A 72,089-nucleotide genomic window follows, 5' to 3' on the forward strand; every position below is an offset into this window, starting at 1 on the left:
TTTCCTTGCTACAATGTCTGCTACAAAACGCCCTTCATGATCCCCAGTGTATTTGCAGAAAAAATGGGTACAGTATACCACTGCCGAACAATCATTAATTGAATCCAGTATGTCCGCTCAACTGTTTGCACCGTGAGCCCCTTTTTACAAGAAATTACCGTATGTTAAAGTATAGTTGTTAGCGGAACATGCGCCAACAAAGCGTAGATATTTGCCACTTAAAACACCTTGCTGTCGATTCCATGCTCGGGCAACACCACCTAGATTGCTGGGTCGGGCCTCAGTCGGGCCTGATCTGTGGTCGGGCCGGGCCAGGCCGGGTAGGCAAAATTTTTTCTCAGGTTCGGGCCGGGTCCGGCTCTCACTTTGAGTCACCGGGCCGGGTTTGGGCGGGTAAATTTGGACGAGTTCTGGGCCCGGGCCGAGAACTACGGCCCGTGCAGCGCTCTAGAACTAACACCTTCAAGGTCAAGCGCAGCTTCAAAAAATTAAGTACTAAAGTAGAGGTTGCAAATGCAGGGGCTTAACTTTAAGAAGGGATGCCTCAATGTGCCTTCTGGAAAATTAGAGGGTTTCCTGTCGCTATAGAAATTCGGACATTATAATTTACAATTCTAAAGACCTCATCTACGACCTTGTGCAGGTTGATCTTAAGCAGAAAACCAGAAGCGGCAGTGGTCTCCAGAAGAGACCAAGGACCCCAAGCTCTCTGCGACACAAACAGGAAGGGCACAGTGGTGCATTGAAAAGCTGCGCCAGTAGTACATTACCAGTGCACTGTGCTGCTGTTTCATCAAGGAGAAAGAAGGTGACCACCCCCAGAGCAACTTCATGCTCTACAGTGTGCCTGGATGGTTTTGTTTTTGTCCTGTCACACGTGCTGAATAGTGGGTGAGATTCAGCCGGGGTGGCTAGAAGGAATAGGGGAGACAAGTGTGGTAATTCCTCTAGCCAGGTAGTGTCGGCTTTTGCACCAGTGCTGTTAGTGGTCCCATGTGGTGCAGCTGTTCAGAAGTTTCAAAATGGTTGTGGCTGCCGCCACAGATTACTGTAGCTTTGTCGTCTCGGTAAACGTTCAGATTCATCAGGAAAAATTCGGTATGTTACTTTCTTCTAGAGCTGCCAACATTTTACATTATACTTGAGTTTTGTTCCAGGCGTGAGAGCACAAATGAGACTCTCATAGATTAAATGCTGAAATTTTACTCATGGGAGGCCCTGTATGTATGCTTAACCTTGTTATAAGCACCTTGGTTGGGTCAGCACGTATGGTGAAAAATTGGGTATCCGTTGCATCATGGATGCTACATAATCCATTGAGCACATCCAGTGAATCAAATGGAGTGGCATGCTGGTCAACCGGTCTCGTTACAGATAAATGTTGAGTAAATGGGCATTATTTGCAAAACATCCATATCAGCACATTCATTGTAATAAATGACCGCTTATAACAAGTTTTCAGAGTCGCAAATATCTGCACTATAAGTGGTACTGCCCTGTAAACGAAACGACATTTGTGAAAGGCTGTACATCTGAAAAACATGACCAACAGGCACCCGCATGATTCAGACTATCTAGTCATGCAACTTGGGCGTAAATTTGCCAATGTTGAAAGGTTAACGTCTGCGGACCTGCAGTGTCGACATAGTGCACGCGGAAACAAGAAAACAAAAAGAAAGAGTGCCGTAGCGGAAAGCCGCCGACTGACTTTTCAGACCTCCTCATTTATGCGCACTTCGCTGTGGTACCACACTGGCCAGAAAACTATACATCGAACGGCTATTGAAATTCCGGGCACGATGTCCAAAAAACAGTGGCAACCATGAACCAAATCTAGTGTTGCACATGCACTCCCTAGTTTTCGGTGAAAATTTAACTCACTTCTGAATGCAACAAGTGCCAAACGTTTCATTGACTCGGCACCAAACCGCAATCTTGATCGTCCGCAGACACTAACGACTAGGTAGCTAGTGCTCGTTAGGCCTAGCGTGCGGAAGTTTGCCCCAGACAACACTGATATCGGGTGTAGAACATGTTGCACTCCTGACCTAAACAGTGGGCAGCATGTGTGAAACGAAATTCCGGTCCGCGATCGGGAAAGTCACGCCAGCTATCCCGAACGAGTCTTCCAAACTTGTAGTCCACCTGCTGGTGGCAAAGGCAAAAGCTCGTTCGTGTCTTAAAACATTATCGCTTGCTGGGAAATAAAGGTTGCACGCACAATATCTCGCTCTACGATGAGACCTGCCTACTTTTGTGCTGCTTTTTCAGCTTCATAACTCGCAGCATTTCATGTTAAAAATCTGTTCAATATGGTATTATTGCAGACAAACTAAAGTTTAAGGGAAGTAAATGCGCATGTACACATTACTAAATGCTCACTTACGGTTTTTACTGCTATTCAATTAACATTTCATTCAAGGTTTTACGTAATGAGATTTCCCCAGATTTACTATACATAAATATATATTCAAAATACTAAGAACCACCTAGTTATTTTCCATGCATTAAGCATGCCATTGCATTTTTTGAATGCGGTGGAGCTCACTCGTGCACTTTCCTTTTCTATTCACACAAATACACAAAAAAGCAGTATGTGCATTTCTTTTTCGGCATCATTCTGTGTGTTATTTCTTCTGCATGTGAACTAAGCTGCTTACATGTGCGTCTGACATCATATGTGTTTATGATTTATGTATTCAGATGCCTGCAGAGAACACTTCAAGGCGCATCCAAGCAACGTCGCGGAGGCACGGCGCCGCTGGAATCTCAACCGCTATTTGGCGGACTTGCTTAAAGTCCTTAAGAAATGATTCCAGTGTGAGGCTTTCAAAACAGCATGAATAATAATTTATTCATTATAAAGTTTTCATTTTTAAATTCCTGTTGTCGCACATTGTTTTGCACCATCTTTCCATGGGTGAGATACAACTCCGGAGGTGATGATGCAAGGTCACCACATTTCAACAGTCAACTCAGGTATGCAAATTGACACAGCTAGAACGTGCTATATAAAACAAGTTTTAGTCCTTGCAGCGGGGCTGGTTTTTAACAGCATGTAAATTCTTTCCTTATGAGAAGACTAATTCTATTGAATTTTACCAAAAGCTAAATTTTATGCTGTCGTAAGCACTAAGAGCGTTAGTCGGTGTTTTTTGTTTGTTACATAAAACACAAATATTCCTTGCAGTATGACTGCAGCTCATGATGTCCACCGTATTAATTCAGTAGCTTCTTAACACATTCATTTCTTCTAAAAGCCTATTTTGTTTGCACATCATGACTGTGTCTAAGAATGGTATTTCAGCTTCATGCTACATTAAGAAAGAAATATTCAGACGATTTCTAAAGAATACAGCTTTACACACAACGTGAATGACCATTCAGTTGCCTCGTTATGTTGCTTTCCACCAGATCCAGGACGTCTATCCGGTTTTCGCATAATGCGGCAGATATCCGCATGATTTCCGCATTATACGGCTTTCCGTGAGGTCCGAATCATACGGATTTCCTTAAGCTGGGGATATCCGCATGATTTCCGCACAATACGGCTTTCCGTACAATGCGGCTATCCGTATAATTTCCGCATGATACGGCTTTCCGCACTCCAATAATTCCGTGTGCACGAATCCGCTATACGGATCGTTTCAGTAGGGTTGAAATCCCGCCTAGCGAAGGAAGGTTTTTCGCCAGGAATCAATTTCGTTTGCTTTCTTTCTATCTCTTTCTCTGTCTCCCTTTCTCTCTTTCTTTCACCTTCTCTGCACTCGTTCCCTCGCCCATTAAGGTTACGGCATCAACCACTCAAGCAATCGGCGCACGTCTTCAGGCAGCGAGGCGGAATGTGAAGAAGAGGACGAGGAGAGCGCCAGCATGTTTATGATGATGATGATGTTTTCTGTTCGCTCTGCAAGGAATTGAGTTGGGCGTAAACACTGCCGCTGTTAAAGGTGGCGCTGAAGATAAACTTCTCTACTGCGTCAGATAACATTTCTGGTGAAGCCCTGTCACGTGCGTTGGAGAGCCTAAAGGTTTCAGTGTAGTGAACAAATGTTTGTGACGTGCGAGCGTTGGAACTTTCCGTGAACTGACGAAGTTATGGACGATGTCCGTGCGATGAACAGTGTCGACAAAGGTGTGGAATATAGGCGATGCAGTCGAAAAGGCGGAGTTCATGGACACGAGGCAAAGCAAAGGTTGTTCACCGTACGGGGCGCTGCACATGGCCTCTCGCGTCTCAATTCTTCACCGCCAGGACTCTCTTGGCCGGGGCCTCCTCTAATGCATCGTCGTGCGAAGGAACCGCGGTGGATCGCCAACTACAGCCAAATGCTACAGTACGGGTATTCAGAGCCGAAGCAGTCTTCACAGGCCACTGCTACTGCGTCCCGATTGTCCACATGGGGACAATTTCATTTGATAACTCGTGAGACCCAATGGTGGCATTTGCACCAAACCGTCGCCCATCGCCGTGGGTCTGTTGTGTACAGTTTCTTAGCCTGATTGTGCGTCTCGTCTTTGTGACTCGTCCCGCAAAATTTTCATTAGGTATTTCCCTTCATCCACTTAATATCCCTTTAGTTTTGTTGCTTCGAAACAATTGGAAACATCCCTGATTGTCTTCTTGGTGGCTCGTATCCAGAGTGCTATCCGCAATTAAGAAGAACAGACTTCGTCGCAGTCTGCTACAACGACGGCATCCTCACCTGGTGCTCGGGGTCGGCCAATTTGAGGTGGCTGAAGGCCAGGAGGAAGTTCTGGACGCGGTGGTCCCGTTATTGCTGGACCCCCTGCATGAACAGTTTTTAGGTCACCGGTGCTGATTTATTATTTGTTTTTGTGTTTTACTTTGATATCTTTAATTATCTTCAATATTTCACAAGAGGCAACCTAAAAAACCAATTTTTGCGAGTCGAAACAAACAACGGTCCCCATACGGGCTTCTAAAACACATTTTTTCCCCGCCAACATTATTGTTGACCCTAACATTACGAGTGTTTTAACAGAAGAAGCTGCGTAGAAAAATAAAACAAAGCCTTCTCTGTCACCGTGTGACGCGTGCAAGCTCACATAGCTGCTTCGTAGCATACGGAATACTTAAAAGCGCAAATTCTCCCTCTGTTCGTTTCGGCCACCCTTTCCAGGATGATCACTGAGAGCGACAGGTAACAGACGCGGTAATCCCACTCGTGGTGTACGACGTTTTCCTATTGTATCTTTTGAATGTGTCTGTTATTTTAAATCCAAATTGATGCTTAATCAAGCAATGTTACATTGAACGTTTTTATCCATCAGTGCACCTATCCATCTAGCCGCTTACGATTGGATGCTCTACTATCCGCATCCTTAACTTGGTACATACGAAACTTGGCACTGGAAGGCATGAGGGTACCACAAACATCACTCTGAGGTCTTGACATGAATAGCGTGAGAGGCCTATCACGTACGTCATGAAACCGTTTCGCTGAGTCACGTGTGGCACATGCCCCTACACCACGGGTGCTGCTATGTGGGTATGGTCCACAGGTGATTCAGTTTACAATCTACCCCGGAATGGGCAGTATATTCACTGGTATTTTTACACGAGAACGTTAAGGAGACCATGTCGAGAAAACACGGCCTCGGGGGCCTTGTGGGAAAGTGAAAAATCCACATGAATGAAAAGAATAAAAACCAAGATGCGACGATGAATGGAACCCCTCGCAGTCGAGTATTCTACCACAAGGCCATGCTGGGTCTTGAAAGAGCTCTGGAAAAACGTCCTATGCAGGCGAGATGTTCAGGCGACGTAAACTATGGCTTCAGTGTTGGCTAGCCAGTTCTTTAACAAGGTATTAAACATTACGGATTTTATGGCCCCGCAAGCTCTAATGAAAGGTCGCTCGACGCGGGAAGATTATGCTAAGGAACGCTATGTGTGATGTGCACATAATAACGTTTGCTGCCGCGCTAGTTGGTGCATAGCTTCACTTCAATTGAGGGCGCAAATGTTAAGACAGGAACGTAGAAGACACGTAAGACACGGACAAGCGCACACTCGCAACTAAAGTTTATTCTTCCGAAAGCTTAGCTTGCTTTCGATTATCCCTTGATGTTTAAGAATTCCGACGAAGTTATTAAGTTTTTTGAAGATAACCGCTCCGCAGGGTTCTTCTCGATAGACGTAGAACTGTTTTACTCGGTACCCCGTGCAGAGCTATTTAAGGCCGTTCGGTCATGCATTGACAAGAATGGGGAAGTACCTTTTGTGAACAATGCTGCAGTTCCAGTAGAACGTTTTTCAGCGCTGCTGGAATATTACCTTGTCGCAACGTTCATCTCCTTTCATGATCAACTGTGACAAAACAACCAAGTTGCGATTATTCTCAGGGTGTGACTGAAGTCCCAGACACATTTAAGGCTCTAGGACAAGGGCTCAGGTTTACTCATGAGCTCCCCGCTGGTGACAAACTTCAATTTTGAGACATTCTTTTCACGATTGACGGAGACCATGTCTGTTGGATGTATCACCCTCGTGTTCAGAAAGAATTTTTGCCATTTCATTCCGCACATTCGAAGAATGCGAAGGGAGCAATAGCAACTGCTAGTTTGCAGATGGCTCTAAATGGGTCCAGCTCACATGCAGTTAAAGAAAGCTTTGAACTGCAAGTTTCTAGACCTGTTTCCACGGGTTACCCTTCATGTCTCTTAGGATCTGTTTGCAAGGCTTTATTGAAGAAAGTTCGGCGTGGTATGAATGGTGCTTCTCCAGTGAATGATAAAAAAATTTCACCATCTCCCACTAAAGGGGACCAAGAGGCGATGTGAAGCCGGAGCACTTGCACGATCGCGTTCCTTTGGCGCTCGTTCGGCATGCTACCGACTTCGCGTCGTGGAACGCGAAGAGGAACACTACGCACGTCGTGTGTTCCCTCTAGCCTGGCTGTTAATTCTCACAGGGTTAGTGATTCTTTATTCTATTTAGTATATGGGCAAAAAGAGTAAAAGGAGAGAAAATGGGGGAAGAGTGCTCGATAACTGTCTCTGTACAGGACACGCGTGCGGGGAACGTCGACAGGCGCGCGAGAGAGAGGCAGCGTAGGAGAGTAGAGACAGGGGCAGGGGACGCGCATGCGCTGGCCCTCATCGCGGCGCTGCGCAGGATAGAATTTCGGCATGTCGATCCCGCATTTCAGAGGAGCCAACCGAGGCAAGCGCTGGACTGAACGCGCGCAGCGCGCTACCACTTGAAGGAGAGGAGACTAGAGGAGGAGAGTAGAGTATGCGCCGTGAGAGCAGAAGCGGTAACGCAGGAGAAGCGCAAGCAGGTGCTGGTAGAGAAGTGGAGAGAGTAACGCGCAGCTGTTTGAGAGAGGGAAGGAGGAGAGTTGCGCATGCGTAGTGCGAGTGCGGACAACGGTGCGTGCGGATTACCACGGCCCCCGAGCAAGAGATACTTCACATCTAAAATAGGCGTCCCGTCGTCATTCCTGTTAGGACGCGGCACCAAACGCCGCTCTCTGTGTTGAGACGCACGTGAGCCACGTGCAAATGACGTCATCTGTTAGCCGCTATTTATGGGAACGCGCAATAAACCTTTTGCTCTGTTGCTGAGCGTCTGGCTCCGAGTCACGTCTATTACAGTGGCGACGAAGACAGGCAGTGGACCAGCGCAGGCCCGAACAAGACGCGCAGTGCAATGCCAGTCAGCGGCATCGGGGAGTACCGTCTCGGTACAAGTGCGTCATGGGACGAGTACGTGGAACGACTTGAAATGTACTGCGAAGCCAACAAGCTTTCGAAGGATGAAGAAAAGCGTGCTGTTTTACTCAGCTCCTGTGGAGAAGAAACGTACAGTCTCATCGTGACGCTGGTCAAACCCGAAAGGCCAACTGCTGCAGCTTACGAGAAGATCAAGAAAGCGGTCCGAGAACACATGCATCCGAAGCCGTCAGTGCTGTACGGTAGATTTTTATTTTACAAGCGTAACCAAGCGCAAGTCGAAAGCGTCGCAGATTACGTGACAGCGCTGAGAAGACTGGCTGAAAACTGTGGCTTCGGAGACGACACGCTTTCTATGGACGAGATGATGCGAGACCGTTTCGTCTTCGGCATCAGCAACGAGGCTGTGCAGCAACGCCTACTGGCAGAAAGGGACCTGACATTCATTGTGGCGTACGACATGGCCGTGACAGCGGAAGCAACCCAACGGCAGCAACGAGAAATCAGGACACAGAGCCTCAGCGACGCGAACTGCATAGGCGACGCGGCCGTCCACGAAACGCGCCCAAAGGAGCCAGCTGCGTCCAGAGATGGCGTCTGTTACCGCTGCAACGGTGAGCAGTTCTAAAACTTGCAAATTTCGTTATGAAGCTTGTCACTATTGCAAGAAAAAAGGCCATATCTCTAGAGCTTGTCGCTTCAGAAAAGAATCGCCGTCAAGTCATAATCAAACTGCGGCACAGAAGCAAGGAAAAAATCCGGCACGGAAGCAAAGTCAGGCAAGCAGACCGTTGCACGAAGTGGAAGAGCTTTACTCTGTTTACGAAGTTCGCGAGTCAGAAAAATTTATTACCACTGTGCTGATCCAAGGGAAAGAGGTGCAGATGGAAGTAGACTCAGGAGAGTCTCACTCGCTGGTTAGTCAAGAAACGTGGCGAGCAATTGAAGGACGCGCAGGCAAAATTCCGCTAGTCAGTACCGGAACGCAGCTTGTGACTTGGACGAAAGAGCCACTTGAGATGCTGGGAAAAGCAATAGTCGAAGTGCGTTTCAAAGAAAAATGTGCAAAGTTGCCTTTACTAGTGGTGAACAAGCAAGGTAGCAGTCTTCTTGGAAGAAGTTGGTTTAAGACTTTAGGAATTAAAATTCAAGGAATAAAGAAAATATCTGATGAGTCAGAAATGCTTCAGCGATTTCAAGAGGTCTTTGCGAATGATCTTCCAGGATGCACTCAAGAACCAGTGCACATTGATCTAAAAAATGAAGCACAGCCGGCGTTTTTGAGGAGCAGAGCAGTACCGTTTGCTCTTCGAGATGACGTGGCAGCAGAGATAGACAGGCTTGTTAAGCAAGGCGTGTGGGAGCCAGTACAGTCCTCTACATGGGCAACCCCCATCGTAGTCGTGAGAAAGCGAAATGGTTCCGTACGCTTGTGTGGTGATTATCGCAGCGCGGTGAACAAGGCCGTTCAAAGTAGCGTCTATCCCTTGCCCACAACTGATGAAATGCTAGCGACGCTAGGGCCAAGCAAAATTTTCACGAAGCTGGATTTGGCTCGGGCCTATCAACAGCTTGTGGTGGACGACGCATCAGCTGATGTCCTTACTGTAAACACTATGAAGGGCTTATTTAAAGTGCGCAGACTGCCTTTTGGAATTACCGTAGCGCCGTGGTTGTTCCAGCGCACCATGGACACGTTATTGGCAGGAGTATCGGGAGTCAAATGCTATCTCGATGACATCTTAATCTCAGGAGAGACGCCAGAACAGCACGCAGAACGCCTAGAGGTAGTGCTCACCCGGCTACAGAACGCACGTCTGCGGGTGAACAAAGAAAACTGCGAATTCCGCAAGTCGAGCATTGAGTTTCTGGGTCATGTGATTGATGCTACGGGCATTCATCCTTCTACAAGCAAAGTGGACGCGATCCTGAACGCACCGACGCCGTCATCAAAGAAAGAACTGCAATCGTTCCTTGGGCTAATTAATTTTTATAGCCGATTCCTAAAAGGAAAAGCAGAAGTCGCGGAACCACTTCACCGCTTGTTGGACAAAGACAGTGCTTGGAGCTGGAATAGCCAGCACGACCGAGCCTTTGTTGCGCTGAAGAAGTTGTTATCGTCAGAAGCAGTTTTTATTTCGTATGACCCGAAGCAAACAATTGTGCTGTCGTGCGACGCATCACCTGTTGGAATTGGAGCCGTGTTGGCTCACCGGGAACAAGATGGCACAGAACGCCCAATAGCATACGCTTCTAAAACGCTTGGATCGAGCGAGCGAAAGTATGCGCAGATTGACAAGGAGGGCTTAGCCATCGTGTATGGAGTAAAGAAGTTCCACCAATATTTGGCTGGACGTAACTTCATTCTTACGACTGATCACCAGCCTCTGCTGGGATTGTTTAACAGAGAGAAACGCATTCCGGAGGTTGTTCCCCCAAGAATGCTTCGTTGGATTCTTCTTTTGGCTGCATATGACTACACCTTGGAATATCGACCAGGTCCCCGCAACAGCAACGCTGACGCATTAAGCCGTCTTCCAGTACCGGGACGCGAGGACGAGACGCAACCACCTGGTGACGTGTTGCCGTTGGACGCTGTGGAGTACCCGCCCTTACAAGCGTCTGACATCGCGGAACTCACGAAGAGGGACCATATATTGCCCACTGTGAAGAATTACATTCTTTCTGGTTGGCCGGCAAAGTACGACAATGATCTTGCGGCTTTTGCAACAAGAAAGAATGAGTTATCTCTGCATCGGGATTGCATCCTCTGGGGAAATCGAGTGGTCATACCTCAAGCAGCAAGAAATAATGTTCTTCGTTTGTTGCACGCAAACCATCCTGGCATGACAGCTATGAAGAGTCAAGCAAGATCGCTAATATGGTGGCCGAAAATGGACAAACAAATCGAGGAATTTGTGCGTCACTGTGAAAGATGCCAAGTGAACCGTCAAAGCGATCCAAAAGAACCAGTTCACTTCTGGGTTAAGCCAGATCAACCTTGGAGCCGTTTGCACATTGACTTTGCCGGACCAGTACAAGGCGAAGTTTTTCTCGTCGTGGTGGACGCATTCTCCAACTGGGCTGAAGTGAAGATTATGCCTTCCATGAAAACTTCGGCAGTAATCTCAGCTCTACGTGCACTGTTTGCCACTCACGGAGTTCCAGATGTTATCGTTTCCGACAACGGAACCGCATTTACGAGCGAGGAGATGCAAGCGTTTCTCAAGCTTAACGGCATCCGCTCAGTGTTTACAGCACCTTATCACCCTTCTAGTAATGGAAGGGCCGAAAGAATGGTGAGGGAAGTAAAAGAAGCGTTGAAGAAACAGTCGGGAAACGACACCCAATGCAAGATATCCCGCTTCTTATATAAACAACATACCACCCCACATTCAGAGACTGGAAAGAGCCCGGCGGAGATGATGATGGGCTGAAAATTACTTTCAGCATTAGACAAGCTGCACCCAGTCCGTCAGCACGCCACCTCTGACATCACTGTGAAAGGATTTGGGGTAGGAGATTCGGTCTACGGCCCGATGCTTCGCTGCGGGACCGCGATGGAAGTTGGCTGAAGTAATCAAAGTGAAGGGTCCAGTCTCCTATCTAGTTCGAATGGCAAATGGAGACGTGCACCATAGGCATCGCTACCAACTGAGGCGCGCATGGCCGACGGAGAAGCCTTCAGAGCCACTACCTGACTACCACTTCCGGCTTCCTCCGGTACAATCACCTGTCGACGTGGAGCCTGGCATCACCAGCCCAAGTCCTCTCTACACGCCCGAGGGACCCGAGCTGAGAAGATCTACACGAACTCGTAGACCAGTCGTTCGTTTTGGCTCCAGTGTTTAGAGAAATTGTGTATATATTTAAACTTAAAAGGGAGGAATGTTAGGACGCGGCACCAAACGCCGCTCTCTGTGTTGAGACGCACGTGAGTCACGTGCAAATGACGTCATCTGTTAGCCGCTATTTATGGGAACGCGCAATAAACCTTTTGTTCTGTTGCTGAGCGTCTGGCTCCGAGTCACGTCCATTACAATTCCCTCATTCACAAGGTATCTCATTCTTTGAAAAATGTGGCCTCTAGGTACGGTTTCTGTGTTAGACGTACCATTGAAGATGAAATCTGTAACGATTGTTCGGAACACAAGTACAGTGGTCGCTTCTAGTGGGGACACAATCCTACGTTTGAAGTTTCGACTTCGTATTAAAATCAAAGTATTACTTCACAATGCTCTTGCAGGGAAGGTAATTTTCGAAGGCTCGTTTCTTTGTTTCACACAACCGTAATCAAAACCAGCGGATAATGAATCCGAGGAAGGTTAGGGGAGGTAAATTGCACTGTTTTAAATACAGCGTAAAACTGTGTGTTTAATTTTTTTTTAATTTATTGAATATTGCTGAAAAAGAATCGGACCAACAATAACACGTACAAAAGGCAGGATATAAGCCAAAACACAACAGATAACAAGGGAAAATATACCGAAAAATTTAAAAAAAACACCGATTAACAGTATGCATCACGGTTAACACGCCGAAATATTATGTAAAATGCAAAGAGAGCAAAAGTTACATATGTATTTAAGCTCTGAATTACAGAATATTAGCTAAGACCAGTAAGGCCGTTCCACTATAATACATTACGCGGAAAAACAGAAAACTGAAACGCGTTAGTTTCAGCAAAATGCTGTGTTAAATAGTAGGCTTGATGATGTCGTGTAATGGACAGAGCAGATACATACGCAGGCGGGTCGAGAGCTAACTTATGATGAACAAGAACATACAGAAAGTTAGGCGCTTCCTTTTTCGCCGCAGTTCAAGTTTTACAATATTATTAGGAGTCATAAGTTCAGTCGGTGTGTATGTAATTTCAAACATAGAATAAGCAAATATAAGACGCTTTCATTGAATTGCTTTAAGTTTTTTGTTAGGTTTTGTAATGCAGACCTGTAGAACGCAAGAGTATTCTAGTTTCGGTATTAAATCCGTAAAGTAACTAAGTTCTTTAATGTTGGAAGGAGAATATCTGAGCCTGTGTATTAGAAAACAACTTACGGAAGGCTGTGACAAATACGTTGTCTATGTGTAGGTTACAAGACAGGTCATTAGTTGTTCCGGCAAGATATTTTTAGTTAGTTACCTGATGATAAGCTGACGTTATGAGTAAAATGAAGAGCTGCTTTCGAACGAGTCACACAGAGATAAGCAGTTTATCGTACGTTGAGTGCTATACCATTGTCATTGGACCAGTTTAATATGTTATGCTTCAAATTAAGGTTCTGTTGACCATTACTACAAGAAACTACACGAAAATGCACACAATCATCCGCGAACAGTCCGATTTGAGTTCCTGGTAGTACTGCGTTAACAATGTCATTTACATAAAGTAAAAACAAAATTGGCGAAGCATGCACTAAGCCGCGAAAGGCTTGAAACAGCGAAACTGAACGATTATGAAGACTAATCTGGTTACTTCTAGGTTTTTCATAGGCCTGAGCTATGTGATGAAGGTTTTTTATAGATTGCTTCTAGGTCGTTGCTAGGCTTTAGATAGGTGATTGTAGGTTGTTTCTAAGTTGTTTGTCAGCGCAGAGAGGTTCGTCTTAAACCACAGACAGTCACAGACACGACACGAATGTCCAAACTGCAGAGACAAAACCTCGAACACACACCAAGCGTTCGCATCTCTCATAGGTCTACAGGCACGTCGTCGTTGGCCTTCCGACGCTTTGGGGCCTTATCGCAGACGACGTCGCTTTTGCCGTTCCCTAGTACGTTCTCGTTGTACGTACTCGGCGGTTTCGGCTCGCCGCCGTCGCCTCGCAGCCATTTGTTGGGCTAACTGTTGCCTTCTTGATATCTAGTGGGCCAGTGGAAAGTAGTGAAATTAACCCCAATTACTGCGTCATATACCCGTTTACGATGATGATAGTTTTCTGGTCATTTGTATGGCTTACTGTCGCCTTCTTTTTTAGTTGATCAGTGGTGAGTAGAGCGTTTTACTCAATTTCTGTGGCACATACCCGTTTATGTTGATATTTTTAGGGTTCGTCTGACAAGGAACTATTTTCTAAAGAGCTTCGCTGTTAAATGTCCCCATAACACTTCCTTGTGGCACGCCTTATGTTGCAGGAAGAATGCTCATATTGTGTCCATCTACTGAAACAAACTGCGAACGTTCTGTTAAGTAGTTTTATATCCAGGGAATAAATGTCGGGAGCTTAATGTCCCCATGTTTGGCAATTATTTTGTGATGAATAACTTTGTCAAATGTCTTACTAAAATCAAGGAACCTAACGTCCATATGGCCATTTTTTTCCGCAGTTTCTACAAATTAATGAACCATTGTGACAAACTGAGTTACGGTTGGATAACTCTTTCTAAAGGCATGTTGAAAACTAGTCAGCATAGAGTTTTGTTCAAGAATTCCACAATGCGTCTAGACATTACATGTTCTAGCATTTTACAAGTTGCTGATGGCAATGAGATGCGGCGCCAGTTTTCCAATAGTAATTGGCTGTTTGTGTTAAAGGCGGGAACAACACTAGCCCTCTTGCAGTCACTCGGTAGTTTTGCACTTAACAGCGAACGTCGAAAGAGCACAATGACAAAATGAGCAATATTTTCTGCATAACGGCAAAGAAATACATTAGGTATATTGTCTGTACCAGAAGATGATTGAGTGTTCAACTTCAATATGATGACAACAATACTAGAAGATGACACAAAGTCAGCCTCATTAGGTTGAAACACTCTTTGCGGAGGAATAGTAAGAATCGCCCTAGAAAACACGCTATGAAAAATGTTGGTAAAACACTGCGCAACTGACCTTCAGGTCTGTAACTTCATTTCCATTAACTAATATATGTGATACCTGCTTCTTACTATCACTAAGACGTTTCCAAAACTTCATATGATCGTTTTTTAAAACGTTTGCCATGGTTGTTTTCAAGTGAAAATTCTTTGAATTGCGCAAAGCGCGTACCAAATTTATATTAGGTTCATGAATACCATTTGATCCTGGGTAACTCTTTCTCAGTCGTTTTAATGTGTGTTTTAGATGGATTATTTTACGCGTAATTCAACGTGTGCTTTTAGCAATCTTTTTAAACTTGGTCGGTACGAATGTATTTATGCAGTGACGGCACATTTCAGTAAACCGGCGCTATAGCGCCGCAACGTCACCCTCAGTTTCAAAAAGTGAATGATTTTCAATAGAACCATTAATGTTTAAGGTTCTTGAAAATTTTCGTGACTGTTTCAAACGGCTAGTGCTAAGCTTTGAAATGCCGGTGGACGGAGCTGTCAAGTTTTTGATATCGAACTTTGTTTTTCTAAAGATCACATATTGAGTAGAGTAGATCCTATAAACTCTGGCACACACCAACGCTGGGGGATTGGCCAGGAACCGGATAGTTTTTAAAGTATAATTGTTAAAGTAAAGCGTAAATTTTTCTATTTAGGAGGAAAGAAGTAAAATGAAAAAAAAATTAAGAATAGAATAATAGAAAATCTTATAAAAGATGAAGCGGAGAATTTGAATAAGAAATAATAAAGAAATTTGGAAAAGTAGAAAAACAAGAGTAAAGATTCATTCTATAGCCTAAATCACATGTGCTGGGCGTATGAGCCACGTGCTTGTAAGCCACTTCGCCCATTTCACTTTGCCCATTCAAAGCTCGTAAAAAGGTCCATTGCTTTGACGTGCTTCACGAACGCATTAAACAAGTGATGTTTGCATTTGATGACAGATAGTTTAAAAAAACAGGTAGACCGTCTTGAAGTGGCTGGTTACCCGAAGCATGTGCTTATTTCCGTAGCGGAATCAGTTTTAAAAAAAGAGAAACGAAAACAGAAAGGATGGCCAAAAAGAAACGACAGAAAGAAGGGGAAAAACAACCTTTATACCTTACATTCACCGGCTGGCGCATAACTTAAAAAAGACAGGAAAACACGCCGATCTACAAGTGCGCCTAAAAATTGTCCGCAATGTGTACAAAAGTGAACGAAACACAGACATCCACAGCCTTGTCCCATAAAGCATGTTAATCAGTTTGTAAACTGCATTGAGGGCGTTGCCTATTCAATCCCACTGTCCTGTGGATGTAAATATACAGGGCAACCAGGAAGATATCTGAATGAGCGACTGAAGGAGCATGACTACTATGTAAATAGAGGAATTAGTGGCCACCTAGGTCTCCATTACAGAGATCGTGGATGTAGACCAATCTTTCCTGAAACAAAAGTTGTAGCAAGAAACAAAGATTATGGAACTAGGGAAATTATTGAAGCTGCAGAGATAGAACGTGTCAAGAATGACTGTGTGAGCATGCCATCCCTAACGCCGTGAAAGAATACATTTTTTGAACCGTAGCTGATATGTACCGCGCGTGCTTGTGGCGCTCAGTGTTGAAGCACGTCGATGAGATAGGGGCACCGGTGAACCATGTTTGTTTTTCTTTCCGTTTGACTGTTAAGGTATATGCGCCCACATGTTAAAATAAAATCAGTTGTAAGTCAGCGCTGTTGTCGTGCCTTCTTCGTCTTGTGTCCTGTCTCAATTTTGCGCTGTTTTCTCACCTGTTTAACCATGAACCAACCATCCCAAGCCTCGACCATAGTAAGTGTAACACTTGATATATTTCATAATAGACGCTTCCTGAGATCATGAATAATTCTTGAAGCTTCGAGTGGTCGTACGTTTGTGAGTGACAGATTTGAATAGAGGAATAGTAACATTAAAAGATGATGATCAGACAGGCCTACATTCAATTAAAACTGTATATTCATGAAACTCGCAGCTTAGAAACGCTAGGTGGAATATTGCTGTAGACGAACGCTTTTCACGACTGGGCGGCCTAACCAGTTGGACATTTATATGTGAAGAAAGCTAAGTGCACGAAAAGATGACTTGCCGCCGGGAAGGACCAAACCTGCGACATTTAGATTACGCGCCCGATGCCTCTCAACAACTGAGCTACACAACTACACCCCCTACAGAAACGCGTAAATCCAGCTCCTAACGTTTGGCTCAAAACCAAGGACCTACAGCATAGAGAGCTACTCGCTGACGGCTTTGTATGAAACCGATTCCCACAATACGTGACATATGCGGAATTCTTCATTATGTTTCCTAATTGACAATGAAACCTTACAAATACTCGTGCTGCCTCGAAAGGATAAATGGGTGCGGTAGTGTAGCTCTCGAAAGAGCTGTAACATGAGCGGACAGATTAGTTTATGCACAATACAATGTTAATTCAAACATGACTAGAATATGCACAGAATAGACCCACGCTTATTCTCTCTCGTAAGATATATCGTGAGTCCATTTAACCCGTGTTTTTCAACTTTGCTTGTTCTTCAATGTAACAGTGTAGTCTATTTAAGCGGTGAAAACCTCACCCGGTGGTCTAGGGCCCCCCATGACAGGTGGCGGTGGCCCAGGTGGGGGTGCTGGACGTGATTGTCCTGCTGGTGCGGGAACCCCTGCATGGAAGCAACTTATGTGAGATACATTGTCAAAATCATTGTTAAACACAAAATTGCTAATGGAAAAGGGAAAGCGTTCTGCGTAGAAGGGAACAACGCTTGTTTTGAAAAGCCTTGTTCTCGGCGAAGTAAAATTACGCGCACTGATCTTCTTAGCTTGTTATTGATATACGACATGTAATCTCACTTAAGGCGCGCGTTCTCATCCTTTCCCGTGGGCCATCCATTCTGTGCTGTGAAGAGCAAGGCGATGCAGGCGGTGGTCCTACTTCTCTCGCAAAGCTTCAGACTTATGCTGTCCGTGGTATTACCTTAGAGATCTTTAAATCTTCTTGTCGTATCGTGCGCAGGGCCTTGAGTCAGAAAGTTAAAATCACAATTTTCAGCTTGTGTGAGTCCGAGTGCTGCTAAGGAGGATCCTTGGCCAAGTTCTGTTCATAATTTGTGATTTCTTTTTTACATACCGCTTTTTTTTTTCATTTTTTGAACTAATGCTTTCTACATCGCCCTCTATAATATTATTTATGTGTGACAGCCTGGACGATGGTCCCGACGCTGTAGAGCCGCTTTACGCTCCGTGATTTTCCAGCGTCCATCATACGCTCGCAACCAGCATACCCCATATGGCACCATCTTCCAGCGCCATAATCCACCATAATGATGGATGGTGGAATTCACAATTCCACATGGTGGATAAATTTTCAATAGGGATAACGACGCCAAGCAATGATAAGGGACGTTTATTCTACTGTTTTAGATATAGTGTAATAATTGTGATATATACGTGAAGAAAGCATGGACGAAAAGACTTGCTGGCAGCAGGGAACGAACCTGCCACCTTCGGAGTACGCGCCCGATGTTCTTACCAAATGAGCTAGAGCGGCGGTCGTCACCTCGTCCACTTGTTGGGCACTTATGTGCGTGCAAACCCTGGGAGTGTTAGTCAGCTCCGCAGGTTCGCTCGCTTCCGGCGGGAAGTGGTCTTTTGGTCCACTTTACTTTCTCCCCATATATATCCCAATGATTACGCTACACTTAAAACAGTAGAGTTAGCGTCTCCTACCCTATTGGAAAAACTACTATGGTGGATACTGGAAAAATGGTGGATATAGTGGAAATATTGCTAGGTATGCTGGAAATAATGGTGTTTATAGTGGACAGTGGTGGGTGGCATGGTGTACGCTCGCTGGATAAGGTGGGAAAGATGGTGGACGATGGTGGAGAGTAGGAGCAAAATAGTGGGTAGTGTTAGGAGACTGCGCCCGCTATCGCCCGAATGCTGGAAAGCAGCGAGGGAATGGTGGGTGAGGAAAATGATGGCGTACCATGCTGGAGAAGCTGCGCCAAACACCGTCATTACACTCGAAAGCAGTAGCAACTATGATGAGTATAGTGTGCGACATTATTGTAACGCAAACGGATAGCATTTTGGGCGAGTTGGTAATGCCTAATGCAGCGATGTAAAATGCAATAGAGAGGATCGAATTTGCATTGCACGTATCCTAAACACCCTTTTTGACCACCTTTTCTTCATTTATTATTGATTTACAGCAAATAAATCAATGTTCTTGTGGTCAGAGGTTGAGCCCTTTGAGGTTTCCTTTTCGATGCTACATTTGTTTTCAGTCCACCTCAGAAAGTTAGGTATGCTGGAAATAATCGTGGAAACGTGCTGGAATTAATCGTGGAAAAATGCTCTAGTGTATTTCTTAAATATTAGTAAATTTTATTGCAATTTTCCCGGCAGAGAATGTTGATTAGAGCATCAAGAAAAATCACACCATGTCCACGTGGTGAATGATGATGAGTGGGGCGATGCTCCGGAAGGAATAATCTGTAAACCGTGAATCTTCTGTGTAACGCCCCATCAATCATCATATAAAGAGTGAGAAACACTGTGTGTATATTACAAACATCAAACTTTTATTTTTCTTATTTATATGATGCTTGGCTTGCGTTGTCGCTTCATTATCACGGCTTTATGGTCCGTGGAATGAAGGGATAGCGGTTCCTGTACGGGTTGCAATAGGAAATTTGAAAATACCAGGTCTATACACGTCCCTCGGATGGTCGTTGGTTCCATATTGTTACGGAGATGAAGTGAAGGAAGACGAAGGGCTGGGCAGCCTGACTGGCCCGCGAGTGTGCTAGTCAGCCAGCTTGACTCGTCTACCAATTCTTCTTTGTAAATATACATTGTATATACCAAAACAACCCCGTATCATATTGGTGGAGGTGCGGGGTACTGCAGCAGGCAACGGAGCTCCGCAGTGGACGTCGCATCGCCCTCCCAACCATGGCTAACGCTGAGGCTTCCGCATCAACGTCGCCGTCCCCACCACTTGTTTTCGTACCACCTAAGGATCCCGGTACGTTCTGTGGAACCGATGGCGTCGACGTTGAAGACTGGTTGGCCATGTTTGAACGCGTGAGTGTACCGAACAGATGGGACCCCACACTTCAGCTGGCCAATGTGTTATTTTACTTGAGGGGCACCGCAAAGGTGTGGTTCGAAAACAACGAAGAAGAACTTACTAACTGGGACCGATGCAAAGAAAAGTTGCGAGAGTTCTTTGGCAAACCCGCCGGCCGTAAGATCGCCGCCAAAAAGGAATTGGCCTGCCGTGCCCAATCTTCCATGGAATCGTACCTCTCCTATATTCAGGACGTGCTGACTCTCTGCCGAAAGGCCGACAATGACATGACGGAAGGTGAGAAGGTCGGGCATGTGCTGAAGGGGATCGCCGACGACGCATTCAACCTCCTGATGTGCAAGGGCTGTTCTACCGTGGATTCGATCATCAAGGAGTGTCGTCAGTTCGAACAAGCAAAAATCCGCCGCATTCTCCAACCGTTCGCCAGACTTCCAAACACCGCTACCGCTGCGACGTCGACGTGTGAAGACCAGTCGACACCGCAACATTTTTCGCCGCCGGAAGACCTTACACGAATTGCTCGTCGTGAACTGGAAGCGATGGCGCCCTCAGCATTCTATTCACGCAGCACCGATGCCCCTGTTACCGTTCCTCTCGTTCAAGCCATCGTTGGTCAGGAGCTGGAAATTATCGGAGTGCATTCCGTGTGTTCTGTTGCCACGCCCAGAGTCAGCGAACGCCTTTCTGCTATGTCCTTCTCAAACCGACGATTCTCTGCACGTTCTCGCAACCCGGCTGAGTGGCGAACTGCAGATCACCGCCCAATATGTTTCACCTGCCACCGCGTTGGACATATTGCTCGTTACTGCAGCAACACATGGTCCACGGCACCTCGTGCAACGATCAATATGACTCGTTTTGACGGTAATGCTCACCACGGAATCTCCCGCTTTTTTCCGCATTTTTCTCCCGCATTTTTCTCCCGCTCCCGAGTCCAACGCCGCTGACAATGCCGCTAGGAACACTTGGTACAGCCGCTCGCTTTCGCCACGTGGACACCAATCTCGTTCGCCGCACACACGTCCCCCATCGTCCCGTTCGCCACAGCCACGACGTCTATCGTCCCCCGTGGCTTTCGGCCGCACCATGTCGGAAAACTAAGAAGTGCAGCCCCCGGAGGTGGTGCTGCATTGATGACTACGGCAGCGAATTTTCTCTCTGTACCCACTAGACGAAGTGTCATTGACGTTAAAGTAGGCGGCGTACCTGTCCAAGCACTTGTCGACACTGGAGCGAACATATCGGTAATGAGTTCAAGCCTACGCAAACGTTTAAAGAAAGTACTCACACCAGCAGCTACGCAGGTGCTCCGTGTGGCCGATGGCGGCACGCCGTTGGTTCTTGGTCTGTGTACTGCCCGCTTAAGTATAGTCGACCAACCTACTTCATTCATCTTCGCCGTGATTGACCGCTGCCCTTATGACGTTATCCTTGGACTGGACTTTTTATCGGATCATTCTGCTGTCATCGATTGCGCTACCGGCGTCCTTCAGCTAGAACTGCCTCAGATCGTCGCTGCTCCTAACACTACACCACCGCGACTGTGCTCTCTTCAAGATCAAATCAAATCAAATCAAATCTTTTATTTCCCAGAAAGAAACAGGTCCTGGAGAGGTTCGCTGGCTAAAAGCTGTTTATGGACAGCTTGACGAGGCCAGTGAACCCTATACAAGGCAGTTGGGACAGTGACAAAGATATGTAACAACGAAAAATTGACCATACGCTAACGTTACAATACCAAATACGGTGAAGAAAAAAAAAATATATATATATACATTACTACAAAAACATCCCGATACTAAACATAGCACAGAAGATAGTTACATAGACGCGAACAAAAACAAAAAACAAAAAAAGAAAAAATACAGAGGAAAAACCCAACAACCATAACACCACTATCGGCAAAAAAAAATTTTAAAAAATAATCACGAAATATCAGGGAAGAAATATATACAAAATTGCTCCTTGTGTATGACCTGCATCTTACAATGTACATCAGATGTCAGACAAAGAAAATTATACAGACGCTGTTATTGCTATATGTTTTCCATCATATAACCTACTCAGTACAATATGGATGCACACACTGAAAGAAAAATGAAATCGTACAAGAACAACCCATTTCACAACGTCAAAACTTTCGCCTATATTTACAAAAAAGGATCGCGGTTCTTTTAATGGGAAGCTGTTTACGTGACTGTATTTATTGAGAATGGTTGGTAGATTGTATTGCAATGTTTGTGATTTGTAATTATTTCGAAACCTCGGAAAAAACCAAACGTCACTGTTTCTTGTTCTTAACAAAACGTTTTTTGCAGTTAGACATGCGGTATTTTTAATGAATTGTTTAAACGAAATGGAAGAGAAATAGCAAGATCGCAGAATGCGAAAGGTATACATATATTCAGCTTTAATAATACCGTAGTCCCGACACACGAGTTGCGTTGATGACAAATAATCTAAATTAGCTACATGTCTAATTACCTTTTTCTGTAGGATCTGAAGTTTCATTATGTTAGTTTTTGTCGTGGTTGCCCACACCAAACTGCAGTAATTCATGTGCGAAAGAAAAAGAGCATGGTATATTTGCAATTTCACTTTTGCGGTAAGGTATGTCTGCAACGAGCCAGAACACCGACTACACTAGAGGCTTTTTTGCAGATATCAACGACGTGTTGGTTCCAGCTGAGGTTTGATGAAAACGTAACACCAAGAATTTTATGTTCATCTACAAAAAGAATGTCTTCACCTGCATAAGCTAACGCTTGTGTTGATGAAAATATTTTGTTTTTTGCTCGGAATACGATGGCTTTTGTTTTCAGTGGATTAATTTTCAATACATTTTTGGTAGACCACAAGAAAACCTTGTTTAATAACTCATTGCACCGAATAATTAACTCGTTTGCGTCAGGGCCTGAAAAAAGTAGGTTTGTGTCATCAGCATATATGAGAAAGCTCACACTGGGATCAATATCCACGATTTCATTGATGTAAGCATTAAATAATAGCGGTGCCAGTACGCTTCCCTGGGGCACACCATTTAAGACAGGTAAATATGATGAGGTATGAGTGCTTAATAGAACGCATTGCTGTCTGTTTTGCAAGTATGACTTTATCAATTGAAGTGACGTGCCGCGGATTCCGTATGATTGTAGCTTAGGCAGTAAAATGTTATGATCAATGCAATCGAAAGCCTTGCTGAAATCAAGAAAAACTGCTAACGTGAAAAGATTTCGTTCAAAATTTTGCAGTATCATTTCCTTAAGTGTTAATAGGGCTGTCTCCGTGACCTTCCTTTTCTAAAACCAAACTGAAAGTCAGTGATTATATTTCTGGAGCAGAAGAAGGCAGATATACGCGTATAGATTATTTTTTCTGATCCCTTAGAAAACACAGGAATAATAGATATAGGTCTATAATTAGTCACAAGGTTACTGTCACCACCCTTGAACAACACAGTCACTCTGCTTCTTTTCATATCATCTGGAAAAACACCCGACTCAAATATCAAATTAAAAATGTGGCTGAGCGCAGGAGTAATGCAACCTAAGACATATTTTATTGGTTTTATTTGAATGTTGTCAATGTCTAGTGCCTTACTGTTCTTCAGATTCATGAATGTCGTGTAAATTTCTTCTTCATCCGTTGGTGCTAGAAAAATACTGTCGGGGCATTTATTTCCTGTTGTAGCCCTAAAAGTCTGCTTGCAAAGGCCTATTTGCTGATATACCCACATTGACAAAATGATTATTCAAGTGATCCGCAAGTTCTTTACCAGCGAGCTCAACATTGTCAACGGTAATCTTAGCTGGTACGGAGTCCCGCTTACCAAAGCACATCATTAATTAAGCGCCATACAACATCAGGTGATTGCTGTGCGCTTTCAGCAAACATTTTCTCGTAGTAAGTTGTCTTAGCGCGCTTAAGCTCCCGATTCAGCTTGTTACGTGTTTTTTTAAACTCTGCCAAATCTGCCAGCACTCTTGATTTCATGAATAAGTTGTAAAGTTTATTCTTAAGTCGTATCATACTAGCAAGAGAGGGGGTCACCCATGGTTTACGTATTTTTTTCGATAGTTTAACTTGCTTGAATGGAAAATGTTTTGCGTATGTATGTACAAAGACAGCAAGAAATTTCCGATAGGCTTCGTCTGCACAAGTTAAGTTGAAAAGAAAAGACCAATCATGTTCACTAATGTCCTTCTTAAAAGATTCCAAACTGTGGTTTGTTACAGTTTGCATTGTGTACGCTTCTCGATAAATCTCCTTAATATTGGGCTTGTGGGAATAACACATAAATACCGGGCAATTATCGCTTATATCTGATGAAACTGTTCCGCACTGAAATACACTGGCTTCAATATTTGTTATTACTAAGTCAAGACACGAGACAGATAATGGTGTAACACGTGTTGCTGTGGAAATGACATTCCTAAATCCGGCACATTGAAGCATGTTCAAAAAGTCCGGGGTAATCGGGTTATCATTCAGGATATTGATATTGAAATCTCCACCAAATACTAGTGTATAATTATTCGACAATACGTAATACAGAAATTTATCAAAAAAGTTTTGAAAGCTCAAAATATTGTCCCCTGGAGGACGATACACAACAGATATCATGTCTGAATTGTGCCTGAATGCCAAAACTTCGTAGTCCTCACACGGGACACAGAAATCTGATACTAAATTATACTTCCAGCGATCGTCTACGTGAATAGCAACGCCTCCACCACGCCTGTTACGACGGTCAGGAAAAAATGCCTCATATCCATTAAATTTCTGCCGGCAGCTTGCGCCGTCATACCGCGTTTCAGTCATCATGATGACTTGAAACTTGAACTGAAAATCATTGAGAAGGTAGTGTATGACGTCACGCTTAAACTCTGCAGATCGCGCATTGAAATGCAACACAGTCGAATGGAATCTGTTTTGAGCTCTAAGCAAATGAGGCAATACGAACTCGTGGTATTCCATCTTTCTTGGGCCAACAGTGAGCCTCTACGAACTAGAAGTTATCTTAGATAAAGAACTTTCATCATGAATCTGAATTACTGCTGAAAGCTCGCTCTGCCTCGCGAAAATCTTGCCATTCGCTGTCCACACAGATTTCCAGTTGCATTCATGTTTCTTTCTTATTGCCATTCCAAGTAGCCTTTTCAATGTAGGGCAAAGGCGCTCGTTGATGTAGATCGGTGTCGAGATATCTATCGGTGTCACTTCCCGCTGTTGCGTTAGCACATTATGCCGGCCTTCAATGGACAGCTGCATGTGGTTAAATTCACTCTAGCGGAGTTCGTATTTCTCTTTTACTCAGGCCAATACTCACTGGTAAACATTCAAGTAAGCACAGGCAGAAATTATTATGTTGTCTAGCTGCTCTGTGGCGAAGCTCGCGCCCATGTAGGTTGTACTAACCGCTGGACGCGTTTCTGCGAAGAGAAAACAGGAGCAAAAATAGACATCAGCAGAACACAACTTCAAAAATTGTTTTCTTCCTAAAAACAAAAAGTAATTTGATAAAACTTTCTCTGTCAGTAGACAAGTCATGTTCCTAGTAAATGCGCTATTTAGCATAATTTTACTAGGAGCACCTCAATGTTAAATTTACGAGTAAACATGTGCGAAAATGAACTTTCTTGCAACTTTGTCGCCAGCTCTACACACCACTTCACGCCATATACGTCTCAAACTATTTTTGTGCTAGAGTACAACTTCCTGGTAATCAGTTAAATCAAAATATTACATTTCACTGAATGTCGCCTTTCTATGAAAAAATCCCCGATATGGGTCATATTGTCAATATTTAAGGCCCCATGAAAAACCCACGAAAGCGTAAACGTTCGTGAAACTTATTTTAAGTGAAAAGCCTACGATCGTTATGTAGGGAAACATTTGTCCTAGCCTAATATATGAAGAAGAGATTTTTTGAAAACGCATTTTCCGAGCCATAGTTTCGAGTTTTCCGAAAAACTTCACATAGGGTTTGCGGCACTGAAAAATTTTTTTTGCCAAAAATCTTTTGGTGGAAGGCATCTGGCTTTCGATAGATAGTCCTTTTTTCATTCAAATCGCAGATGGTCGAGCACCAAGGCTGGGACAGTTGGCGTGAATGACCCATATACCAAAACAAACCCGTATCAATATGATCAAAGGACGTGCACGTGAAAGCATGTTTGGCTTCCATGTGTTGTATTAACCACTCATTGTTCTTTTCGGTAATAGCGACATTCAGTTCACCAACTAACACAAATGGTCTATTCTTGTACTTCTCATAATTACACAAAGCCGTGTCAATGAATGTCTTGATATTCCCACTCGACAAATTGGGTGCAAGGTACATGGTCATGATGATGCATCCATCAAAATCGATGGCAGCATATTCGCAGTTGCGGCTCTGTGTCCTTGGTAGTAGTTTCAGATTTTGTGCTTTTTCTGTTTGTTTGACGTATACGGCCACACCACCTGCAGGACGCTCTGCATCATCGATGCACACGACCGGAACGTATCCTTTGATATACGGTCTTTTGGCGTTCCACGTCTCGGTATGACAGAGAACGTCCACCGCTGTAAGTGTGGGGTCCCGTTTCACATCGCCTACAAGCTTGACATTAATCTTAAAAACACAGCACTTATTTAGACACGGACAGAAGAAACATCAAACGAGGACGGGCGCTGACTGCCAACAATGCTTTTATTATGCTTGCGCAAATATATAGCTTATGAAAGAAAGGAAGGGGAGGGGGGGGATAAAGGGAGGGAGAAGGATGCTGATGCACGAGGTACTAAAAACAAGCGTGTAGATAGTTGAGATTGCTGTAGGAAACTGTAGTCCTTGTCAGACAGGGTGAGTGACGGGGCGCTAACACACACTGAGCCTTTGCGCATCATCGTGAAAGTCTCGAAAATTTCTCGAGCGCGATTGTCATTGTACTTGCGTAGTACCTTGGTGTCTTGAAGCAGAAGTGCGCATCCGCATTTGGCACAGTGGATCGCAAGATTACTGCCGTGCTTATTCCTTACGTTGTTCGCATGTTCCCGCAGGCGGTTGTCTAGGCATCGTCCGGTCTGGCCGACGTACGTCCCGCCGCAAGTGGTGGGAATTTCATACACTACACCACTTTGGCATTCCACTAGAGGCGAAACGTGGTTCTTCCTGCAGGGATCGTTGTCACAGTGGGTTCCGTTCACACGCTTGCACAAAGACCCCAGTATACGGGGGGCTGAAAACACGACCTGGACACCGGCACGTCCTGCCGCCTTTTTGATTCGATGGGAAGCCGCATGTATGTACGGGATGACCGCTAACTTCGACTTGTCGAGTTCGGGCCGAGCCTTTACCTTGGGCGACTTGAGCTCCTGAAGTAGAACTTCTGCCAACGACGAGAGAAGAGGTTCTGCAAAACCACTTATTTTGAGGCGCTCCATTTGCTTACAAAAGCTGCGGTTGACTTCTTGGTGGCAGGAGCGCTTTTGCAAGCAAATGGAGCGCCTCAAAATAAGTGGTTTTCCAGAACCTCTTCTCTCGTCGTTGGCAGAAGTTCTACTTCAGGAGCTCAAGTCGCCCAAGGTAAAGGCTCGGCCCGAACTCGACAAGTCGAAGTTAGCGGTCATCCCGTACATACATGCGGCTTCCCATCGAATCAAAAAGGCGGCAGGACGTGCCGGTGTCCAGGTCGTGTTTTCAGCCCCCCGTATACTGGGGTCTTTGTGCAAACGTGTGAATGGAACCCACTGTGACCACGATCCTGCAGGAAGAACCACGTTTCGCCTCTAGTGGAACGCCAAAGTGGTGTAGTGTATGAAATTCCCACCACTTGCGGCGGGACGTACAGCGGTGAGCACTCTTAGGGTGAACACGCGAGCGCGTGGCCGACGGCACTGTCGGCGCCGCGTAACGGTCATCGGTGGAAACATTGCGCATGCGCATCATGCGTTCTACGAAATACTCTTTCCACCGCGCGCACAAAAGCGTATCCGCAACAAGCATATCTGACGCAGTGCGCGTGGTGGAAAGAATGTAACGCAAAGCACATGCTCCGCATGTGCAATGTTTCCAACGATGGGTGTCACGCGGCGCTGAAAGTGCCGTCGGCCACGCGCTCGCGTGTTCACCCTAACAGTGCTCACCGCTGTACGTCGGCCAGACCGGACGATGCCTAGACGACCGCCTGCGGGAACATGCGAACAACGTAAGGAATAAGCACGGCAGTAATCTTGCGATCCACTGTGCCAAATGCGGATGCGCACCTCTGCTTCAAGACACCCAGGTACTGCGCAAGTACAATGACAATCGCGCTCGAGAAATTTTCGAGACTTTCACGATGATGCGCAAAGGCTCAGTGTGTGTTAGCGCCCCGTCACTTACACTGTCTGACAAGGACTACAGTTTCCTACAGCAATTTTAACTATCTACACGCTTGTTTGTATTACCTCGTGCATCAGCATCCATCTCCCTCCCTCTATCTCCCCCCCTCTCCTTCCTTTCTTTCATAAGCTATATATTTGTGCACGCACAATAAAAGCTTTGTTGGCAGTCAGCGCCCGTCCTCGTTTGATGTTTCTTCTGTCCGTGTCTAAATAAGCGCTGTGTTTTTAAGATGAATCCGTACCAACGAGCTCGCATTCAAACTCTTCTACATCAAGCTTGACATGTTGTCTTCGGGCGTCGCTGAAAACACGATACGTAGTAAAGAAGAAAGCCACACAGGCGAACACACACGAGAGTCTCAATCGTCAACGTCGTCTTCTTCTTCTACTGCATACCAGAACGCGCGCTTCTCACGAACTAGAGGTGACTACTACAAACAAACAAACAAACAAACAAACGGACGATGGACCGACCCACGGCATAAGTAGCTTCGCCCCTAAAAGCAGAATTAGTGATCACTGTATTCGCAATGCCCATAGACTGTCGCGCCACCGAGCGGAATTCAGGAGCGTCCTCTCGAGGAGGGTTAGTAGACGACAAAATGGCGGCACTATGCAGTCGCACCCTTGTTCGGCTGCGCTAGCCTCAGTGTTAACGCGTTGGCAAGAAAGGAACACTACAACTTTGCATGTTCCCTGCATCAGTGAACAAACCGGGCCCTCCGTGACACGAGAAATCTGATTCGTTCTTGCGAGACGCGAAGTTTTCGTAACTCGCGCTTTCAATGCTAGCCCACAGTGTACACATACTATCAGCTTCGCGAGGCTTTCTGTAGCCACGTAGGTGAGTTAAATGTTATTGTCTGACATATTCAGTTGAAGCTCACCCTGTTTTACTTGCATATATAATTGGTCAGTGTTTCTTATAGTGCATGAGTCCCATAACACTGTACGCGGGAGGGAGGTCGCGCGGGCTCGTGATGTGCTCATCTATAACAGAGCGATCTTAAGTTGGCGATGCATTAAAATAGGGCCTCTATCCTTTGTCAGCAAAGCGCTGTTACGAATCGTGCGAGCGACGTTTCAATCATTCGAGGACGCGTCTGCTCGACGCCTTTCGTGGAGCGAACGCTTTCCATGCACGCCGTCCTTCGCCAGTGTGTTGGGTTTCATAGCCACCGCTGCGCCGCTTGTTTTTGTACGTTTGTTGATAGGTGGCAGCACACTGCAAGCGATTTGCTTGTTGACTGGTTGACCGGTCTGAGAGCAAAACGTTCTCCGCGCCCAGACGTCTCTCTAATTGTAAACGTGGTGACGCGGAGTGGCCGAAGTCGTTCGGCGGAGGAAATTCTTCAGATTGCTTTCAGCAGTGATGTTGAAAGAAACCATCTTGACGACGAGGATTTTTCACTGGACGTAGAAGACTGTGAAAGCACCGAGAGTGACAGCGACGATGAACCACCAGCTGCTAACTCACGAGGAGCGAGTTGCACTTCACGTCCCCTCGTGCGTTAATGTTCTTTCACGCTCGTAAGTCACTTTGATTGTATTTAATGTATAATATCCTTGAGCGAGATCAAAATAAAAGCATAGTTCTTCTTGTGCATTGCATGTATCACAATTATTGTGGATATTATGGAGCGCCGCATGCCGCCAACACGCTCGAGCTCGACCAGCGAAGCGAAATGGTTAGAGCGATGGAACGTGCAGTCACGGCCACAATCCACGCCTCTCGGCGAACTTCTTCGACGTTGCGAAAAGCATACGTGTGCATTCTTTTCGACATTCATGTTTCGATCGTGCTGATCGAACCTGCAACATGCGAGTGAAGTACACACGGCTAGAGTCTCAGCATGGCTGTGACACAAGCGCTACTGAACGGCATGTTGAATGCTTGTGTTCCGTTGAAGACGTAACTCCGCGTTTCCGACTGCGCAAGTAATGACGACGGGGTATTATCACAGAACACTTTTATGTTTGCAAGCCATCAGCACGCGCAGCAGCGATGACGCTACTCGCTGGCGGCCTACTACTGCGGCAAATCCGTCAGGCAGGCTCGGTACGTACTACCTCGGAGTGCCGCCCAGCTGATACGTCAATTCTAGTTCACACAGGTTTATGTCGCACGCACAGGATTTCGCAAAACATCGTTATGCACGGTAACGGAGCTGAAATATTACCTTTCACTTCGCAGCAAATAATTAGGTGGCGAGTACTTAGCACTTCCCATGGTTTGGGAAAGTATTTTAGTCTCATATACATTTCAGCGCAGCTCATGACTTCATCCGGTGAAAGTGGCACGGTCCGTACGTCCGCACGTGCTATCTGTTCCTATGCTAACAAACGGGTTGACCCTCCTCCTGGCGCCATCTTGAAAAGCACGGCGCGCCACCTATAGTTAGTGGGCATTGCGAATAGCAGTTAAGTTTTGGGCTCCGTGGGATGTACCCTGGACCCGAGACCACGCGGGTTGAGCTTTAACGTTCCCACTGAAATTGCGGCTCGCCCACATTTATAACAAGGCTGAAAGTAAACATCATATGCGTTACGGATGTAAAGGTTGAGAAAAAGGACCGTGAAATTCATGATGCAACCGAATCCCCTCGCGTAAACAGATTGACAATGCAAAAACAATTACTGCGTTTCGACGGGGGCAAAGCTCAAAGCACAGCCGTATGCTTAGATTTTGGCGCACATAGAGAGCCACAGGTGGTCGAAATTTCCAGAGCCGCCCACTACGGCGTCTCTTAAAATCATATCGTGCTTTAGGGATATCGTGAAACCCCTGCAATTATTATTATATGAGGCGAGCAGCTGTTTCCCAGCTCCCTCCTCTTCGCTGCGAGCATGCGGCGGCGCTGTTAGCGCCTCACAACCTCGCCTCCGATATTATATCTACTGCTGTCTCTGAGGCCGCGTTCGCCATAGGCGCTGTTTCAATGGCGGCAATGACGTCACGTCCGACAGCGTCGGAAGTGAAATTTGTTTAGGCGCTCAGGCCGTGGCCACTGACGTCGCCGCTGTGGTCGTCCCACATTTTTCTTTCCTGAACTTCTTCAATCAGTGTGATGCGCGGTACGCGGCAGACTAAGCGAGCAGCAGGCGCCAGCTTTCAAAGTACGATTCCTTTGTTGGTGGTCATCATCGATGAACAGCGCCGGAGTAGTTTTTTGCGACGCGCGCTGTGGCATGGAGAATCGACGTGATAGTTCGTGCACATTGGGAACTGAACACATTGCCTCTACACCGACGGATGCCCGCAAACGGTATGTTCAGCCGACGCCGATTCGACACATCACCTGAAGACCGGCAGGCGTCGCAACGTGTACGCTGCCAGCGTACACGTTATGCATTATTATTGCAGTATGAGTATTGCCAAGGCATACTGAATACCGCGGTACTGAATATCTTTGCAGATGTGTTGAAGCTGCTCCCGCACGACGTTTGTGAACGGCTTAATCGCTACTGTTATAAAGTGCTTGGATATGTGAGACGGACGCACTGCCCGTCGTAAAACTGAAAGCATAGATAAAATTTTCCACAGAAAGGCGCTCGTCTTATACAAGTATTTAGCAATCGTCATTGCACTTGTAATAACAAAACTAAAAAAATTGTTGCTACAGCCACCGGGCTGTGCTTGATTGAGAATCGGTCAGGCGCGATAAGTTGCATTTACCGATGTTTGCTTAGCATTTATTTTGTGTTATTTGGTGATGCAATAATCAACACCGATCATGCTAGCACCCTTGTGCGCTCATGAGTTTTTACGTCGGAAATGACGGCAATTTGTTCAGAATCCGCCTCTGCAGAATGATATAATGTGGTAGGTGGTCTTCTGAAGGGGGAAGACGGAATGGGGTGGGAGTTCGGCACTGCAGCGCGAGCCTGGCCGGCTGTGTATCCCCGCTTGGCGGCTACCGACTTCGTCCAATGTGAATTTCATTTGCCGCTGCAATGTTTAAATGTTTAGGCTGCGGTTTCGTTATGTTTCTTTTAACACGAAAGTGTTTTATGCCGGGGTCCATCAAGATTTCAGTTACGTATTTCCTGTCACGGAAATGACGTCGAAAAAAGTTACACGATCAGATAGCAAAGAAAAAAAGTTCCGTCAACGGGCGTCGAACCCACGACCGCTCGTTCCGCAACAACAGATGCCAGGCACGCTATCCACTGCGCCACGGTCTTTTTTTTCTTTATTATCCACTGCGCCACGGTCACAGACTCTTGCGACTTTACAAGCACGCCTTTTATATCTACCACTCTCCCCGTCGGCGGGGTGGTGTTGCCCTCTGGGAGCGGTAAAGTATTTCGTCATTAGTGTGGCCTCCGCGATTAGCGCTTGCAACGTGTTACACGTCCGTCCCATTCGGCGCGTTTTCAATAAAAGTTCAATTTTGACAATGCCTTAGCACACCGCGAGGTGGCGACCTTAGTCCAAGCGTCGTAGAAGCGTCGGCCTCGCTCATAGCATCACGCTAATCAAAACCAAAAATAGCTCTGCGACGCGCGCCTGCCTCAACTGGCTGTAACACCGCGTTCCCCGCTCACGCGCTCGCCCCGTGAAAAGTCGCGGCCGGGCTACCGGGGCGGCACGGGATGGCGACCAAGTTCTGCGTCCAATATGCGACGCTCTTCTCGCTATCACGCCTCGTTCCCCGAAGACGCTTTCACCGTTAACTACTACTACAAGGGTTTGTTTAATCATTTAACATGGACGTTAGTCGTCGGGATGTAGATGTACCACCAATCATCAAAGTGGGTACATCCACGTTAAACGGTGCTATAGCTCCCAGACATTAATATACATTGTGCAAGCTCTCTTATATCTATGTACAGTAAACATTCAGTTACTTCTGCAAGGGCACGCTTTACTTTCGTGTTATTCCGATTCCTATGACGGAGGGATCAACCATCTTTTTTTTTTCGCTTACTCAGTGCGGGCTAGCGAATCGCGCGTTCATTTTGCTAGGGGAAGGATATTTGCCGAGAGAACTAAACCGCTTGTGGTTTTAATAATAAGCCAACGCTGCCATGCTGTTGCGAAGGCAAGTAATTGTCCCCGCACGCAATGCTGGCACTATTCCGTTTACGGCAGCTCGCGAGAAACACAATAATATAACAGCCGGTAATACCTCACCAGCTGTAGTGATTTGCAGTTCAATTTTGCTGTATTATTAAAAAAGTCGCTTAGTTGTAAGTTCAGCAGACACGTTTAAACTGCGGAAGACGACGCGTTAGAACATAGAAACACACACCAGAAGCTCAGAAAACACACACACCGTGCGCTTCGTGTGTGCGTTTATTTCTGTGTACTAATGTATTGTCTTCGCCCGGTTTAAACGTGTCTGCTGTATCTATGAACCAACTAGCCTAACAACATGTCATACTTGCAACAAGGACCCACAATAGTAAGTATTTCATTGTGCGAAAGGAGCAATGTAAGACGCATCAATATCTTTATTACTAAACAAATTATTTACATTTGTAATGACAGCCTGTAAACATTTTCAGGTTCCTTGGTGAAATGCATCTCTTTGTAGCCGCTTCAATCTTCGATTAGAGCCACCGAGGAACTACCGCGATGCAGCGGTGAGGGTTTTCTACAAGGGTTTTCTGCAGAAGCTGCTTGTCGAGGCAGAGGAGAAGCACAACATCAAGAAATGTAGGAAAGTGAATAAATTTATTCACTGAGCCAGTCTGTTGCTTGGTGCAAGCATGGTACTGTGGTGCCTGTTTTGCCTAATAACAGATTTCGAACGAAAGTTGGGAGTTAACAATTTGTTTTTTGTGGTTAACCTGTGTGCCTTGTGTAACATGTAATTACGTTTTCATTGTGTAACTGAAAGAGCATTGAAACGGAAATAGTTCCTTGAGAAAAATGCGTGCCAACCCCGTACCTGCCACATACCTTGTACACAGCAGACTTTCTACCCACCTAGGCTACTGTCCTCCATCTACCACCGTCCACTATCCACCCACCTTGTCCACCATCCACCCCCGTCCACCATCCATTAATCCACTATAACGGTGGATCGTGGTTTCAACCATGTCCACCATTTGTCCTTTTCCAATAGGGCGTACCTTCACTGGCTTCCTAATGTGCTTCTATTCATTAGGCTTAAAAATGCTGTAGTTTTTTCATTTTCTCAATACTGTAACCTTCTTTGAGGCACTTCTGGTAAGGCGAACCTCAGTTAATTGCAATTGCTCCAGAAAAGAGCCGTGCGATGCACTGCCACTGTTGCTTCCTTATTTTGTGCGAAAAACCTTTTATTGCGTTTTCACCTTTAGCCAGTATTCTTTTCATATAATTATCGGTTTACTTTGAGTTACAAGTCATACTTGAAATCAGAGATGTGTATTATTTTTAACTAGCAGATCCGAATGTAAAGCGTAATATCTGCGATACTAGCCTTAAAGAAGGATGGCATACCCGCACACCTTGTACGAATGAATATTATGAGGAACAGCTTTATTCGAGTGCAGCTCAAGCTGACACGCGCTGGTGAGGATGTATACAGATGGGGAAGTCGTACAAGTGATGATATGTGCAGTTTACAAAGAAGAGTCAGTGACTGCGCTCACACTAATTACCTATCGCGCTGGAAGGGGCCACCTGGCCGCGCGGCAATATTAAGAGGTGCGCCCTGTATACGGCTTCAACCGAGAAACATGCGCGATCTCTGTCACACGACAACGGTGAGGAGAAGGAGGTGTAAGGGTTTAGTCATGGTAATTTACGGGGGACGTTTGCTAAATGACCGTGTAAAGTCCAATAAAGCGACTCACGAATATTTCGCATAAGCCGAGAACGCGCTTAGTTGAACGCGCTTAGTGGAACTTCGTCTCCATGGTTAAAGTGACAGCCCAGTCAGTCGAGTCGTAGCGAGACTTCCGAGCTTCCTGGCAGACGCCGATGTTAATTCGGGCCAGGTGACTGCAGTGCGCGAGGCGAGACAAAATTTATTCGCAAAATATAAGTCCTGCGGTTGCAGGAGCCGAAAGGAAAGAGACGTCCAAAGCGAAACTGGGTGAGCGGTAATAGACCAGGAAAAAGGGAGAAAAGCCGATGGTGCGTTGCATGGCCGTATTATGACTAGCGTCATCAACGCCAGGTTTGCATCCCAGTGCGTGTGCTCGTGGCTGCTGTACATTGCAATACTGTCCGTGAGGGTGTGATGAAATGCGTTCTGTCAAGCCGTTGGCCTTCGATTGCTATGTTTAAGTTGTCATGTGAATGGTGTTGGCGGCACCAGTAGAATAAATGAAGACTTTGCCGCTTTCGCTGAGGAGAATATGTGGAGCTCCGCGGCGTAAAAATATGTCGCGCAGAAAAAAATCGGCAACTTCAAGGCAGTCCCGGCTTGTAAGGAAGCTGCTTCCGCGTAGCGGGTTCCATGGTTAAAAGCCGTCATAATCAACGATTGCCATTGGAGGTCGTGGGAAGGGGGCATACACGTCTATCCCGACTTCTTCGAAGGTGGAAGCGGCACAAGGAAGAGGTTGCAGAAGGCCACAAGGAGCTGTGATGGGTCGCTTGCTGCTTTGACAGTGGACGAACGATGTGTGAAGAAGAAGACACGTCGCCGGTCAGCAGTATCGCCAACGCTCGCCTCGCGCTGCTTGTCGCTGGCATCTTTCTGGACGGTGCTCTGCCCCGACTCGCTGTGTTTGTTCAGAGCGTCACCACAGGAACGCACCGCCAATAAACCTCTTCTCAATTGGTGGAGGGTGCTGAGGGTCCCCGTCAACTGAACCTGGAGCTGCGAAGCAGAACACTTCCACCCGTCATGACAACCAACGTCGACCAACCGGCCCCGCCCGCCCAGTCCGGCAGCGGCACCGGAGTTCCTCGGTTGAGGGACCCCAAGGTTTTCAGCGGTGCCGGTGAGACCGACGTAGAAGACTGGTTCACAAACTACGAACTGGTGAGCGCGCACAACAAGTGGGATGACGCCGACAAGTTGACCCACGTCGTGTTTTATCTCACTGACGTTGCCGAAATGTGGTATCACAACCACAAAAGCGACATCCCGACATGGTCAGTATTCAAGACGTCTTTCGCTGAAGTGTTTGGCCGACCCGCTGTCCGTAAATTCCGCGCCGAACAACGCTTGCGCACACGAGCACAGAAGCCGTCCGAAACGTTCACAAGTTACATTGAAGACATCATCGATCTTTGTAACCGTGTCAACGCCGCCATGCCTGAGTCGGACAAGATTCAGCACATCCTCAAAGGGATCGACGATGGCGCATTTCAGATGCTCCTGGCCAGGAATCCTCGCACATTTTCGGAAGTCGTCACTTTATGCCAAAATTATGACGAGTTGAGGAAGCAGCGCGCCCTGACTCGGCCATTTTCATCGCACGCCGACTCGCTCTCGAGTCTTGGTACTGTTCCCGAGCACTCGCCGACGCTTCAGGAGATCAAGGACTTCGTGCGCGAAGAAGTTGCTCGTCAACTTTCCTTGGTCCCCTTCACACAGGAGCCGCCCTCTCGTTTGCCGCCAACGCTCCGCACTGTTATTGCCGAAGAGGTCGCTCAAGCCGTTCCCGTCGCTCACCATCAGCAGTCCGTGGCCGCGCCTCTTACATATGCGCCGGTTATGCAGCCCGTAGCCTCACCTATTACGTATGCCCAGGTGGTGCGTAGGCCTCCCCAGCAGCCTTACCCACCTATGCAGCAATATGCCCACCGATCTGCACCTCTTCCTACATCTTGGGCCGAGCCGCGAGTCAGCACTTCTTGGAGGACTCCTGACAATCGCCCCATTTGCTACGCCTGCGGTACTCCAGGGCACGTTGCTCGATATTGTCGCCGTCGCTTTCAAACATCCAGCGACGCTACCCGGCCGTTCCAATACGGCGCTCATCCCATGCGCCCATCTCCTACCGGACCCTCACCATCGGATGCTTACACTGACCACCCTGACTTTCCGTCGCGCCGCTCACCATCTCCTCGACGGCGATCGCTCTCCCAATGCGTCGCCGACCCGGACCCTCGAACCAGGAAAACTAAACGCCGCAGTTCAAGAGGCAAGAACTGCGCCATCTTCGAACTGCCCAAGTCCTCGCACTTCCCCTGCTAACGTAGTCGCCGTATCTGTCGATGGTTTTCCTTCATTTGCCCTTGTAGACACCGGCGCAGCCGTTTCTGTTATAGCCGCCAAGCTCTGCCGTTCACTACGCAAAGTGACCACGCCGCTCTCTGGACTGTCGCTACGCACGGCCAGCGCACAGCACATCACACCTCTCGCATCCTGTACTGCCCGCGTATTCATACAAGGCACTATGTACGTCGTGGAGTTTATTGTTCTTTCTGCCTGCTCGCACGACGTCATCCTCGGGTGGGAGTTTCTATCACGTCACAATGCCGTCATCGACTGCGCACGCGCTGAAGTTGAATTTTCGCCGCTGTGTGCAGAGCCATTCCACGACGCTCTTGTTCAGCTGCCTAAACTCGTCGTGCGCGAGGACACCGACATTCCGCCTGCCTCTCTTGCCGTTGTCCCTGTCTTTTGCGGTGGCCTCAACGATGCTACGGTCTTGTTCACACCTTCCGACACCTTCATGAGTCGCAGAGCCGTCCCACTGCCTTTTGCTGCTCTTGACATCGCTGCCGGCCACAGCAATATTTTTTCTACAATTCCCTCTCCGCACCGGTTACGTTGCTTGTAGGCGAATGTCTCGGTCGCGTGGAAGAGCTTGGCCCTTCGTCCTTTCTGAACGTGCCAGACGAATCGTGTCATACTGACTCGAGCGACCTTCTTGCCCTTTCAACACAGGAGGGCTCGTCGAGTGAAATATTCACGAGTTCAATCGCTGATACCCTGACTGCCGAAGAACGCGCCGCGCTTCTTCGACTTCTCCAACACTTCACGACTTCGTTCGATGTTTCTCAGCCGCAGTTGGGCCGCACGTCGGAAGTCCACCACTACATTGACACCGGTTCGCACCACCCGTTGCGTCAAAGACCGTACCGCGTCTCTGCTGCAGAGCGTCGCGTCATCAACGACCAGGTCGAAGATATGCTACGCCGTGGCGTTATTCAACCATCCCACAGTCCTTGGGCATCTCCTGTCGTGCTAGTTCGCAAGAAGGACGGGTCTATTCGTTTTTGCGTCGACTACCGTCGCTTAAATAAGGTGACGCGGAAAGACGTCTACCCTTTGCCGCGCATCGACGACGCCCTTGACAGCCTTCAAGGAGCAGAATTCTTCTCGTCCTTAGACTTACGTTCTGGCTACTGGCAGGTTCCGATGGCTGAAGCTGATCGCGAGAAAACTGCATTTATTACACCTGACGGGCTGTACGAATTTAACGTGATGCCCTTTGGCCTTTGCAACGCACCTGCCACGTTTGAACGACTCATGGACAACACATTGCGTGGCCTCAAGTGGTCTATGTGTTTATGCTACCTCGACGATATTGTCGTTTTCTCTCCCGATTTTCCTACCCATCTACATCGGCTCAGACAGGTTTTGACGTGTTTAACCAACGCTGGACTGCAACTCAACCTTAAGAAGTGCCGCTTCGCCGCGCGGGAGCTGACCATCTTAGGCCACATAGTATCTAAGCACGGTGTTCTACCCGACCCTGCGAAACTTCGTGCCGTCGCCGAGTTCGCGAAGCCTGTTACCATCAAAGAGCTTCGAAGTTTTGTCGGACTATGCTCCTACTTCCGGCGCTTCGTCCGAAATTTCGCGTCCATCACGTCGCCGTTGACCCAGCTCCTACGCGGCGACACAGACCTCTCCTCCTGGTCTCCTGAGTGCGACGTCGCGTTTGCTACGCTCCATCGTCTGCTCACTTCTCCTCCCATCCTTCGCCATTTCGACCCAACAGCTGCAACTGAAGTGCATACAGACGCTAGTGGGGTCGGTCTTGGCGCTGTCCTCGCCCAACGTAAGCCCGGCTACTCCGAATACGTCGTCGCCTATGCGAGTCGCACGCTGACAAAAGCAGAGACCAATTACAGCGTCACTGAAAAGGAGTGCTTAGCTCTAGTATGGGCGCTTACCAAGTTCCGCCCGTATTTGTACGGTCGCCCGTTCGACCTGGTAACGGATCACCATGCCCTTTGTTGGCTCGCCACGTTGAAAGATCCGTCTGGCCGACTAGCCCGTTGGGCACTCCGAATTCAGGAGTACGATATTCGCGTCATCTATCGCAGCGGACGCAAGCACTCTGACGCGGACGCCTTGTCTCGTTCGCCTCTACCTCCAGACTCGGCCTGCGCAACGAACTGCACACACTCAGTCACATCTCTCGACATTGACTCCGTAGCTACTGAACAACGCCGTGACCCATGGATCGCTTCTCTTTTCGGCTATCTTTCGGGACCCTCGACCACTCCTGCATCCCGATCTCTCCGCAGCCAAGCTGCCCATTTCGCCATTCGTGATCGGCTGCTACACCGACGGAACTACGCTCCCGCAGGCCGTAAATGGCTCTTGGTAATTCCCCGAAGCTTAAGATCACAAATATGTGCTGCCTTCCACGACGATCCACAATGTGGCCATGCCGGAGTTTTCAAAACCTATGAACGTATTCGCCATCGCTACTACTGGCGCGGCATGTACAACTTTGTACGAAAATTTGTTCAGTGCTGCCCCGACTGTCAGCGTCGCAAATCACCGCCTTCACGCGCGTCTGGAGCCTTGCAGCCACTTCCGTGCCCTGCCAACCCCTTCGATCGCGTCGGCATAGATCTCTACGGCCCACTTCCAATGACACCGGATGGCAATCGGTGGATCATAGTCGCTGTGGACCATTTGACACGCTACGCCGAAACTGCTGCTCTGCCAAGTGCCACTGCGCGGGACGTAGAGTCTTTCGTCCTACGCCGATTCATCCTTCGACATGGCGCACCTCGGGAACTCCTTAGTGACAGAGGTCGAGCCTTCCTCTCGGAAGTCGTCGAAGCTCTGCTTTCCGAATGCCACGTTGTTCATCGACGGACCACGGCATACCACCCGCAGACTAACGAGCTCACCGAACGATTCAACCGCACCCTCGGTGACATGCTCGCGATGTACGTGACATCTGATCATGGTAACTGGGCCGCGTTCTTCCCTTCATAACGTTCGCATACAACACCGCGACACAGGCTACCACGGGATTCTCACCTTTCTTCCTGCTGTATGGCCGCGAACCTTCGCACACCATCGACACTCTCCTGCCATATCGTCCGGACGCTTCCGAATGCCCACCTGTGTCCGAAGCTGCCCGACAAGCGGAAGAGTGCCGCCAACTCGCGCGCAGCTTTACATCCCAAGAACAACAGCGCCAGAAGGAAAACAACGCCGACTCACTTCCAAGTCCCAGCTATTCCCCTGGATCTCTTGTATGGCTGGCTGTTCCGTACCAAGCTCCTGGGCTTTCCTCAAAGCTCGTCCCAAAGTACGAAGGGCCTTACCGTGTTTTGGAGCAAACATCCCCGGTGAACTTTATCATTGAGCCAGTTTCCCCATCTGACGACATGCGCCGGCGTGGACGTGACCTCGTCCACGTGGCACGTCTCAAGCCATGATGATGATATGTGGTGTTTAATGGCGCAAGGGCCAATTGATGGCCAAAGAGCGCCAGTTCATGAGACAAAGGATGTGAGCAATGGTTGCGGTAAGTAGCTGTAAAGGGGCCTAAAATTCCTCGCGCTAAAGGCGGGTAAAACAGATATATATATATTAAAATCATGAGGGTGACGTGAAATATGTGTAGTGGAATGAATGACAAGTGGTCGCAAGAATAAAACTATGAAGATATGACATTAGCACGAATGCCTCGTCAATGCCCTTGAGTCCAAGGGCCGCGAGGCAAGTGCTGTCTTTAACGTATTCACCGCAGCAGCGACCTCTGTTTAGAGGCCGTGCTACGGATCACCTTGATATATGACATGAAAACTGGGTACATCGTTTAAAAAAGCAGACAGTGACTGATATGTAAAAAGCGGGTCCCTACCGATGAACATTGAAGGGTGAAGTGGAAATTGCTGTCGGTAGGGCAATGAGAAGTGCTTTTTTCTGATAGCATCGAGTTCCTTGCACTGGATGAGGACGTGAAGGACCGTGAGTGGCTGACCACATCTATCACACAAAGGTGGCTCGCCACCGGACAGAAGGTGTGTGTGTGTACTGTATGTGTGACCGATCCTAAGTCTGCAGAGTGTAACTTCTGTGTGGCGTGATTTTGATACTGGCGGCCAATTACCCAGATGCGGTTTGACAACGTGTAGCTTATTTCGTGTATGCATATCCCATGTGGTTTGCCAAAGACTCTGAGCTTTCTTTTCAGGACGTGTTTTAGGTCTAGTGGGGGAATAGCTAAGGATGTATTGTGACTGTTTTCGTGGGCGGATGCTGCTAGCTGGTCCGCCAACACGTTGCCTTTTATCTCGCGGTGCCCTGGCACCCAGCACACTACGACATGTTGTTCGAGTGCGTAGATCGTGCTTAAAAGAGAATACAGCGAGACAAAGACGGGGTTTTGTGTCTTTTCAGACTTTTTAAAGCTTTTACCACGCTTAGAGAATCTGTGTAAATCACTGCCTTTTGTAGTTTTAATTGTTGGATGTGTTTAACGGCCGCAAGTATCGCGTAAGCTTCTGCTGTGAAGATACTTGATTCTGGGTGTAGAATACCGGAATCTGTAAAGGATGGCCCAACGGCTGCGTAAGACACAGAAGTATTGGACTTTGAGGCGTCCGTAAAGAATTCTGCACAAGTGTATTTGTGTTGTAGTTCAAGGAAGTATGTACGGATATGTGCAATAGGCGCGTGTTTCGTTACTTCCATGAAAGAAAGGTCGCAGTCTATAAGGTGCCACCGCCACGGCGGTAGTTGTGCAGCAGGAGCCAATAGACAGTGTTCGAAAAGTGGCACACCCGTTTCCTCAGCCAAGCCCCTCACACGAAGTGAGTAGGGCTGTCGCACCGAAGGACGGTGGTCGAAAAGGGCAGAACTAGATAAATCATTTATTGTGGGGTGTGAGGGGTGTTCTTTGTCTGCGTTCACTTTGAGATAGTATACAAACGACATGTAGGATCGCTGCAGGTGGAGCGACCACTCGTTCGATTCGACGTAGAGGCTTTCCACGGGGCTGGTGCGAAAAGCACCCGTAGAAAGACGAATGCCCAAGTGGTGGACAGGGTCAAGCATCTTCAAGGCGCTTGGTGTCGCAGACTGATATATTATCGCCCCATAATCTAGGCGCGTGCGTACAAGGCTTTTATAAAGGTTCATCAGGCACTTCCTGTCACTACCCCACGTGGTGCGTGACAACACTTTTAGAATATTCATGGTTTTAATGCACTTGTTTTTTATGTACTTAATGTGCGGTATGAACGTAAGTTTTGTGTCTAGAATTAGCCCTAGGAACTTGTGCTCTGTTTTTACCAACAGACGCTGACCATGTAGGTCAATGTCTGGATCGGGATGAAAGCCTCTTTTTCTGGAGAATAGGACGCAAGTGCTTTTTTGTGCATTCAGCGTAAACCCATTCTCGTCTGCCCATTTAGAGACCTTGTTCAAGCCCAGCTGGACCTGCCGCTCACACATTGAAAGGTTGCACGACTTATAACCGATCTGCACGTCGTCCACATATGTGCAATAAAACATGTTCCGTGGAATGTACAGACGTAGCGAATTCATTTTTATAATAAAAAGTGTGCAACTCAGGACACCACCTTGCGGCACTCCAGTTTCCTGGACAAATATTCTGGACAAGACGTTACCCACTCGAACACGGAATGTGCGATTGGACAAATAGCTTTCGATTATGGTCAGCATCTTTCCTCGGACACCTAAGTGTGAGAGGTCTCGCAGTATGCCAAAGCGCCATGTGGTGTCGTAAGCCTTTCCATATCGAGGAACACCGAAAGAAAGAATTGCTTGTGGACAAAAGCGTCGCGAATTTGTGCCTCGATACGGATAAGGTGGTCAGAGGTAGATCTACCCTCTCGAAAACCGCACTGGTATGGGTCGAGTGATTTGTTTGCTTCGAGGAAATGTATAAGTCGGCGGTTTATCATCTTTTCAAAAAGTTTACACAGGCAGCTTGTTAGTGCAATGGGCCTGTAGCTCGTAACGGAGGATGGGTCCTTGCCCTGTTTTAAAATCGGAATAATAATGGCTTCCTTCCAGGCCGAGGGGATCTCGCCGGAAGACCAAACAGCATTATACAGCGAGAGGAGGGCTTTTTGAGTTTCAGATGGCAGGTGTTTCAACATTTCATATACAACACGGTCGGAGCCTGGGGCGGAGTTATTGCAGCAGTTAAGCGATGCTTGTAGCTCAGCAATGCAGAAAGGTTCATTGTATGCTTCGTGTTTTGTGGACTTGCGCTCTAATTTCTGTTTTTCTATTCTTGTTTTGTATCTTTGGAAAGCTTCACTATAGTGCGACGAGCTCGACACCTGTTCGAAGTGTACACCTAGGAAGTTCGCCTGGTCTTCCAAGCTGTCGCCTTGTGTGTTTACTAGAGGAAGTGAATGTGCTTGTCGGCCTGCTACCCTGCTAACCATGTTCCAGACTTTGGCCTCCTGTGTATATGAATTAATGCCCGATAAAAACTTCTGCCAACTTTCCCTTCTGGCCTGTCGGCGCGTTCTCCTACCTTGGGACTTTATGTTCTTGAAACTGTCAAGATTCTCGGCTGTCGGAGAGTCCCTAAGCAACCTCCATGCTTTGTTTTGTTTTTTCCGTGCATTTCGACACTCAGTGTTCCACCACGGGACACGTCGTTTCCCGGGCAGTCCACTTGTTTGTGGGATGCACTTAGTTGCAGCATCCGTGAGAAAAGCTGTAAAGTACTCTACGGCTGCATCTATGCTTAAACCACACATATCAGTCCAATTTAAGCGAGTAACTTTACGAAACTCTTCCCAATCGGCTTTGTCAATATGCCATTTGGGAACCTGTGGGGGACAATCATACATTATTGGTGAGCTCAGAACTATTGGAAAGTGGTCGCTTCCATAAGGATTATTACCGACTTTCCATTCGAATAGAGGTAGAAGTGATGGAGATGTAATGGTAAGATCTATGGACGAGTAGGTATTGTTGGCGAGGTTATAATATGTTGGCTCTTTCTGATTCAACAGACACGCACCGGACGTGAAGAGGAACTGTTCAATCAGACGACCTCGCGCATCGCAGCGAGAGGTCACCCCATAGACTGCTATGTGCATTAAAGTCCCCAAGGACCAGGTAAGGTTCTGGGAGTTCATTTATTAAAGACTGAAATTCTTGTTTTTGTAGGTGGTATTGTGGCGGTATGTATAGAGAGCAAATGGTGATGAGTTTATCTAGAAGAACTGCTCGAACAGCCACTGCTTCCAGGGACGTCTGTAGTGATAGATGTGTACATGCTACTGATTGGTTGACTATAATGGCTACACCGCCGGATGATACCGTGGCATCATCTCGGTCCTTTCGAAAAATGAGGTAGTTTCGTAGAAAGTTTGTGTGTTGTGCTTTTAAATGTGTTTCTTGCACACACAGCACTTTTGGATTGAGTTCGTGAAGGAGTTCTTGAATGTCATCGAGGTTTCGAAGAAGGCCTCGGATGTTCCACTGTAATATTTGTGTGTACATATTAATCATACAACGGTGCTGTGTGCACAATAAGGAACTGTGGAGTGTTCAAGTGAAATACTGTTTCAGGAGGCAGGACGGTCGTCCGGCCCCGTAATTGGCTTTTTTGTTTTCTTGGCGCGGTCCAGAGAACTGCGCCGGTGTTTCGGCACCAGTGGTGCCGATACCGTGTCCATTGCCTCCTCGGAGGCACTGGATGCCCGCACGGTCGGGCTAGTGGCTCGAGTTTCGGGCCTCGCCTGGTGAGACGAGGCCTTGAGACCCGACGGCCCTGGAGTCGCCGGTCCCTGTTCGCGAGCGGGCGGTGTAGACTTAACTACTGCCGCCTTGGGGGCAGGTGCCACAGCCGACCGGTCGCTCTGCGCAGACCGAAGGAGTGGCGGCGGCCGATGCGACGCGGCCCCCCGGCGCGCCGCATCAGCGTAAGGTGTGGTGTGAAAAGGTGAGCACCTCTTACGGGCTTCACGGAAAGAAATGTTTTCTTTTACCTTGAGGGTGATTATGTCTTTCTCTCTTTTCCAGTTTGGACAGGATCGCGAGTAGGCTGCATGATCGCCGTCACAATTGACGCAGTGGGGTGTGCTTGTACAGTTTTCAGAGGGATGGCCTTGGCCTCCACATCTTGCGCAAGTTTCTTGACCACGGCAGCTCTGCGAACCATGGCCGAATCGCTGGCATTTGAAGCATCGCCTCGGATTTGGGATGTACGGGCGGACGGCTAGTTTGATGTATCCTGTTTCAATGGTTTGTGGTAGATCGCTGGATTCGAAGGTTAGTATGAGATGCTTCGTCGCTATTTCTTTGTTGTCGCGTCTGATTATGATTCGCTTCACATCGGTGACATTTTGGTCTTTCCACCCTTCTAGAAGTTCTTGTTCCGATAATTGAAGGAGATCTAGTTCTGAGACGACTCCGCGTGTGGTATTCATTGATCGGTGAGGTGAAACAGATATTGCGATGTTGCCAAAGGTTGCTAGACCACCAAGTTTGTCGTAGTGGTGCTTTTCAGGGAGCTCAAGCAGAAGGTCACCGCTAGCCATCTTAGTTACCTTGTAGCCTGGCCCAAAGACTTCGGTCAGAGATTTTGCCACAACAAATGGGGAGATCGATCTAGCTTGTTTGTCTGTAGCTTCACTATGGATTACGTGGAATTTCGGATAGGAGGTTCTCGGTCGGTTGAAACTTGTTAGTTCTTCGGTGCGTACCCTCTTCTGAGGGAGACGATCAAGTAGGCGGGGAAATGAGGGTGTTCCCATGATAGTTTTGTTTGTTTCGGCAGCAATGGCGGCCACCCACCATGGAGTCCAACTAGGGGACGCTGAAGCACTTAGATGTATAAGGCTACAGACGCCAGCCGTACAGTGCCGCTATAACCTAATATAACTACTCAAGCGAGAGTAACTACACAAGGTTAACCCTTGCCGCCAGGAAAATCGGAAGTAACGAGAAGGGAGGAGTAGACAGGAAAGATTTAAAGTGAGAGAGAAAGACGAAGATAGTTGAGAGAGAGACAGGAAAAGGCGACTGCCGATTTCCCTGGGTGGGTCAGCCCAGGGGTGCCGTCTACGTGAAGCCGGGGCCAAAGGGGTGTGTTGCCTCTGCCGGGGGGCCTTAAAGGTCCAATCACCCGGCGTCAGCTCAACCCCCAGGATCCCCTTTTCCCCGGACACGGCAATGCCACGCACGGCTAGGCGTGGGAGGGGGTCGAAACCCCCCCGTTAGCTCGGGTCCGTGGTGTCGCTACACACCAAACGCCAGCTTGCGCAGACGCCCCTGCGGGGGCGTCTCAAGCCATACCACAGCCCTCTGCCTCCAGACTCCTAGGTCGCCAGGATGGCTCTTTTCCGGCGGGGGCGAATTGTGAAGAAGAAGACACGTCGCCGGTCAGCAGTATCGCCAACTCTCGCCTCGCGCTGCTTGTCGCTGGCATCTTTCTGGACGGTGCTCTGCCCCGACTCGCTGTGTTTGTTCAGAGCGTCACCACAAGAACGCACCGCCAATAAACCTTTTCTCAGATGCAACATGTTTGGCGACGGCTGAATAGAGGCCAGGCGAGGTGGAGCAACTTCGAATTTTCTCGTACGCTTCGTGGTAGCCGAGATGACCGGCGCTGGCATCATCATGAAAGGCTTGAAGAACCCCACGTTGTAGAGAAAGTGGTATATCTGGGACCACTTTGTTTCGATCGACGTGGTAAATTTTTGATGTAAAGCGAATACTGTGAGTCTTGAATTGATTAAGTTTTCGGCGCAATTGGGCGTTCGGTAGAACAGAAGTACCTTCCATACGTGCTAGAAGAGACCGGCAGGTGGGTCGACACGTTGATGCTACACAAGGACAGATGAGCTGTCAGATCTTAGCCAACTGAGCACAGAGATGGGTAGAGCAGTCCCGGTGGGCGGTGGCGATGGTGACTAATGACAGCTGGGCAGAGCGCAGCGAGAGAGAGCCTCAGCGTCTTAGTGCTGCTTTCCAGTCTGTAGGCGACATCGAAATCGTACTCCAGCAAGCGAAGCAGCCAGTCGGCCAAGGCGACCCGATATCTTTTTTAGGGACGAAAGCCAGCACAGTGCGTTATAGACAGTAACGATTTTAAAGTGGCGGCCATGGAGGTATGGGCGAAATTGTTGTACCGCCCAAACAACAGCAAGGCACTCTTGCTCTGTTATTGTGTAATTCTCTGCAGTAGTCAAAGCACGAATGGCGTAAGCGACGACTCGTTCCCGCGCGGTGGTGTCTCGTTGCTGGAGAACGGCACCGAGACTATGACCGAAGCGTCAGTGAGAAGGATGGTGGGTGCGCCTGGATCGAAGCGGCACAGTACTGGGTCGGAGTTGGGGGCTTGCTTGAGTAATACGTTCTGGCGAGCTAGTTGGTTCGTTGCTTTTATACATTCATTAACTGCGCGAAATGACAAGGACACAAGTAAGAAAACACAGAAGCTTGATTGCTTTTCTGTCGAATGTACATTTTTTTGTACTCAGCTGCAGGCCATCTTTTGCAATGCAGGCTAGGAGTTCTTCAAGGCGTTGCAGATGGTGCAGGAACGTAAATGAAAACATTGCTATGTCGTAGAAATAACATAAACTTGTGTTCCACTTCAGACCGCGCATTACGCTGTCTATCATGTGTTCGAAGGTAGCGGGCGCATTAGAAAGTCCGAAAGGCATTACTTAAATTCATACATCCCATCTGGGGTGTAACAAGCGGTCTTCTCTGTCAGAATCGGACATCGGTACTTGCCAATAGCCCGATCGTAGATCAAGGCTAGAAAAATACTCGGCGCCATGTAACGAATCCAGTGCGTCGACGATCCGTGGCAGGGGTTAAAAATATTTGCGCGTTATCATGCTCAGCCCACGATATTAGACGCAAAAACGTACTGTTCCATGTTCCTTTTGCACTAAAACAACTGGGGAAGACAGACCAGGATCTCGAGGAAGAACGTAACATCTTTCGCCGAAGCATGCCTGAGACGTTTTCCTCGATGATACTTTGCTCTGGCAAATACACGTGATACGAGCACCGATGAATGATACGGGAGCCATAAGTGTGAATGCGGTGAGTAACGGCAGTGGTCAAACCAAGGACGGGCGAATTAACATTGAACAGAGAACGGTGCCTGCTCTGAAAGGTGAATAAATCTTGACTCACGGCTGCTGTCAGATCAGTAATAATAATAATGTCTGGGGTTTAACGTCCCAAAACCACGACATTATTACGAGACGCGCTGTGAAATCAGGGCTTATGGTTGTCGACTAAGGTGTGGAAGAGTTGAGTGGCGGCGATCTTGGCTCTGGTGGGTAGTTTTTTTTACTTGAAAGGGCAACAACTGCTACCAGATGAAGGTCAACCGCGTGCGTGGCTGTTTATCCGCAGGGCAGACTGAGGGCTCGGGAGTTTGATTTAGGGCAGTAAGCAAGGCAGAACCGTGAAAGAAGCGAACAAGTCCTAAAATTATGAAAATGCCTCGGTGTAGGGTACCGCCGTAATATAACACGAGCACGTCACCATATACAATATTGTTGGAGTTAACGCTGATTGTTTCATTTCTAGATGGCCAAAGAACATCATTTCATCTGGTGACGAGGTGAATGCGCCCTTCGTGTTCACGCGAGGAATACTCAGTGGCATTGAGATGTATGAGGCGCTGACGACAAGATATGGAAGGGGACGCAGAAGACAGGAAGTCCTACCCCAGAATGAGTGCGTGGGAGCACTCATGCAAAACCGCAGAGACTATAGGATGACGAATACCATCTATGCAAACACGAACCTTACACTGCACCAGTGGACGACTGATGGCATTTGTCACTGCACGGAGAGATGGGCCGCAGTAAGGCGTGGTCACTTTTCGGAGGCGAGAGCAAAAGTCAGCGCGAATAATCGAAATAGCAGCGCAAGTATCCACAGGCGCTTAGACACGTGCACATTCTACAAATTCTACTAATAGGTTCGATGGTGGCTCTGGAGGAAGTGTTGTCTGTGCGGTGTTTGCAATTTCTCCTCCTAAAATGCACCGGTGATTTTTTCGAGTGGGCGTTGGGGAATTCGGAGGCGGGTCGCTCAGGCGGCACTGAACGGCGACGTGGAGATGGTGACCGCCGACGAGACTCACGAGAATTCTCAGGCATGTAAGGACCCTAATGTGGTGAGGGTTAACTGCGAAAGGAAGAGTGGTAGGGCGTACATTGGTATCTCGTGGTTGGACGGACACATGCGCGTTCCTCGGGTGCGTAGCCACTGATAGTCTTGTGGGTGCCTTCTGCAAAACCGAGAGATGCGTCTTCATTAGCCGCAGTGTTAACAGACGGGTCGAGGAGGTTGTTGTGCTCTATATCTCTAATAAGGTTGTAGACGAATCGGCGATGAAAACGAAGGGATAGATGCATGGTCTCGTGGTGTAGGCGCAGGGACAGTGGTGTCTAAAGACATCGCCGTAACGTCAGGGTATGTTGGCACCTGACGAGCGCCGGGACCGTCGGACACGTTAGACGTGAACGGGCGCTATCTCTTGCTTGAAGAACACCCGAGAGTTGGTTGGAGCAGAAGGGAGAGGAGATTGCGGAGCGCAGGAAGAGCAACACCGATGGAGCTCTTCACGTACGATGCTGCGGATCAGGGTACGTAAGTCGAGGGCCGCAGGAAGACGAATGCCCGAGGGGTCGGTCGTACTATAGGCGAAAAGACTGGATTCGTCAAGTCGCTGGCAAATGGTGATTACATATTGAGTGGTGGGCGGATATTGCGTAGTAAGGGCGATAAAGGGGACGGTGTTTATGCTTTTAATAATATGGCCTATGTGGTCGGTCTTGGACATACCGGAGTTGACACGCTTGCACAATACAAGAGCATCCTGAATGTGCGAGGGGTACGATTCACCGGGCAGTTCAATGCGCTCCGCCAGCTTCTTCGCTGCCTCACCCCGAAGAGTGGGGGGCACGCAACGGCTGACGCAGCTGTGTCCCAGTCGGAACGTGTCATATTTGGGAAGATCTACTTGAGGGTTCCGAAAGCAGGTTTTGTAGAAGGGTACGTTCCGCAACTTCGGCGGGTTGTCCCACCTGTTCAAGTCACTGACGAGGTCAAAGTTTTGTAGCTAGTGTTCTACGTCATCCCCTCGTAGACAACATAACTCTGGCGGATCACGCTGCCGGCTGTTGACGGCCAGAGCGGAAGGCGGTGGCTGCAGTGGGAAGGCGGCGTCGGACGAAGCACTATTTCCTTGAGCAGCCATGGCTGGTGGTATTACGCGACGACCCGAGCGCAGCTCTAGTGAGATCGTGCGAGTGGACTGGGGGATCGAAAAGCACCGTCTATCACTTAAGAGGAACCGCTTTATTCGAGTCGAGCTCGAGCCGACACACGCTGATGATGATATATACCGATGAGGAAGGTGTACAAATGATGATCAGTTTCTGGCAATCCCCTTCGAGCAGCGAAGTCCAGTAGTCTCCTTTGAGGAGTGGACAGGTGGACCCGAGGGCGACAAAAGCATTGTGGACAGAAGAGCAAGGGGTGTTCGAGGATACATGGCGAGCGGAATGTTGTTACCGGTCCGGGCGCTGAAGACGGGCAGTTGGGTCGCGGACCCAAGCCTCCCGGGCTAGAACCGGCAGGATCCTCCTGCCGTCGCGATCCTGAACCATACACCCTAACCATGGTACACAAACTCCAGCTCAAGGCCTGTGGATTCCTGTCCCGGCGGGCAACGTAGCAGCAGTGGGGCTACGGGCCTGCGTCGAGCTGCCTGACCAGGCAGTCAGGCAGCGTCGAGCTGCCTGACCAAGTTGCCCCTGCCATCTCAGCTTGTAGGTCAGCAGCCAACTTTCCAACGTCATACCAGCCAGCCCGTGCCCACTTCACAAGCCGGAGCCACCGCGTTCCGGTCAGTGATGCCAACCAAAGTCAACCTTTTATCCCTAGACTGACCCCAGAAAATACCTTAGATTGGACGAAAAATCCCTAGGTTGTCTTTTTAGTGCCGTTATTCCGGCTAATTGACCTTTAACAAAGTGTAAAGGTAGTTCGCGCTTTCGCCCAATTCTTCTGAATCTTATTGAAAGTAAAAAAGCAACATATTAAGAGCCGCAGAAGGTCTTTTTTCTACATTTTCTCGGGAGTAATTGCACATTGAGCACTTGCAGATGGCCTGAGTTGCTACTGAGACAGACATATTTGAGAAGTTGACATGGCCCACTCATTGAAGCATAGATATGATTGTTCGGGTCAAGCGCAAGTCTTTAGCGCCATTTTTGTGCTTTCAGACTTCGAGGTGACGGTCAATTTCTTATTTTCCACATTTGCAATAAACATTGCATGATTGGCAGTTGATGTACAGAGGCCCTTTTAGTGCAATAGCAATTATATGGACAGTCTCGACGGGTTTTTGCCATTGCCGTCGCCGTCATGTCCTTCCGGTATGACGTCCTAATTGATAAGATCCCCCCGAGCATTGTATTTTCTACCGCGGGTAAAAGCGCGCGAGCGGGGGCGACGAACGCGGCCGAAGCAGAGTTCAAACGAGCCGGCCCATTCCCGTCGATCGGAGGGTGCATGCGATAAAGTCACCCCGCTCGGGAGGCCTGCTGTCGAAGCAGGTAGGAAACGCCCCGCCCATCTTTAACGACGGACGGGCCTTAAAACACGCGAAGAGGCGAGGGGGGGCAGTGTCGCGCGAGGAGCAAGTTTGAACTTTGAATATAAAGGCGCGGTCGCGATCGCTATTCTCTTACACCAGCGTTTTGTAGTTACGCGAGATCGGATAGAAAATAGTCAGCTGCCAGCATCACTTCGTGTAACACTACAATTTGTTGCTATCCCATTCATTGCTTCGCCCTTGCGGTGAAACTCTGACTTTTTTTACTGGTTGGTAGCCATCATTTGCACTTTCGATCAGCTTCACATATGGTCCAATATTTTTTTGTCACTATTTTCGCTCTTATGAAAACGGCGCGACGGAAAAACTGAAAGGACACGAACAGTCTTTTCGTCTCTCTCTGTCACGCCAGTTTCATAACAATCAATCCGTAACAACTCGTCCGATCGTTAGTCGTGCTTTTGCTCTCTTTCTCTTAGAGTATGCTGGTCCAGAAGTCATTAGACGTGGAAACATTGCACGGTGAAGGCACGCTCGGAGCATGACCGTGTCACGTTTTCGTGTGCATTACAAAACAAAATTGATCTTTGTTTCTGGTTGTAGCAATCACACAGAGCAATCAGATTGAAACGCGCGTGCCTGCTAAGCACTTACGACGACAATATTTCATTTCGCACTCATATTCGGCATGTAATAATCTCGCCTTCACTCCGTCCTACATGAAAACTTGGAAATGTCAAAAAGTATCATTTTTTTATGGCCCTTCGTACAGTACCGGTTAACTCGGGTGTCCCCCAGGGCTCCGTGCTTGGACCCCTCCTCTTTTTGTTGTTTATAAATGATATATCACATGATATACCTGTAAAAGTCAAGTTATATGCGGATGACTGCATCCTATACTTGGAAGTAGAAAACTATACAGACCAAATTCATTTAAAAGATGCATTTCAAAAGGTCATTCGTTGGTGCGATAAACGGCAGATGTCAGTTAATTTTAAAAAGACTATTTTTATGAAAATTTCTCACAAACGTAACCCTCTTCTTTTTGCATATTCAGCCAATAATGTTTTTTTTTGCAGGAGGTACAACACTACAAGTACCTTGGTCTTTGGATTTCGAATGACGTTAACTTGACGAGACATATTAACACTGTAATAAGCTGATGCAATTACAAACAATTTTATCTTTAGACGACCTCTCAAGCTCTTGACTCCCGCCGTTCGCCTTATTGCATTTAAGACAATTGTTCAACCTACTTTACATTATGCATCCATAATTTGGCACCCTCACACTAAAAAAATATCAGCGAAATGGAAAAAATTCAAAAGAAAGCTGTTAGATTTATTTATAACAGTTTCGGCCGTACTTCAATAACATTGTTATTAGCAAAAGCCAACCTTCCAACACCTACACAAAGAAATGAAGTATTGAGATTGCAATTTTTCTTCCAGTTAGTTAAAGGTTATTTTAACTTAGACTTATCACATATAATCTATTTCTCCACAGGATATGCCACAAGGCAGAGGCATGCCTTCACAATAATCCCATTCTCCACCCGTCATAACACATTCAAGTATTCGTTTTTTCCGAGGACAATTGCCGAATGGAATATTCTTATAACGAAGTTGTTTCCCTGTCATCCTTGAATCTTTTTGCTGCGCAGCTCCAGCAGTGAGTGTCTGAATTCCATTACATGTGCCCCTGCTGTTTATTTCATTCACTGTAACGAATTTCCACGCGTGATCATTGTTACAAATAAAAGAGGACGAAGGGGCGAGGCTCACGAGCGACTGTCACGGGCGCTGGCACGCTCAGTTGGTTCCAATCCTTCGATACAGCCAGACGGCCGGGTTCGGTTTCTCTCTTCGTCTATTTCGTTACATTCGTTCTGGTGCCGAAACCCGCCCGGTCGTCTAGTCCTCGACCTTCTACCATGGACCAACTACGCACTAAGCGCCGCTTCGTCCGAACCGCCATCACCAAAGCCCTATCAACACTCGACGCCCTGCTCGCAGATTCGACCACCCCGGCTGGCAGGCTCCAGGAGATCCTCGACCTCATCGTGGTAAAAAACGCCCAACTCGTCCACTTCGACAGCGAAATCCAGGCCGCACTTCACGATGACGAGTTGGAAGCAGACCTAACTACCGCATACGAGTACGAGGAGAAAGTCAGCTATGCACAAACGAGAGTTCGCCGCGCAACCGCGCCGCGGCCCCCGACGCCGCCAGCATCTGTTCCTGTTACCGCAAGTCCTACCAGTGAGCCTCTCGCATCGACATCGACGCAGGTAGCAAATTCACCTTCGCCCGACATCTCAACTCCAACGCCGCCATCTCGCATCGCCTTGCCCAAGCTGCACATCCCAAGTTTTGCCGGTGAGCGGCGCGAGTGGCAAGGATTTTGGGACCAATACCGAGTCAGCATTCATGACAACGACTGGATCCCAAAAATCGACAAATTCAAATACCTATTGACATACCTGACTGGGGCAGCCAAGGCAGCCATCCAAGGTATTTGCCTCGCCGAAGCTAATTACGACGTAGCCATTCAGATCTTGTCCGACCGTTTCGGCCGTCGCGACATGCTGGTCGACGATCATCTAGACAGTTTGCTGTCCGTCGCGCCAGTTCGAAGCTCCGCCGACGTGACCAAATTAAGGAATCTCTATGACGAGACAGCATCTCGCATCAACGCACTGGAAGGTCTCGGAGTGTCTCCAGGAGAGTATTGCACGGTTCTGCGGCGCCTCCTCTTGAAGGCGTTACCTCCGGACCTCAGCATCCTCTATCGTCAGCGGCAAAAGGAAGCCCTAATAGCGGAAAACGCTGATGCATCTCAAGGAGCCCAGTCACAACAAGTGAAAGACCTCATGAACTTCATTCGAGTTCAGATAGAAATACGGGAGGAAAGCGGTCTCGAGGAAGCGACTTGGTCCACAAGCCGGCAGCATCCGCAGCGAGAATTCCGGCCACCACAACCACCCCTGCTATCCGCTGCGGCTTTATCAGCCGAAGTTCGACCCCCCTACTCACGCCCCTGCCTGCTGTGCAACTCGCCCGAACACACTATTCAGGAGTGCTCCGAACGCATCACTCCGGAAGACAAACGAAGGAGGCTTCAGGTGGACAAGCTGTGCTTCCGCTGCGCCAAACGCAACCACTTCGCCAACGATTGCCGAACCTCCAGATTCCTGCGGTGCCACCAATGCGCTGGACGGCATTTGACTTCGCTATGCGACATCAACAACGTCAGGAACCGGTCACAGCGTGCCGGCAACGCCTCGGCACCACAAGATCGCGCATCAGGGTCTGCCACAGCCCCATCTCGAGCAACTTCAGTGTCAACTAGCGGCGCTGGTCTCACGCCCGTGCTGCTGCAGACTGGCAGGGCATGGGCTATCGCGCCAGAAAAGAGAGTACTGGTTCGCTTCCTGCTCGACACTGGAAGCCAACGCTCTTTCGTTAGGCAGGACATCGCTCGTGCCTTGAATTGTCCCGTTCGAGGCACTGAGCGTCTTACCTTGTTCACTTTCGGGAAAACGCAACGTCCCGCTACTCTGACTTGTGAACGCGTTGCGGTGACGCTTCGGAGCCAACATAGCAGTAACCAGACCACAATAGAAGCTCTCGCAATACCAGAAATTAGCCCAGTGACAAGTCCTCCAGCAGACGGCGAGCTCGTCACCATGATGACACGGCAAGGTATGCTCCCGGCTGATGCACGTCCAGAAGCGACAACATTCCGGGAGGACGAGATCAGTGTATTAATAGGATCGGACATCTACTGGGATGTGGCAACCGGACAGATAACACGGCTTTCCCCTCAGATAACGGCGGCAGAAACCCTTTTTGGATGGACCATTCAGGGTACTCTGAGCAACCTATCGCAAGGATCGAGAACGCGAGCTACTTCTCTCTTCATTGCTGTCGAAGAAGCCACTGAAAGCGATAACGCCCTGGAGGATGACGGGAGATGCCCAAAACCCGTTTTAACCGCTGAAGAAGTAGTACCTGAGGCCGAATGCGTCGTCAACCTTGCCCAACAACAAGCATTACTCAAGGTCACCGACTACAGCCGGTACTCACGCCTTCTTCGAGTAACGGCGTCGATCTACCGTTTCATCGATAACGCAGCAACACGGCGAGCGTCGACAGTCGGACCGCTAAAGGCCCAAGAAATCGCACGAGCTGAACATTACTGGATCAAGCAAGTCCAGCATTCGCACTTTCCTGACGACATTGCAGCACTGTCGGCTGGAAAATCGGTGCCCACTTCCTCCCATCTCCTGCTTCTGCGTCCGTTCATCGATGACGACGGACTCATACGCGTTGGAGGGCGCCTCCAACTTCTGCCCGGCATCATAGCCCTCCGTCACCCTATCGTGCTTCCTGGTGGCGACGCCGTCATTGAGTTGCTAATTTGTTCTACTCATGAACGAATGCTTCACTCAAGTGTCGAGCACACACTCACCGAATTACGTGAGCGCTTCTGGGTGCTGAAAGGTCGCAGAACCGTAAAGTCCGCATTAAGAGTCTGTCTGATGTGCCGACGACGCAAGATTGCCCCGGAATCAGCACCCACAGCGCCATTACCAAAAGACCGAATTACTGAAGCAAGCCCATTTGCGGTTGTCGGAGTGGACTTCTGCGGACCACTTTATTGCCATGCAGCGAAGCAGACTGGCTCGAAAGCCTACATAGCCATCTTCTCATGCGCTGTAACACGGGCTCTACACCTAGAACTCACAACGGACACGACTGCCATCAGCTTTGTCGCAGCATTTCGGCGTTTTATCTCCCGTCGTGAAATACCGTCCACCATATACTCGGATAACGCACTGGCCTTCCATCACAGCGCAAGAGAGCTCAGAAATCACGCAACTTCCAGTCTGGAAGACTTCTGCAGGGACCATCGCATCGAGTGGAAGTTCAGTGTCGAACGAGCCCCTTGGTGGTGCGGATGGTGGGAGCGACTCGTACGCATCACCAAGAGCACGTTGAAACGAGCGCTGGGTCGCAGCCATCTGTCCTTCGAAGAAATTTCGACGGTTCTCTGCGAGGTGGAAGCGAACATCAATAGCCGCCCGCTGACTTATCTATCTGCTGATCCCGAAGACCCAAGCCCACTGACACCTTCGCACTTCCTGCTCGGCAAACGTGCAACATGCTTGCCGCAAGATTTCGGCGCCGCAATCCCTCAGTCAACGGCCGTCAATCTGCGACGTCGAGTTCAACATCGACAAGCGCTAACAGACCATCTGTGGAAGCGCTGGCGCAAGGAGTACCTGTTGCTTCTGCGATCGGCCCACGAAGCGGCACCCAAGACACCACCACGGCTTCAGGTCGGCGACATTGTCATGGTACACGACTACTCACCACCAATAACGTGGAAGATGGCTCGAGTGACCGAACTGCTACCGGGTCGCGACAACATCGCACGAGCGTGCTGCCTGAGGTTGGCGTCGGGCTCCATAATTAGACGTCCCGTCCAGAAAGTTTACCTGCTCGAAGCAGGCAGCACGTCATAAGTTTGTCGGCCGCGGGAGTGTGTTACAAATAAAAGAGGACGAAGGGGCGAGGCTCACGAGCGACTGTCACGGGCGCTGGCACGCTCAGTTGGTTCCAATCCTTCGATACAGCCAGACGGCCGGGTTCGGTTTCTCTCTTCGTCTATTTCGTTACAATCATCTTGAATACAGCACTGATTTTATTATCCGCCCTTATGTCTGTTTATTGCAAACCACTTTTTTTTGCCTTGCTTCTTTTCTTTTCTTCTGAAAGCGTGTACATACCTTACCTGTTCTATATTTACTTGTTTGCCGATTTGTAAATTTAGCAAATATATATCCACCCTGCTAAAACCCTGTGTTAGGGTTGCAGTATTGATAAATAAATAAAATAAAATAAAAAGCGTATTTACTCACTAACGCCTGTCATTAGGATGCGTAATGGAACATTTCCAGTCTTTGAGAAACCCCTATATCCAATTAAAAGACACCAAATCCCAGAAAACCCCTAGTGTTGGCATCACTGGTTCCGGTGCGTATCTGTCGGGCAACGTTCATCGAGAGGGTGAGATTGACCATCATTTCCGCCACTGCTCCGCCGCTCATCCGCGCCTGAACTGTAGCGCATTGTTTAAATCTTTCAACTTGCATTTTGTGTGTTGTTCGAAGTCTTTTACTGTTTGCAGTAAACCTGTTGTTGAGTATTTAGTTTTATGTAGATAGTCTTTCGCTCTAATGATTTTTAAAGGTTTTTTTGTGTGTGTTGAAACCAACGGCTTTGTCCTTAAAAAAACTCTCCGACGCTAAGTCTCAGAGAGCTGTAGGAACAAGACAGAGAATTTGCATCACACACGTTGATGATATATACAGGTGATAAAGCTGTACAAATGATGATGATATGTCCAGTTGAAAAAGAAGAGTCAGTGACTGCGCTCACAACATGCATAGCCGAGAGTTCGACGGAATAACGCCTGGTCAGATAAAGGCATTGTTGAAAAACAGGTAACTGACAAATGTCAAAACCAGGGTGTCGGAACGATATGTTTTTCGTTTCGCTTTTAGTCCTGTTGTAGCGCAGGCAACCACCCTCCGCCTGTTACAGAAAAACACGTACCCGTCAATGCATCAGTACCACAACATATACCCAGACATTTATATTAACCACACTTGTAAGATCTGCAAGACCCAGTGCACGTCTGTCCTGCATGTGCTGTTGCAATGTAAACACCAATAGCCGTCCATTAACACCGAGACCCTCTCGTCGAGATGGCATGCCGCCCTGCGCAGCTCCTACTTCGACGGCCAGCTTTGGGCGACCCAGCAGGCCCGCGAGGCGGCGGAGACGCAAGACCTCGACGTCCCCACGTGGGAGGCCCAGCCAAACAAATTGCTGGTCTCAATAAAAGTTTATTCCTCCTCGGTTTTAGTTTCGTTCCACTGCAGAAAGTTCTGTTCCGTTTCTGTTCCGGAAAGAAAAAAAAATGTTCCGTAACGGTTCGTAACGGTCTTTTTATGCAAAAATTTGAAGTCAAGGTAATCATAAAAAAAACATGGCATTTGTGATGTAGTTACTTGCCCTTCTTTTAGGAAATTGGGACAACGGTAAAACACGTTCTTCAGAGGAGCGGAAGTAACTGTACCTCGAATTCCTACCAACTAGCCCAAAGCAGTATTAACTTCAAAGTCATAGTATTTATTTTCTCAAAAGACAAATGATTTTTTTTGTGGGCTTAATGCTTTGTGTCAAGGGAGTGAGCACAATCTCAGCAGCAGCACGTCATTGAGTGTACTCTCTGATGTCCGAGACAGCTGTTCTGATAAAAAGGATCGCCAGGCCTGCGCGGAACACGCGGCACAGTCACAGCGAAAGCTGGAAGAGCGGACTTTGAGCCCGTTGTAGAGTCTTTTGGGGCAAGTAACCCTATTGCAAAAACCAGCGCCGTTCCGGTACCCCCAGCGTCATACCAGTACGTTTTAAATGCGAAGCATTTCTTAGCGAACCTCTGGCACTTTGAGCGTTTCTATCTATGTATCTATCTATCTATCTATCTATCTAGCCGCCTACGTCTGGGTACTCTCATGATCGCCTCCTTAACTTGGTGTAGAGCAAAATTTGCATGGGAGGGTAAGAGGATTTGTCTAATATGACTGCCTGGTCATGATATGAATAACGTTAAAATCTTGTCGCGTATGTCATCAAACCCTTTCCACTAGACTCGTGTGGCACATACCGGTTTACTACAGGTCACAGTGTACGGGTATGCGCCACAGGTGATTGACAGTTTATACCTGCGCTCTACCCAGGAACGGCGAGAACAGACATTGTTAACTTAAATGCTAGAGCGTTAAGGGAAAGCAACATCGGCAGCGTTGACTCAACACATGGAAAGTATGAAAATTAGGATCCCAGCAGGAATCGAACCCAAGCATTCTGCGTGGCAATCGGGTATTCTACCACTGAGCCATGCCAGGTCTATAAATTGGTTTGGAAAAACAGCCTACGCAGGCGTAATACGGTGCAACGTCAATTCTGGTTGTGGTGCTGGCTATCTAATTTTACAGTAAAGTCATAAACGCTACATGATACTCCTACGATGTCTACTCCTACAATACAGGCGTCATATCAGATGAACGTCTGTAGTTCCAGTGTTGGCTCCGCTTTTATAGCAGTCTAATTAACATTACGTTTGTATTCCTATGATTCAGCAAGCTATATTTAAGCATTGTTTAACACCGGAGGAATACATTAACGAAAGTTACATATGGTATTCACATCACCGCACCGTAAAGTGCACTTAATCCGCGAGAACGACGCAGTGTCCTCTTCATTTCTTACGAGGCTGGGCGATGGCCTCATGCTGACTGAGGATAATGCCAGATTAATTGACAGCCGCTTTGTAGACTAGGCTACGTAGGCCACATACGCCACGGTAGTCTACAAATACGACAAACACCATCCACCGATCTTGATCTACGTAGCACTATCCAGGCCTACCAGCCTCGACGGCCTATACTTCACCAACGCGAAGGGTGGCTTCAGGTTCCGACCTTTCGCAGGCTCTGTCGACAGACAGTTTGTCGACGAAATGACCGAGGCATCCACGAATTCCAACAGCTCTACTATACCACATACTTCACTACACATGGACCCCTCGTCACCACGATCACGACCAAATCCTATAACAAGTCGTGACCAGCTGCTGGTGCTCACTGATCACGGTGATGATGCCCTTGTTCAAGAACTGTGAGGAACCCCTTCCACACATGCACACGAGTTCGTGAAACGTGCGTGCTTTCTCCACGATAACGGACAAGTATAAGCACTACATATCAGCTTACCGCTTCTGGTGTTGTTAATACCCACGTTGCCATTGGCAGCGTTACCCAACCGTAAACAACTAGATATATAACACATATGCGGCTCTTCAACATATATAGGTGGGCGTATAAAATTTATACAAATCTCTAGCGTCATTTTGGAACGTGTGGCTCAGTAAAAAAAGGTTACGCCACAGTCACCTACCCGCCGCATGCTTCGCATAACCTCGACTCCCACGGTACGTGGGATCTGCCGAATTTTTTGGCACTGGATCGCACTGGGAACACTGGTACACGCTTGGAATCACTGTGACTCCGGTGAACCCACTGCGAAAGAGCTAGGTCTTACTGGTAGGGGCACTGGCTTTGCCACTGTGACGCTGGCGCTCACTGGAAAGCGCTGGACACGCTGGAATTTTCACTGGCGTGCGCTGGCACATACTGGAGCCTGTACTGTTTCTGCCAGTGTCGCGCGCTGCCTTGAGTATTGTGCGCGGCGAAATGCTTCGGTATCGTTTAATATCGAATGTTTGATTCGATGGTACCGATAGATGCTCTCCTAACAGGTCCCAAGCACGTGTCACAAATTCTAGCTTGGCAGAGAAAGACGATGAGATGCGCACTATTTTCATGATGTATACGTAGGTGATATGCGAAATCACGGTCACTTTTAATGTTTCCCGGTCGAATGTGAAGAAAAATATGTTAATAACCCAAAGCAGCGAACACTGACCATTTTGCTTTCCAGCACGCTTTTTTTTTATTCATGCAGTGCCGATAACGCCGTAAATTCTTGCGAAGCACGTACAGCAATGAATAAACATTTTGTCCATGCCCCGCATATATATCAGTTTTGCATCCGTGATGTGTTGCGGTAATGAGTCCATATATTGTAATGTTTATAGGTCTGAACATGTAGAGCAAATCGTTACATTGCCGTGCAGTTGGCAAGAAGCAAATCAGCTCTGGATTCGCGACCTCTCCCAACGGAGGCCAGAAAAACAGCCGTCGTTCGATATCGCCACACCGGAAAGCCGTCTCGGGCAATTCTTGCACTTTCATTTACTTCAGCTATACGTTCGGTAACAGATAAAAAAGTTCCGAGGCCGAATTGCGGAAGCTTCAACCATCGCAACTCATCTCCGCTGAGATCGGTCCTACCCAGTGCGACTCCCAGCGAGCGTTAGGCCTAGCGTACCGGCCGAGTCCGTCTACATGCCACCGGCGCATCTTGGTTTAAATACACGCAATTTCAACGTGCAAGAATGACTGTAAAGTACAGTATGGACATCCGTAAACCTAAACTAACCATTTTTTCTTGTGCACGGTGTCTGCACAAGGAGCGATGACCATCGATGCGACGCGCTTTCAGCAACTGACGCAGGCTCACCGAAAGCAGCCGGCCGCACTCGCCGGTACTTCTCTGACTCATACGTCAGAACACATACCTGTCAGCTGGTACGCGTTCGTGAACAAACACAGCGGCATATTTTTTCAGCGAATTGTATTTGTTTTTGCTGAGCGGTTTTATAGTTGTAGGTATCGATAGAACTGCAAATCTGTATACAGGCGCACGCCCGCCCCGCGGTAATATCGTCGCTCGCGCGACAGAACTACTCAATATGAATTCATCTGCGCGCGTGTTTATCGAACGAGTTATCATAAAGCTTCTGTACACGTTGATCATTAGCAAGGGCGAGAAACGGCTATCAAAAATCGGCAGTAACAGCCGTCAAACTGTACCCTGCTACTCGGGCCATTTGATATTTTTCGGAGTTAAGACGATAATTCTTAAAGAAACTTAGCGCTCTTCCCATTTTGGGCATTTCATACGTTGCCGGCAACCCTTTGTTTGTGTCTAACAGAGAAGCAGGCTTGATTTGGAAAGGAAGACCGCGTACTCTTGGAGTATGCGACAGCAAAATAGGAAACGAAACGCTGTGTTACTCTATTGAGTAGCCCTTTTACAGAGAGGTCGACAAGTTTCAGCGTGGCGCAGTGGTATAGTACTGGGTTGGTGATCGAGAGGTGGCGAGTTCGAATCCCCATGGGGGGGTGCTTTTTTTTCGTACGGCTTTTCTTTTTTTTTATTGCACTGATGGTTTCTATATCGCTTTCTTCACTAGTATATTTCATTCATTTCATTTCATTTCATTCATTCATTTTATTATACCCCTCAGGGCCAGAGGCATTGCAGAGGGGGAGTGGTAACAACACTTTGACACAAAAAACAAGAAACAAAGGAACGAAAAAACAACAACCAAAAAAGTAAGAGAAAACGCACATGGAACAATAGAGCAAAATGTGAATTTACAGTGAGTTTAGAAAGAGCCTGAGTATGCAATCTGAGCTATGGAATTACGGAACTGTTCATGATGAATAATGTTCACAACGTCCGCGGGAAGGCTATTCCAATCGCGAGAGGTTCGTGGTAGAAATGAATGATAAGAGTGCGCAGTATTGCATGAAGCGAGTCCGACTTTATGACGATGGTCTGTGCGATGGGATACATACGATGGCTCAGGGATGAGGCGATCGCGTAGTGCAGGATGATGATACTTCTTATGAAACAAGGCAATGCGTTCTAAAAAGAGACAAGGCGTGCAAACACGGACACAAGAAAGAGATCAGGACACCACAAACGCCGACTAACAACTGAAGAGACGCACAACGGCTGAAAAGAAAGAAGGCACGAAAACTTATCTGCGCATGCCAATGCAACCGGCGAACCTATCAATCCGGCACGCGTGGCGGTCTACGTGGAAGATAACTGTTAAGGCATTTGATTTCATCTTTATGCAAGTTAATCGACGGTTGGCTCAGGCATGCGCTACCACTATTCTCGATATGCCATGCTTCAATCATCAGGCGCGTGTCTTCATTTCTATGCCGGTACAACACTGCGCTTTCATCGAATTTTGGCGTGCACTTACAATCTCGACATAGTAAAGATAGATTAGAAGGTGAGCCTCCTGTTAGCGATCTCTTATGTTCCAACAATCTCTGGTTAATGCATCGGCCCGTCTGTCCTACGTAGAAGCGGCCGCAGCTGAAAGGGACCTTATACACCACACTCGTACGGCAATCAGTGAATTTGTTGGTGTGTTTCACGAAACAATTATCGGTCCGCTTCTTGTCTTTTACTCGCTCATTTTTACTCGCTCATTCTCGCTCATTCGTTTTCACGGCTGCCAATAAGCTAGGTAAGATTTGTGCCGCTGTGCAGAGGAAGTATAAGGTGCAGAGGAAGGTGTATAAGGTCCCTTTCAGCTGCGGCCGCTTCTACGTAGGACAGACGGGCCGATGCATTAACCAGAGATTGTTGGAACATAGGAGATCGCTAACAGGAGGCTCACCTTCTAATCTATGTTTACATTGTCGACATTGTAAGTGCACGCCAAAATTCGATGAATGCGCAGTGTTGTACCGGCATAGAAATGAAGAAACGCGCCTGATCATTGAACCATGGCATATCGAGAATAGTGGTAGCGCATGCGTGAGCCAACCGTCGATTAACTTGCATAAATATGAAATCAAATGCCTTAACAGTTATCTTCAACGTAGACCGCCACGCGTGCCGGATTGATAGGTTCGCCGGTTGCATGGGCATGCGCAGATAAGTTTTCGTGCCTTCTTTCTTTTCAGCCGTTGTGCGTCTCTTCAGTTGTTAGTCGGCGTTTGTGGTGTCCTGATCTCTTTCTTGTGTGCGTGTTTGCACGCCCTGTCTCTTTTTAGAATGAATACGTACCAACTAGCTCAGCTCTCTGTTATTCTAAGGCAATGCGTGACACTTTCCTGCGCGATGATAATGATGGGAGGGAAAGGTTTGATTTCATGGAAGTTATACTGGCGGTGCGGCTGTAATTAGAGTGAATGAAACGTGCGGAGTTATTCTGAACCATTTCTAGAGCATGAATTAAGTTTGCTTGGGTGGGATCCCAGACCGGTGTAGCATATTCCAATTTAGGTCGAATTAGTGTTTTATAAAGGGGGAGTTTCAAGGAAGGAGGAACATGATAAAAATTCCGACGAAGGTAACCTAACATGCGATTAGCTTTGTTAAGTAAGTGCTCGATATGAGTAGACCAGTTCAGGTTTGCTGTAATGTACACGCCGAGGTACTTATATGAAGTGAGTGATTCTAAATTAATGTAATCAATAGAGTATGGTGGTGGGCAGGAATATTTTCTAGAAACGTGCATGACTTTACATTTATTAATATTTAGCTTCATTAACCATTCGTTACACCAATTAGCAACTGCACCAAGATCAGATTGGAGTAAGGAAGAATCGTTAGTATTCGTTATCTCTCTGAAAATGACACAGTCGTCCGCAAATAGAAGAATGTTAGAGTTTACAACGGAAGGAAGATCATTAATATAGATTAGAAATAATAAAGGCCCAAAGACTGAGCCTTGAGGAACGCCTGAATACACATCTGTAAATTCAGAGTTAGAGCCATTAAAGGAAACAAATTGTAAGCGGTTTAAAAGAAAACACTCAATCTATTTCAGTAAATTATTATCAATAGCGAGTTTTAGTATAGCGGATAACAGCAAACGCAAGGATTTAGCGTTAGCGTTAGCGTTGCGTGCTCCTAACTGCGCATGAGCAGAACGTAAACGTAGCCCGAGCTCTTACGTATGAACGCTATTTCTGGAATATAGCGTTCAACGCTAACGCAAGCAAGAGATGCCGTACGTATGGCAAGATGGCGGTGCCTGTTGAAGCGAGAGCCGTCCACTTCGAATCTTTGTAGCCGTCGTCCTGCATTATTAAACTTATTTATTCCCTAATAATGTTGGTATTTGATTTAGATTTGAGTAATGAGGCTTCGCCAGCCGTGTACCGCCGATAAAATAGCTCCGTTTTTAGATACAAAGTGGATTTGCGCTGCACAAGGCTTAGCAAGATTTGTTTGCAAGGTTCGCTCATGTTTTCTGTAGCAGCGCAGAGATGGCGACGCTGTCTTTAGTCGCCTCTTTCCAAGATACGGCCACAAGTCAAGCAGATACATGCCAGGCTTCGTTTCCCTTCATGCCTTTCGCGGCAGTGCATGAATGTGACGCGTGATGCGTCCCAGCTTAAAAAGGCCAGGTAATAGGGGTCTTCTCGAACGCGGCATGTCGACAGAAACCAATGTGTCAGAACTCAACACTTTTGCAAACGCGACATGGAGACGCAACAGTGGTGACTTTGGATCAGCTCGACATGGTGGCGCTTTTGTGGATTCTACAGTGCATTCAGTGTTTTTATGTCTAGATGGTGCCGTATGTGCTTGCGTTAGCGTTAGCGGGAATGCCTTCCGCTGTACTAAAAGACCACCAGTTGACACGCAGCGCGTTCCGTTTTAGCGTTAGCGTTGAGACGCACGCTAACGCTAACGTAAGCGTTTCCCGCTATACTAAAACTCGCTAATGTTAAGCTTGTTTAGTTTAAGCAGTAGTAATTTATGACATACCTTGTCAAATGCCTTACAAAAATATAAAAATATGCAATCGATGATTGATGATCGGTCTAGAAATTGATGTAGTACATGAGTAAATGATATGAGCTGAGTTTCACATGAATAATGTTTTCTAAAACCATGTTGTGAAGAAAAGAAAGAGTTTGATTCAAGGAAACTGACAAGGTTGGTGAATATAATGTGCTCAAACATTTTACAACATGTGCTGGTTAAAGAAATGGGGCGATACTTAAGAGGAGATGTTTTGCTGCCATACTTGTGAATTGGAATAACCTTCCCAATTTTCTACACTTTCGGAAGAACGGAATGATCAAGTGATTGCTGAAAAAGTTTACACAGGATTAACGCAGTATAGGTAGAAGTGTTTTTCAAAAACTTCGCACCAATGTTATCACATCCGGGTGCTGAATGAAGGCCAAGTTTATTAATGACCTTAAGAAGACCGAATGTACTGATTAGTATAGGAGGCATAGCTTCAAAAGTATGGCTGACAGTTGTCGGAGTATGAATAACCGAGATAGCTGAGAAGTTCTCCACAAATACACGGTTAAAATCTGTGGCACAAACATCCGATGAAATGGGGTCACCAGAGGTATCGGTCAGCGTGATAACGTCATTGGTTGAGGGATTAATAGTTCGCCAGAATTTTTTAACATTAGTGGTCCACATAGAGGGCAGTACATGTGAATGAAAATGTTTTTTTGCATCTCGAAGGGCTTGAAGGTACAACGCAGACGATCTTGTGTACAAAGCCCAGCGAGTACTAGTAGGCGAAAGCTTTGCGGCGCGAAAGAAACGCTTTTTTCTGTTCGATAAACACCTGATATGGCTACTGTACCAGGGAGCATTTGAGCTGTTGGTTACGATACGGTGTGGGATGTATTGATCAGTGAGCTGGGTGATTTTATCTGAAAACATATTCCAGTTAGTTTCGACACTCCGATCGTCGAAACCGTCAAGAAAAAGATCTGTGAAGTTAGAAAGTTCATTGTTGATCGCCTCAAAGTTACCCCTGTTGTAGTCACGTATCATTTTTTTCTTTTTGTTCGTTCTCGAGTGGGCTAATTTAATGTCAAAATATAGGAGCAAATGATCGCTAAGGCCTGGAAGGTACGTTATGGGCGAAATTATATCCGAAATGTTTGTTAGTATTAAGTCTAATGTGTTTGAAGCGTGCGCTGCTATTCTTGTTGCTTGAGTACACATTTGCTGTAATGAAAATATCGAGCAAACATTTAAGAATTCGCGAGCTTGGGACGAGAGTGGAAAAATTGAAGCGGAATGGGAATTCCAAGCTATATTAGGAAAATTAAAGTCGCCTAACAACAGCAGCGGAGAGGTAGAAAAACGTGAAGTAACAATGTTAATAGCATCTTGAAGATCGCTACTGAATGTAGACGAGGGTGAGGGTGGGCGGTAACACACTGCAATAACTACGTTCTGGTGACTAAGCGTGATCACAGCCCATACCATCTCTAGATTAGTTTCAACGTGCACAGATGATGATGGGATATTGTTGGAAATACCCAGAAGCACGCCACCGCCTCTCTGTGTGCCACGGTCACAGCGAAGAAAAGAGAAGTGATCAGCGTTTAGAAATATCTCGGTGTTGCACACATGCGCGTTGAGCCAAGTTTCTGTCAACGCGATGATTTTAGCGGAACACAAGTCGATAGCTGATGATAGGGAGTTGTTCTTATTAAGGACGCTTCTGATATTAGTAAAAAGGTAGATACGGAAGCTTCAGGCACATTACCACTGCCCCTCGCGCATTCCTAGGTCCTGAAAGTTGCAGAAGGGGAATTGGTCCGGGCACTATGCTTTTGAATGTTTATGATTGCGTCAGTATCTGGATCATACATGTATGTATGCATACATATATGTATGGCAGGTAGGCACCGCCATTTTAACGCTGATAGAGCCGTTTTCCGCTTGACTACCCAGCGCCTCCCAGTAAAACGCCGCTCCAGCGGCCCGGTATCCACCGCGACACTGGGCCCATAATCAGGCATGGCACTAGGACTCTGGTACCCAGTGGCGCTGGGTTCTGCAATAGGGTATACAATTACACATGCAAGGTACCCACTACGCCATAATTCATCGTAACATTTCTGAAATAGCGAAGTTCCCACTATGCAATTCTTCGTTTTTCGGAGAATCGTGGTACCCGCTACACATCTGTAAGGCATGCGCACTTTGTGCTGTGGCTGGTGATTATGAAGAATTATGGCTGAGCACGTTGCAGTGGGTGGGTAGCAGTGTTGCGGAATAGGAGCCTCCATTCCATTCCAATTCCATTCCGGGGAATTATGACTTGCCACATTTCCATTCCTTTCAATTCCTCGGAATGAAAATACTTAGCCCATTCGCACTTCGAGAATGGCTGGGCGGTTCAATTCCATTCCTGTAATTTCTCAGCGCAGGAGAGGCATCTTGATAGTTTTATTGAGTCAAGAATGAATGCCCCATAAAGCTAATGCCATCAGATGCATTAAGAACTGCAAAAGTACGCAAAACACGTTACCAAGGTCGAGGGATAGTAGCTTGGTGACATATCTCGTGCAGTACACCCACCCTACTAATTCCCATAGGTGCATTTTTTCCGCTACCTATAGTATGTGCACAGTCAGCATGTTTGAACGATTGGAGATTGGAAAGAGAGCTAAATGTGTGAATGCTAAAGTGACGACAATGAGTATTTTTATGCTGAAAAAAAGTAGCATTCAAGAAGACTTAGCAGCATTGCCACACGTCTGGAGCAGTCGATAGGAAAATTAAGGCTTGGTTATGGTGGGACGAACCCCTCTAGACCTGCTACTATTGGTTGAAACAGTGCACCTCTCGGGCACCTTGTGCATTTGCATCGAATACGGAACACTGGCCGCACTGTTGGTCAGCAATGACGCTTGTCAAGCGCGCCTCGCAAGCATGGATGGGGTGAGAACAGTGTTCGCCTGCGCGCAGGTATACAGTGTCTTCCTTGTCGCAAAGGTTATTTACGTGTGTCAGGTACGAAACTTGCTCGTGAGATAAAGATCAGGCTGTGCATAGAGTATTCGTCACTTTCGTGTGGGGGTATCAATGCGAACCAACGCGCAGGGGTAGTTTATTTCTCCCTTCAGTATCTGCTAGGATAATGCATTTGTTTATACACTACGTTATGCCTCGGTTTGTAGTAGGCGCGTTGCTTATAAATGTACCGTGCTTGTAATCAGCCGAGCCATTTTAAAATTACTGCTTTATTAAATTCGAGGCTCTGACTTACTAATGTTTGATCTTTGAAAAAGAGCACGTAGACGACAACGTGCTCTATTTTTGGAAAAAGACGTAATTGCATTCCCATTTCATTTCTCCAAGCGTTGTCCCCATTCCATTCCGGTGTCGCGGAAATGTGGAATGATTGCGGAGTCATTTCAATTCTGTAGTGGCAACTCCGTAACACTGGCGGGAAGCATTAAACCACACACTTTGCGCTATTAGTATTGTGTGATGACTGGTTGTTATTTTACTCTTCTGCCACGCTATATTACATATGTCAACACGATTCCTTGCCCGACATGACACCTGTATAGAGTTTTTTTGCGGAGTTACATGCACCCGCGTGGCACTGTGGTGGAAAACCCGACTGCCACGCAGAGGGCGCGGGTTAAAATCCCATCCTATCCTAGAAATTTGTTTCTCATTCAATGCGTGGCACTGTGCTGGAAACCCCGACTGCCACGCAGAGGGCGCGCTGGTTAAATCCCATCCTATCCTAGAAATTTGTTTCTCATTCAATATTTTTCTTATTTCACGCGATAGCGGTCACGGACACCGATGGCGGGGGACAACTATGGCGCCATATTCAGCTGTTGGGACCTCATAACAGCTTTCGTTTTAACAAACTTCAGCGTCGACAATGCCCTCTCCACTTTGGCTTGCGTGACAGGTGCGCAAAAGTCTACTTGCTTTATTGTAAACATCTCAGGTTGCCACTGTTTTAGTTTTTCGCACAATTTCAACATATATTTGCTTTGGAATTCCTGCCTGAGGTACGCGCTAATACTGTACCCTGAGTAGAGTAGAGTAGAGTAGACCCTTGAAACTCTGGCTCATATCCTGAGATATGCTCACATTGCACGAGCTCACTTGCTCCGGATTGCGAAGCTTTCTCGTGAACCGAAAAACGATTGAAAAAATTTCGGTTTCACTCCGGAACGAAATAATATATAAAGTTTCGGTTACGTTTTCGTTCCGGTCAGACATATCGTTTTTTTTTTTCGTTTTTCGTTTTCGGTTTTCGTTGCGTTTCGACACACTGGTGAAAACAAAACAAAATGACGTTTCGGATCCGTACGGAGCCCTTGTTTACAATCGAATGACAGCTGAGCAGCAGGTTCTCATGCAGCGTCGAGTACATGGCGCAAAGTCAGGGAGAACACGTGGTTTGGAGTGTCATATGATCTGTTCATTCTTAGTGACAGAATCATTAGTGACTCGAGATTGAGCCTCGTTGTCAAATTCTACTCCGTTGCCAAGATGCGCCGATGTCCCAGCTTAACTCGTGGCCCGTCATCTCGGCATGCTCCGCGAGCGCGTGTGTCACTGTGTGGCCATTGGCGACCTCATTTTAGTGCTGCTTTAGACGACTGCAGAAATTTGCCCATTCGCCAACGTATACCGATTCGCACTCAGTACAGGGAATCCTATAGACAACACCAGGGAAACGTTGCCGAGGGAGAAGATGCTTTACATTAGGCAAGTCACCCTTAAGATTGCTTAATCTGCGCGATCTGCACACCACGTTTTGTAAACACACGAGCTAGGGCTTCGCTTACACCTCGCATGTACGAAATACCTGCTCGCTTGTGTGTTGACGCTGTGTTATCCATGGCCTGAATGTTTGGCTGCTGGTTATGCATGATAAACTTTAGTTGTCTTCCTTATTTTTGCGCGCATACTCTAACACACGCGTAGAGGGTTCACCGATACTTCGAAAAAATGCCACGCGCGTAGACGTGCCCTTCTGTGCATTCGTGCATTCGCAAGGACTTTGACTGCCGTGTCTGAATATGTCAGTGCAGTGTATGTGCCCGTGTGCAGTAGGTGAACTCAACGCGTACGAACGCTGAGAGAAAAGAGGTGCGCAGCTCTGTTTGCCCAAGCAAGTGCACCAGCGCCCAATACTCGCTCGTACTTTGGACACACGTATGTCGTGTCTGTTCGTGTGTGTGCGTGTGTGTGTGTGTGTGTGTGTGTGTGTGTGTGTGTGTGCGTGCGTGCGTGCGTGCGTGCGTGCGTGCGTGCGTGCGTGCGTGCGTGCGTGCGTGCGGATATCACTGTCACGTTCAACTCTTCGAGGAGAAGCTTAAGCGCACACAATTTCTCATCCCTCGGCGCGCTCCGGAGGCGAGCGGCTGTCTCTCCAGCATTCCGAATTATTTTGGGAACGGCTGAACATTTCGTCCCAAGAATTACTTTCTTTTGAAGTGTTGTACTACCGTGATATTCATAAGTGCCCTCCGCTCAGTTAGATTGCTTTAAGAGTCGCATTTAGAGATATTGTGAAGGTCTCTGCGTTCAACTCTATAAAGGGGTTAGAGCTTCCTCAAGCTTTATCCCACCTGTTAGTCCTGCCGCGTGTTTTCAAGCAGCAAGAAAAATATAAGCAATTGATGGATTGATTGACTCATTTATTGACTGATTGATTCGTTCATTCATTGATTCATTGATTGACCGATCGTTGCTGGACTACCTGCACGAGAGACTTGAATGTGACTGCTGCATTATCATTCCTGAAGCCATACGCCCGTAGTTTAAAGAAGCAACCTTGCGAAGTCGATTTCAGCAACGGGCACGTGTACGTTGGTTCGAAAACGCAAATATTCGCAATACACACATTATTGATGAACGATACAATCATAATACAAATGACAGGAAAAAAGTAAGGTAGCTTCGCGCTAGCGCTGCCATGAGCGTGAAGGAAATGCAGGAGCTGTGGGGCCCTTTCTTTCTCTCTATTTTTTATATAGTTCTTCCTTTCTTTGTTTTGCAATAGCAATGATACGGACACTCTCGATGGGTTTCTTGCTGTCGGCATCGCCGTAATATCGATAATATACCC

General features: G+C 47.4%; 1 protein-coding gene across 1 annotated transcript; it reads left to right on the forward strand.

The window, feature by feature from the left end:
* The first annotated feature begins 7,678 nt into the window (after positions 1–7,678).
* On the forward strand, positions 7,679–8,329 carry LOC125757460 (uncharacterized). The gene has a single exon (XM_049413064.1). It carries the CDS (start codon positions 7,679–7,681, stop codon positions 8,327–8,329), a length of 651 nt encoding a protein of 216 aa, XP_049269021.1.
* The last annotated feature ends 63,760 nt before the right edge of the window (positions 8,330–72,089 follow it).

The sequence above is a fragment of the Rhipicephalus sanguineus genome, chromosome 2, assembly GCF_013339695.2.
Source record: "Rhipicephalus sanguineus isolate Rsan-2018 chromosome 2, BIME_Rsan_1.4, whole genome shotgun sequence".
NCBI lineage: Eukaryota > Metazoa > Arthropoda > Arachnida > Ixodida > Ixodidae > Rhipicephalus > Rhipicephalus sanguineus.

Bases quoted from the DNA above. Each gene is read 5' to 3' on its own strand.
- LOC125757460 (XM_049413064.1), top strand. From the start codon at position 7,679: ATGCCAGTCAGCGGCATCGGGGAGTACCGTCTCGGTACAAGTGCGTCA.